Genomic DNA, 72089 nt, shown 5'->3' on the forward strand with positions numbered 1-72089 from the left:
TGGAGCCAGCTTCTACTGGCTTGTGAGAACCAAATGTTGACTTTTCGGGAATTTTGTAAGCTGGTTGCTAAGCTCAGCCATCATTAAAAATTAAACTATATAAACTTAAAATTAAGTAAGTTATATTAAAAACAAAGTTAAAGGGGCACCTGGGTGGCTCAGTCGTTGGCATCTGCCTTCAGCTCAGGTCATGATCCCAGGGTCCTGGGATCAAGCCCCGCATCGGGCTCCCTGCTCGGCAGGAAGCCTACTTCTCCCTCTCCCACTCCCCCTGCTTGTGTTCCCTCTCTCGCTGTCTCTCTCTGTCAAATGAATAAATAAAATCTTTAAAAAAATAAAATGAATAAATAAAAACAAAGTTAAAGGCGCCTGGGTGGCTCAGTCGTTAAGCGTCTGCCTTCGGCTCAGATCATGATCCCAGGGTCCTGGGATCAAGCCCCACATGGGGCTCCCTGTTTGGCAGGAAGCCTGCTTCTCCCTCTCCCACTCCCCCTGCCTGTGTTCTGTCTCTCTCTGTCAAATAAATAAGTAAAATGTTCAAAAAAAAAAAAGTTAAGAAATACTCAAAATTCATCACTTCCAAATTATTTCACTACACTGTATTATTATCTATTCTCTTGAGGTTACTTACACTCATGGTGAGTGTACTATGGTGGAAATACTATACAATGGTGTGCTTAGCTCTTCCCAGCTGCATATTCAGTGATAGCATGTTGGTAGCTTGAAATGGGCCGTGGTGGGAATTACACCATGGAAATTGGCAAATGCTACAAATCAGATTTTTTTTTTCAGATCCAGTTGCTAAACATTTACAACATATTCAATGGATCATTTGGAATATGGTCCAGCAATAATCACCAAATATACAAAAGTAGCTAAAGACATAAGGTAAGTTTTGAAAAGATGTTTTTACCCTCAAGATATCCCAGTCCAACTACTTGCAGTTCCCCAGAATGCATCATGTTCTCTGATTCCTTCATATCTTTTCTACTGACCTAAATACTAGGTTAATAATTTAAGCTTAAGTCAAGGGGTGCCTGGATAGCTCAGTCGTTAAGCGTCTGCCTTCGGCTCGGGTCATGATCCCAGGGTCCTGGGATTGAGCCCCACATCGGGCTCCCTGCTCTGCGGGAAGTCTGCTTCTCCCTCTCCCACTCCCCCTGCTTGTGTTCCCTCTCTCACTGTGTCTCTCTCTGTCAAATAAATAAAATCTTTAAAAATAATAATAATAATAATAATTGTTTAAGTCAATGTTCCTCTTCTTAGCATCCATGACATTCTGTGCATGTTTCACTGGCTTCATCACGTTACTATTGTTTGTCCTCCCCCACAAGATGGTATGCTCTCTGAGGGTGGGGTTGTGCCTGCCCAAACTTGGTCTTCCCAGGGCCTGTTCATAATAGATACTCAACAAATTTTTTGAATCATTAGCCCGCCAGTAGCAACAATTCTCAAACATTTGAGGGTCTCAGGACCCCTTTATACGCTTAAAAATAATTGAAGGTGCTTAAGAGCTTTTGTTTGTGTGGTTTGTATCTACTGATATTTACTGTATTCAAAATTAAAACTGAGGACATTTTAAAACACAAGAATACACAAGCACGCATTCGACTTGCCATCAGAGCAATGCTGTCATTACATGTTATGTAGACTTTGGAAAATTCCAATGAGTACTCATGAGAGACAGAGAACGAAAAAGAAAACAATATTTTAACATTGTTATAAAAATAGGTTTGACTCCACGGACCCTCAGAAAAGATCTCAGAAATCTTCTGGAAGGATCTCAGGGATCCCCTGAAGGGTCTCAGAGTCCCCAACTTACACTTTGAGTACCACTGCCTACTGCCTTATGGTAAATATTCACCTGAACAAACTGATTCAGAAAAAAATACTCTCTGGGGCACCTGGGTGGCTCAGTCGTTAAGCGTCTGCCTTAGGCTCAGGTCATGATCCCAGAGTCCTGCGATCGAGCCCCGCATCAGGCTCCCAGCTCGGCGGGAAGCTGCTTCTCCCCTTCCCACTCCTCCTGTTTGTGTTCCCTCTCTCACTATGTCTTTCTCTGTCAAATAAATAAATAAAATCTTTTAAAAAAATAAAGTAAAAAAATAAAAATAAGAAAAAAATACTCTGCCCAGATTGGGTGCTGTGGATTTGACAAAAGAGATGATGATTTAGGATGGAGCATAGCAGCTATGGCCCAGTGGGATCTTTGAGAAGAGGTGGAATTGGCAACCATTTGATGTGAATTATTGTTTTGTGGATTAAAAGATGGAATTTTATAAAGCCATAACATGGTGTTAAACACATCAATAAAATATACTTTTTGATAGGACTTCTCTAAGCTAAGGTACTTTTTGTCATACAGACAATTTGTATTTTTGAGCAACTGTTATGTTGGGATATATTTTGTGACTCCTTACACTACTTTTCCATAATGCCAGTAGCCGCGCTAACTCTAAAATCCTTGAGCTACAAGGACCCTACCCTTCTGTTAGGCTTTTTGACAACAAAAAGAAGGGGCACATGAATGGAGACTCTTGTGACTTTCCTTTGAATTATAAGACTCTTCTGATTGAAACAATCATGTATAATCTGGTCTAATCCACTAATATCTATACATTACTGCAGTAATTTCCTTTAAGAATTTACTGTGTCGGGGCGCCTGGGTGGCTCAGTCGTTAAGCATCTGCCTTCAGCTCAGGTTGTGATCCCAGGGTCCTGGGATCGAGCCCCACATCGGGCTCCCTGCTCCGCAGGAAGCCTGCTTCTGCCTCTCCCACAGCCCCCGCTTGTGTTCCGTCTCTCACTGTGTCTGTCTGTCAAATAAATAAATAAAATCTTAAAAAAAAAAAAAAGAATTTACTGTGTCATCCAAAATTGGGACAATAAAAATATTTTTGTTTCCTATATCTACATGATATCCAAAATTATAATTATATTGAATTTTTCTCATGCTAAGAGTAATATTTCTGTATTCAACATTATTTCTAATGACCAATGTCAAGTAAAGAATATGAACCCCATGTTACTCAATTATATTTGAACAAATGTAACCTGATAAATTTATTGAGAAGTGAAGAAGGATGAAATAGGGTAAAGTGGATATATTTAGAATGTTTTAGGAAGCCTACTCTCAATCTCACTATTATATAACAGGGGTCATCTTACTGCCTGCCACAAAGCTTCCCCATCAAGTATTACAAGGGGTCCTCATGTTTTCTTGCATGAATACCCCTTTAAGGATGATTAATGCCACACTTCCAGAGGGAGGTGTATTTATCCTGGGGTATGGATTCGTGTGTGTGTGTGTGTGTGTGTGTGTGAGAGAGAGAGAGAGAGAGAGAGAGAAAGAGACAGGACTGAAGAGGGTAAAATCATCATGGAGTGTGTGCCTCATGATAAGTAATTATTTTTTTCTTTTTCTTTACCCATCTTCCCACCTGCCTCCCCTCTGGTAACCATCAGTTTGTTCTCTATAGTTAAGAGTTTGTTTCTTGGTTTGCCACTCTCTCTCTCTTTTTTTCCTTTGCTCATTTGTTTTGTTTCTTAAATTCCACATATGAGTGAGATCATGTGGTGTTTGTCCTTCTCTGACTGACTTCTGTCGCTTAGCATTGTACTCTCTAACTCCATCCATGTCATTGCAAATGGCAAGATCCCATTCTTTTTATGGCTAAATAATGCTCCATTGTGTGTATATATGACATCTTCTTTATCCATTCATCTTTTGATAGACACTTGGGTTGCTTCCATAGTTTAGCTATTGTAAGTAGGCTGCAATAGATATAGGGGTGCATATATGCCTTCGAATTACTGTTTTTGTATTTTTTGCATAAATACCCAGTAGTGCAATTCCTGGATCATAGGTTAGTTCTATTTTTAACTTTTTGAGGTGATAAGTAATTTAAAATATTTTTATTAAAATAAAGCACAAACATTATCACATAAAATGAAGTTATAATAATTTTTCACATCAAATATGGAATTCAAAAATATGTCTCCTTCATCTGTTTCCCCCAAAACACATCCCACTTGACAGAAATTAACAGAGAGCCTCAAGTCAGCAGTCAAATACTGAAGAAGAGGACTTAGAAAATCATAAAACTTTGAAAGTCTCAGAATCAAGAGATAAAGATTGACATGACTTTATTTATCCAAAGAAAAACCCTTCTGGGGGTGCCTGGGTGGCTCAGTTGGTTAAGCGACTGCCTTCGGCTCAGGTCATGATCCTGGAGTCCCTGGATCGAGTCCCGCATCGGGCTCCCTGCTTGGCAGGGAGTCTGCTTCGCCCTCTGACCCTATCCCCTCTCATGTGTTCTTTCTCTCTCATTCTCTCTCTCTCAAATAAATAAAATCTTAAAAAAAAAAAAAAAACCCTTCTGGTAATGGAAGAAACAGAATACCAGTTTAGAGATATTATAAGAAAGTGTGAAACGTGTTGGGAAATTTTTTTTTTAGATAAAGGAATTGTTAGTTAGGATTCATTCATTCATTCATTCATTCAACAAATATTCACTAAACCCCTACTATGTGCCAGGTCTTGTTCTATCCAATGAGGACCCAGCAGTAAACTCCTCCACTCTCACGGAGTTTACATTCTAATGGAGGAGACAGACAATAAACGAACAAATAAATGTGTAACATAATGACAGGTATGAAAAGGGCCGTAGCAGAAGTAAAGCAGGATGGTGTGACGGAGGTTGTTGGGAAGCTGCCAGTTTGACTGGGGTGGTCAAGGAAGGCCTGTGTGAAGAAGTAAAGTGAGAGATAGCCACATGTGAGAGAAGACTGTACCAGAGAGAGGGTGCTGTAAAATGCAAGGTGCGTGGAGTGGAACCTTTCCTGGCCTGCTGGGCGATCGATGTGGTTGATGTGACCAGAACAGAGTGAACAAGGGAAGAGTGAGAAGAGATAAGTTGAAGAGGTAGCAGGCTCCTTGTATGTCATGGAGGGATTTGGGATTTTATTCTAAGTATGGTGGGAAGCCAGTGGAGGATTTTTAATGGGCCACTGACATGATGTGATTCAGGGAATTCTTAAGGACAGACTGAGGACTTTCTAAATGGCTATTGCATTATCCTGGGATTTTCACGATACTACAGGAAGTTGTGGGATCTTTTTAATACAAGATACATCAAAAGACAAGACAGAAATTGGGACAGGAAAGAGAAGTTTTTCTCTCTTCGGCAGCTTAAGAATTGGCCCTATAATAGGAATCGTCAGGTGAACTATGCTATAAACTCAATGACCTTTCAGACCCACCTTCTATAACTCTGAGAGTACCAGGTAATCAAGTGAGAAATAGCATACCGCTCATAGTAGACATTTTAAAATTCCTATTCTGATTTTAATAAAAATATCTGTTCATTGTGAGAAATTTGGAAAGTAGAGAAGAGCAGAAAGAAGAAAGTAAAACCACTCACAATCACATCACCCAGAAAAAAAAGCACCATCAAAATGTGCACGTTTCTTCAACACATTACACAAAATGAGATAGGATAATATTTTTATAAGTGGTGAGTTCTTTCCCTTCCATGTTAAATACAGTAGAACCAATATGATGGTCAGTCTGGATGGCTGTATTAGAGGTGAAACAGTGGTAGGACAATATTTGCCTGGTTATCCCCGTGACCAGAGCCTTGGAATGACTCTCAAGATGGACGACGACACAACTGTCTCTCCTAGCAGAGCCTGAACAATTGAGACGCGCTCCTGAGGGATCATTTCAGACCCCATCCCTGTTCTTCAGAGCTCCTTCTCAGGCATGAGTCACTGTCACATCTTCTCTCAGGTGAGTTAGTTCTGAATGTGAGGAAAGTAGTGTTATCACAGGGATGAAGGAGTAAGCCAGCCGGATGCAGGTAACTACAGTCTGAGGAGTAGCTGAAGGTCAGCTTGGTTCAGCCTAACAGATAAAAGTCCTCTGTTCCTTTTAGTTCTTGATGTCCTTACCCTGCCCAAGCCTTCAATTCCCTGGAGACAGAACGAAAGGAAGTCAGATTATTTCATCTCAAAAGAAAAAAGAAGTTGTTCTCTCCCATGTTCCAATTCGTAGAGTCATGTCTGGGAACTAGGGTGAGGAGAGTGAGGCATTCACCTTGGGCTCATAACATAAGGGGATGCCCAAAACTTCTTAATGATGGTCAATAATATTTTAACACAGTAATTTTTTTAAAGATTTTATTTATTTATTTGACAGAGAGAGAGAGAGAGCACAAGCAGGGGAAGTGGCAGGCAGAGGGAGAAGCAGACTCCCCGCCGAGCAGGGAACCCAAAGCAGGGCTCAATCCCAGGACCCTGAGATCATGATCTGCGCCAAAGGCAGATGCCTAACCGACTGAGCCACCCAGGCACCCATATTTTAACACAGTATTTTGAAAAACAAAAATTAATGTAAAGCAATCTATCATTTAAAAAGATGTCAAAGTTTAGAGGTGCCTGGGTGGCTCAGTTGGTTAAGAGACTGCCTTGGGCTCAGGTCATGATCCTGGAGTCCCAGGATCAAGTTCCTCATTGTGCTCCCTGCTCAGCGGGGGGCCTGCTTCTCCCTCTGACCCTCCCCCCCCTCGTGCTCTCTCTCTCATTCTCTCTCTCAAATAAATAAATAAAATCTTTTTAAAAATAAATAAATAAAAAATAAAAAGATGTCGAAGTTTAAAATAAAGACAGGATCAGCATTACCAATTTTCCTTTTGCCTCAGGCTCCCATCAAGTTTGGCAGGGCATTGTCACTGATCTTACACAAATACACCCCCCCCCATACCACCAATGACACTGATATTGGACATTTACCTAAATATTCAAAATAAAATAGACATACCAAGGGCAAATAGACTTACAGACACTAAACACCTAAAATGATCAGTTGAGGGGAGAAACACTTCTATTCTAAGCCACTCTTAGATTAAATTTGCCTCAGAGCAGGGTGCCTGGGTGGCTCAGTTGGTTAAGCGGCTGCCTTCGGCTCAGGTCATGATCCTGGAGTCCCGGGATCAAGTCCCGCATCGGGCTCCCTGCTCGGCAGGGAGTCTGCTTCTCCCTCTGACCCTCCTCCCTCTCATGCTCTCTGTATCTCATTCTCTGTGTCTCAAATAAATAAATAAAATCTTTAAAAAAAAAAATTTGCCTCAGAGCAGCTAATTTTGTAACCAAGTTCTGACGCAACAATTTGCCCTGATGCTAACTATTGATCAATCATTACTAGTTAGTGCCCAATAATCCATAAGTCACTGAGAGTCAAATAATGCAATTGTGAAGGTCAGGGGGTTTAAACACAGCCTTTCTACTTGGTGAGCAACCAATATATCTACTGATGGATCTTAACTCCAACCCAGACTCTTGCTATCAGAGGCTCACTTAGTGCTTTTACAGCCCTTGATCTACCCAGAGTCGTGAATTCTTTCCCTATGAATAATTGTTCATTGTCAAGGATTCTGTGTAATATCACCCAAATCTCCCTTCATTAGCTGAAGGATTAATTCCCTCCAGCTCTGGGGACTTAGTTGTCTGACATTACTCAGCTGTCAATTCCTTTCAGAATTGCCATGGCAGAAGAAAGCCACCTTACCCGCAGTCACACTCCCAGCTGGGAGCAGCCTACCTCCGAAGACTGGCTGAGGCAGGGGTGAAAAAAAAACCAGTGCCCTCACCCCAGTTCAGGACAACTCCAAAAGGCTATACCAGCTTCCACACTCTTAGCAGTGTCAGCTGAGGCCTTCTCCCTCTGCCCAACCCTGCTTATTTCTCTTCCCCCTTCTGTTGTTGATCCTGAGAACATTCCTAAATAAATTTCCTACATGCAAATCTCCATCTGGGAGTTGGCTTTCCAATGAACCCAACCTGCTCCACTTACGTGACTTCCTAACATTATGCTGTCTTAGTTACATAGAGGTGGAACACTTGCTATACAAGGAAACAAAAGTGATTCAGACACTAAGTTCTGCTAATCATCGACATGAAAATTATTGGCACCCTGTATTGGGATATCAATAAAGACATCCCAATATTTTCTCAAGTCTCACCTTTTTTTTTCCTTTTATTTAAGACTTTATTTACTTATTTTTGCACACACGCTCACACAAGAGAAAGAGAGTGAGCATGAGTGGGGGAGGGAGGGAGGGGAGGGAGAGGGAGAAGCAGACTCCCACTGAGCAGGGAGCCCGCTGGGGGACGGGATCCCAGGACCCTGGATCCCAAGACTCTGGGATCATGACCCAAGCCGAAGGCAGACGCTTAACTGACTGAGCCACCCAGGTGCCCTGAAGTCTCACCTTTAATGCTACCATATCCATATGTTTATTCCAGATGACTCTTTTAAATCTTTGCAAAGGCCTAGGAGTTCAAGGTTCAAGAGACCAAAGAAGATTTTTAAATGAATTTTATCTGAGTTGAGGTTCTTTCAGACTCAACTTCATGGTGTTCAGATCTATATTTATGATCTTCTCCTCCCCTTATAATTTAATAATCAAAGTAGAAATTAACGTGGTGACTAGGGTGGAGAATAGAAGTATAAACCACTTATTCCAACTTGAATCAGTTTAAATGGAGATGTCTTCAACTTAATCAGCCTTTTTCTGGTTCTCTCTCTAAGAGTTGTTGGCCGCTTCTGCTGCTGTTGTTCCTACTGGGAGGGCTAAAAGGAGCCCAGAGGAGGTGATGCAGAGAAAGTAGGATCTGGGTCAGAAGAGGGTTCTATCCAACCTAGCAGAACATGGCATAGGTGGGTTAGAGAACCAGAGCCATTACCCGGAAGCACTAAGTCTATAGCCAGGCATCAATCCAGAGGCAGATAAGAAAGAAAACAAGAGGGGGCGCCTGGGTGGCTCAGTCATTCAGCGTCTGCTTAGGCTCAGATCATGATCCCAGGGTCCTGGGATCAAGCCCCGCATCGGGCTCCCTGCTCAGCGGGAAGCCTGCTTCTCCCTCCCACTCCCCCTGCTTGTGTTCCCTCTCTCGCTGTGTCTGTCAAATAAATAAAACAAAATTAAAAGAAAAAAAAAAAGAAAGAAGACAAGAGAATGAGGAGCCAGGCTGATCCTTGAAAAAACACTGAACACAATCATGTATCTGGCACAATTTAAGGCGTGTGGGTCAAGTGAAAGGTAAACGGGTTCTGGAGCTTCCTTGGTCAGGTTGCCTGGTGCATACGGCAGGGATCATCAATGTGGCAATTTCAAATCTGCCCTGCACGATCTCTCAGTCTTCATCCCCTTTTCCCTGAACCCATCTCCTCAAAATGTCACCCACTGAAAATGACAGTGGGGACTAGCAGGTGAAGCATGTGATAGCAAAGAGAGGGTCCCAAGACCCCTCAAATGTCTAACCCTACCACACATTCATTCATTCTTCACACACTGTTTTCCCACACCAAAAGAAGCAACCAGTCCCCCACACACCACATTCTAGGGCATCCTATGATCCCATGACCACAGAACCCTCCTGCCACAGGTATGTGCAATGTACCAGAGAACAGCTTATGGGACAAACCATTGCTCTCCCTCAGCTGATGGAGTGGAAGCATCATGACAGTTCAACCTACAATGGGGCTGGTGGGTTGAGATAAAAATGGAAAGCTACTCAGTCCGGATTATCCTCTTTTGCAGCGTCCCTGATGAGATCAGGGCTGGAGAAGCAAGGGTGTGGCTCACCCAGAATGCAGAACATAGGGTTCCTGGGCCAAGATGGTGACATAGAGTTATAGGTCAGTTTGTTGTCGTTGTCATTGTTTTTCTTTTTTTTTTTTTTAAGATTTTATTTATTTATTTGAGACAGAGAGAATGAGAGAGAGAGAGCACATGAGAGGGGGGAGGGTCAGAGGAAGGAGCAGACTCCCCGCCGAGCAGGGAGCCCGATGCGGGACTCGATCCAGGGACTCGATCCAGGGACTCGATCCAGGGACTCCAGGATCATGACCTGAGCCAAAGGCAGTCGCTTAACCAACTGAGCCACCCAGGCGCCCTGTCATTGTTTTTCAATTGCGTCAGGTTAGGAAAGGTACTTCTAATCCTAATTTTGAGATGCCACGGATGAACCCCAAATACCTTAAGGTTGTCATTAAAAACTTTCAAAATAAAATTTCTCTTACTTTTCTTCAATTTAAAAACACCTCTCAAAAAAAAAAAAATAAGTAAAAATAAATAAAAACACCTCTCTAGACTACATGAGTTTTACAAAAGGAAGCCAAAATATGCCAGTACCCGCAATTCCTTCCATATTACTGTGCCTATATTCCTGGATTCCCAAAAGATTAGGAATCACTGGCCTAAGGTTTCCAAAGTCAAGGTAGATCCCTTTCCCAAGTGACAGGCACAGACCAAACACTCTATCACACCCTATCTAAAGAGAATGGTAAACTTAAAAAAAAAAAAATTTCCTAACATGCTCCGTGACCTTGAGCAACAGCTTTCCCCTCCCTGGAGCTCAGTGTTCTACCTTAAATCCAGAAGACTGTGCTCTCTCACACCCAGCCCCCAAATTATCTGACCAGACACTTGCCAAACCCCGCCCCAAACTACCTGGTGATCTTACTACTTCTGAGTCTGACTCCTCCCAGTGACTCCTTCCCTTTCTATCCCTTTGTTAAGTAGCTTCCCCTCTAATGGCTTTTGCTCTGGAAACAGCACCTCCGAACTCCTGCCCGAGACAGCACTCCCCGGCATGAGGGCTGCCCTGCTCCCCGTGGCCAGGGTAACAAACCTTTGCCTTAGCTGCTTGCTTCTGCTCTCCTGGGTAGGCCGAGGTGCGGTAGCTAAGGAGCTGAAGTTGGTGACGTTGGTGAGTAGGCTTTTCTCATTGTTTTTCCCTTAAAACTGTTACCAGCAGGGTCTGATACCCAAGTATCAGGTTTCACTTTACCCCTACCGCTGTCTCCCAGAGACCAAACTCAGAAAGTGAATCATCAAGTTTCGCAAGTTCCTCCTAACGAATACTTAACGTGTCCTGACAAAAAGTGTTTGCTTTGGTTATTTGTGCCTTTGCTGCTATTATTTATTTATTCACTTACCTCACAGCTGCCTTGAGTGCATTTCCTTCTGATAGCCACACGATGCTGCGGGGGAAGCCTCAGCTAGCCACGTTAGCACCAGGAGCTAACCAGGCTTCATTCAGTGTAATGATTATTTAAAAACAGTCATCTTCTGCATGAAGTAGCCCCTTCCCCTTTTCTTTATCAGGAAATTGGAAACTATATTTGTAAACAGATTTTGAAGCATAAAAGTGAAACTAAATTCGAGATTTCGAGGAGGACTTCCTGATATGTAGATTTGGTTGATCATTAAAATAACGTTTTCTCCACCCGGGGCACGTGTGACAAGTTATGGGAAAAGAGGGGTGGCTGGTGCGAGAGGTTAAGGAAAGAAAATATACTGTTGACGTTGCCTTCAAAATAGGTAGGAAGGGGGTTTGCCAAGTGAAGGGGATTTATTACTTTATCTGTATGAGTCCTGGGATTAATCCCTCGGTTTCTCTGTCTGTGATTTTCTCTGTTTCTCTACTTCTCTTGAGCTGTTTCACTCAGTCTCCTCCGCCTCTGACCCTCTCTTTGTCTTTCACACCCGCTCTCTCAATCTCTTTCTCTTCCTCACCTTTTTTTATTTGATAGTCTGAAAATATGCTGACAAATAAGTAAATTTTCTTACTGTAAGAATACTCAATTTATTTCTATAATTTGCAGGGAGGTCATCTTTTACCTAAAAATGAAACATGAAGTTCCTATTTCCTCAGCTTAGTGAATTCAGAAGTCCTTTCTTTCCCTTCTACAGAAACAAATTTCTGACCATATGATTATGCAAATTATCTTTACTAGGTCCTAAGTCAACACATGAGAGAGAATCAGAGAAACATATCATCAATTTATTTACAAATGATTTACCAGCTGTCACACCGGTGCTGAAAAAAAAAAAAATGTGTCATATCATGTACCTTCTGTAGAGAAATCCGTGCAAGTTGGACTTTTACTTATATTCATGGGTTCCTGGCCAACACGTGCATTAAGCAAGTGTGGGGACGCCGCGGAAATGGCACTGTCAACACTGTCAGCCTGTGGCAAGTTGGTTGAGAGGTAATCCTCTCTGAGATACTACCATGAACTTGCAGTTAACCGCATGTGGTCAATTCACTCCCTGTTTTACTCCAGCGCAGGTTCACTTCCCTCGACTACCAAACTGTTGTGGGCTTCCTTTCTCCCCCTTCATGCTCAGTTACCATGTGTTCAGGGACTACAAGTTAATTCTTCCCTAAGAAAAACCTGACAGGGGTGCCTGGGTGGCTCAGCCGGTTAAACATCTGCCTTCGGCTCAGGTCATGATCCTGGAGTCTCGGGATCGAGCCCCGCATGGGGCTCCCTGCTTATCGGGGAGCCTGCTTCTCCCTCTGCCTGCCACTCCCCCTGCTTGCTTTCTCTCTCTGACAAATAAATAAATAATATCTTTTAAAAAAAAGAAAAGAAAACCTTACAAAGATAGCTCTCCTGGAGCTAAAAGGAATAAATCACACAAGGCTAATGTTAATTTTTCCTACGAAGGCTTTCTTCCATTAATGGTAGATGAAGGGCGACTTAATACAAATTTCTTGGCCCTTACAAAACAATATCTAAGGACTTAAGCAATGAGATACTACTTTCTTCTTTTTATTGATTATGGAGAATATATGACTATAAATGGTTAAATTATATGCCCAGGCAAATCCTTAGAAAATCATTAGAACCGGAATAAAAGAAAGGTGCCTCTGCTCAAAGTGGTAACCTTTGTAACAATAACCAATCATTACTCAATGCTTATTATATGCCAGGCATTGTTCTGAGAGTTCGATATGGAAGATGTCACATTATCCTCCCAACAACCCTGTAAAGTAGGGTTTCTAGGAAAACACAGGATACCCAGTTACATTTGAATTTCGGGTAAACAAATAATTTTATAGTATAAAGTATGTTTCGTGCAATATTTGGGCATCCTGTAGTTTGGTTTGCTACATCTGGCAACTGTTCTATAAAGTTTTATAAAAAACCTTACTATCTTGGGCGCCTGGGTGGCTCAGATGGTTAAGCATCTGCCTTCGGCTCGGGTCATGATCCCAGGGTCCTGGGATCAAGCCCCGCATCGGGCTCCCTGCTCAGCGGGGAGCCTGCTTCTCCCTCTGCCTCTCTCTGTCTCTTATGAATAAATAAATAAAATCTTAAAAAAAAAAAAGCTTACTATCTCTATTTTATAGATAAAGAAATTGAGACACAAAGAGGTTAAACAACTTGGCCATAGTTACACGGTAACTATGGTGTAGTCAGGATTTGAATCCAGGCTGTACGATCGAGGAGGCTATGCCCCTAATCACTACACATATTCCATTCCTGCTGTGTGCATTTAAGCCAGCATATGGAGCTGAGATCTCCCCCTGGAGGTTAGGTGTACAGACTTAACACATCATCAGTAGGTAGTTTCCTCACTGTTTCTCTGTGATCCAAGAATAATAAATCTTTCCCACTTCTGTAAAGCTGTTCTTGGCAGAAAGAGGAGGAAACTGTCCTTGGTTCTTGTTCTGTCTCATGAACAGAGTTATCACACAATCTTTTAAAACAGGTTTATCAACATGTGTCCCACGGGATACTAGTTTGACAAGTTGTTAACAGGAGTTGCTTGGCTAAAAAAGTGGGTTTCAATAGTCAAATCCATTTTGGGAACAGAACAAGGGTTACACTGTATTTCAGGTCTCTAAAGGGCAAGACTCTTCAGTCTTTAATATTCTAATATGTGTGGGCACCTGGGTGGCTCAGTTGGTTAAGTGTCTGCCTTTGGCTCAGGTCATGATCCCGGGGTCCTGGGATCGAGCCCCGCATCGGGCTCCCTGCTCAGTGGGGAGTCTGCTTCTCCCTCTCCCTCTGCCCCTCTGTTCATGCTCTCTCTCTCTCTCACTCTCTCGCTCTCACTCAAATAAATAAATAAAATCTTTAAAAAAATAATAATATTTTAATATGTGCTGTAGCTTTAAAGGAAAGGATCTAGTAGTAAACTATATTTCCTAAACTTTGACCACAGAATCCACCTTCTTCTTTTTCCAGAGTGTCCCATTAGAAAACCCTTAGAGAATCATTATTTCTAACTTTTTAGAGAGAGACTAATAAGTATGGTGAGTATGGGAGGTCAAGGGAGACGTCTCTTGGTTGCCTTTTTCAGGAGGGACCTGAATTTAGTGACCGCCAGGATTAGAAGTAGAAGTAGGACATTCCAGGCAGATAGAACATCATCGCCCTGAGGCTAGAACAATGTATTGATGGAAGAGCAGGGTCTCTGTGGCTAAGTGTTTTTAGCAAGAGCATAAGGTAGTAACATCGAGGTGGGCAGGGCCAGATCAGGTAGGATGATGTAACACACAGAATCTGCTCAGCCGACTTGATGGAGAAGGATCATTCATGGGGGTACCAAGCCATGGCTCTTTTTTTAAAAAAGTTACCTGTGATCTAAAAGGATGAAGTGAGGGGTGCCTGGGTGGCTCAGTTGTTAAGCGTCTGCCTTTGGCTCAGGTCGCGATCCCAGGGTCCTGGGATCGAGCCCCGCATCGGGCTCCCTGCTCCGTGGGAAGCCTGCTTCTCCCTCTCCCACTCCCCCTGCTTGTGTCCCCTCTCTCGCTGTGTCTCTCTCTGTCAAATAAATAAATAAAATCTTTTAAATAAATAAATAAATAAATAAATAAAAATAAAAGGATGAAGTGAATGTGATGTGGTGAGGAAAACAGTGGGTAGCAATCATGAAAACTAGGAGATCTGGACGGCTCATTCAATCTCTTTGAACCTCAGTTTCCTTCTTTGTTAGGACAGCAGTAGGGCCAGCCTGGCCTCACCGGAGTTGTGAAAATTGAAAGAGAGAGCAGGGAAAAGACTACAAAATGTGGAGGGTTGCAACCACGTAAGGGGTTGTTCTCCTGGATGTCTTCCTATTGCAATTACCACTAGGACTGCAAAATAGTCCTAGGGCTGACCCTATATGTTTAGGTTTCTAAAGGATTTCATAGAGTATGATTGTTGGACTGAGAACAGAAGTTATAAATTCGGCAGAGCTGCATTTAAGAAGTTTGCCTTACCACAGGCTTAAAAGAGCACCGAGGCGGGGCGCCTGGGTGGCTCAGTCGTTAAGCGTCTGCCTTTGGCTCAGGTCATGATCCCGGGGTCCTGGGATCGAGCCCCACATCGGGCTCCCTGCTCGGCGGGAAGCCTGCTTCTCCCTCTCCCACTCCCCCTGCTTGTGTTCCTGCTCTCGCTGTCTCTCTCTCTCTGTCAAATAAATAAATAAAATCTTTAGAAAGAAAAAAAAAAAAGAGCACCGAGGCACAGTCCAGAGGCTCCAGCTGAAACTCCAGGAGCTCAAGAATGCACGTGTGCACTTGAGCGTACTAACATATGCATGCAGGCGCATGCACCCGCACACATAGTGATTTCCAGCATCTGGGGGCAGGGAAGGGATGGTTTATTAATTGTCTCTGAGAGACACCCCTTCTGAAGAGCTCACAGCATGTGTGAGTCACTACCTCAAAAACCCTTAAAACCTACTACAGTATAAGGGAGTACAATTATTCCTGACCTGTAAGGACAGAGTAAGAAAACTTGTTCAAACCTGTGATTATGTTCCAGGGCTCTGCTGTTTAACCCTCCTCTAAGGGAACCATGCTTATTTTTCTCCCCAGCCTATACTGTCATTTAGATGCATAATCTCAGTTTTATTTTTTAAATAGGATTTGGGATTGTTTCTTACATCAAGGTTTTCCTCTAGTGCAACACCTCCCCCTCCCCCCGCAACACACAGAGCTTCCAATCTCAGAGGAAAAGACCAGAGTTTATAAAGAAGCCCCAGATCCCAGATCACCCACTGGTGTTGGGATGCTGAGGGGTGCATTTTAGCAGAGAAATGAGCCCCTTACACGGGTTAAGAATGCTGGCTTTGAAGGCACACGGTTTGTGTTTGGCTCTCTGCTGTGCCACTAACACGCTGTGTGACCTTGGGGAGGTCACTTACCTAGGGCTGATTTCCTTGTTTGTGAAATGAAGATAATAATCATAAATGCTTTGGAGAACTGATGAATGGATTAAATCATGAGAAGCAGTTAGCACAGTTTCTGGGACACAGTAAGCATTCAAAAAACCTTGAGGAGTTATTGTGGTCATAGGCTGGTAGGAAGTGTTGTAAATTATTTTGCTGCAATGTCTCTCATCTGACTTCCCTTTGGCTAACTCAGGAGTTCTCAACCAGAGATGATTTTGCCCCCGATGGCACATTTGTCAGTGTCTGGAGAACTTTTTGGTTGTCACAATTAGGGACTGCTCCTGGCATCTAGTGTGCAAAGGCCAGGCACGCTGCTAAACATTCTTCACTGGACAGGATGGCCCCTCACAAGGAATTATCCAGCCCAAAATGTCAACAGTGCTGAGGTTGAGAAGCCCTGGAAACTAAACATTGTAGGATTTATAATCTACTGAAACCACGTAACAGTTTTAGTTACTCAGATCTAGGAAAGTATTTTGCACAATTACCTGGGATCTAAAAAGTCAAAAATATGTTTGGATTATACAAAGAGCACTAATGAGGGGCGCCTGGGTGGCTCAGTTGGTGTCTGCCTTCGGCTCAGGTCATAATCCCAGGGTCCTGGGATCGAGCCCCCACATCAGGCTCCCTGCTCAGTGGGGAGCCTGCTTCTCCCTCTCCATCTGCCCCCCCACACACACACTCATGCTCTCTCTAATAAATAAATAAAAATCTTAAAAAAAAAAAGAGCACTAATGATTAGCCTTGATAATTTCTGAGATTATGCAGCCTTTCTTCCAGCCATGAAGGGACCATTCATAACAGCAGTTTCTTACCTGACCAAAATTATTTCTTAAGATCCACTACACCGGGGCACCTGCGTGGCTCAGTTGGTTAAGCGGCTGCCTTCGGCTCAGGTCATGATCCTGGAGTCCCGGGATCGAGTCCCGCATCGGGCTCCCTGCTCGGCAGGGAGTCTGCCTCTCTCTCTGACCCTCCCCCCTCTCATGCTCTCTGTCTCATTCTCTCTCTCAAATAAATAAATAAAATCTTTAAAAAAAAAAAAAAGATCCACTACACCAGGGTCTCTGTTTGCTGTAGCCTGTTCTACTGCGATTTTTATTTCTCACCAGTTGAGGGGACCAAAAGATAAGTTTTCTTTAGACACCAGAGACACAGCCCAGGTCCTATAAGCCTCTCTCACTTCCTTGGAATCCCATCTGGAAGATGGCCAACATTTAGGACTGTTCCTTATTCCGTGTCTACCGGAGCATCTTAGCCAGGTGGTGTCAATGACAAGTGCAGGAAATCCCAAATAATGCAACGTGTTACGTGGCCCTCCTTTGTATTAAAAATGTTTGCTGGCATCATGGCATCAGGATAGACGTCATCTTGGATTTCTTGAGTGCTTTTCATGTCTTATCTTTCGCTTACAAAATAGCTTTGTATTTAGTTTGGTATTTTATTGAGAAAGCACATGGGAGTCATAAAATACCAAGGTTTTGGAAGTCCAGACTACTCTCCCCACAGAGGAAAATGTGCAATCAAAATAGCATGACATACATACAAATTCAGAAGTATGCTCTTAAAATATTAAGAATTAGCTTTTCTAATCTCCCTCTCCATAAATCCTTTATCTCTAATCTAAAAACTAATCATTGGCTCAAGATGGTCACAAATTATATGTGCCATTTAAATCTACTATTTTAGCATATGTAAAAATTTTAACACCATAATTGAGGAAGAATACTTCTCATCAGTCTGTCTGCAATAAAGTGATCTTGCTAAGCTTTGTGTTCCTTCTTGCCCCAATATACAAACCAGTCTCCATGAGTGACTCACCTGCTTTCTAAAGACTGACTGTCTTGTTACTTACATTACCTGAAACACGAGAAAGTGTTAGTGAGCTTAAAACAGCACTTCTTAACCTGAGATTTACCTGGGGAGGACTTTTTTTGTTTTTTTTTAAGATTCTTTTATTTATTTATTTGAGAGAGTGAGAGCGAGAGAGCATGAGCAGGGGGGATGGCGGATGGAGAGGGAGAAGCACACTCCCCGCTGAGCAGGGAACCCAATGCAGGACTCGATCCCAGGATCCTGAGATCATGACCTGAGCTGAAGGCAGACCCTTAACCGAATGAGCCACCCAGGCGCCCCTTACCTGGGGATGTCTTTAAAATCCTGATGCCCTGGCCACATGCCAAGGTTAAGAACCAGTGGTTTAGAAGAAAATCTATTAGGATGAGCTGAGGCAAAACACCTAAGTGAAATTTGTAATGTTACTGTCTTGATCTATTTTCAGGTATTTAGGCATGGAGACCGAAGTCCCATTGAAACCTTTCCTAACGACGCCATTAAGGAATCCTCATGGCCACAAGGATTTGGCCAACTCACTCAGGTTGGTTGGATTTTCAACTAAAGTTTGCTGATGAGTCTTAAGGGAAACTATGTGGAGTTTGTAATACATTGAAACCATATAACCACTTCAGTTACTCAGATCTGGGAGATTATTTTGCACAATTACCTAGGAACTAAAAGTCGAAAATGTGTTTTGATTGTGAAAGGCGAGGCACTAATGTTTAACTTCGACAATTTCTGATCATGACCAAGTCACCCCTAGTGACTAGTAACTGTAGGAAAATTGTATAAAATTGCTCGTTTTGATCTTTTTTTGCCCTGTTTGGGTTTATTAAAGCCTAAGAGCTGTGCATGGCAACAGATGAATACATTAGCTTAAAGATGCTGAGGAGAGCCAAGAGATACTTGGAAGCCTGCCCCCTGAGTTTCTCAGCCTCTTCCTGAGGAAGTAGAAAATAATATTATAATCGATAAACTGAATCAGCAGGGTTGGGAAGACAGGATCCCTCTGGAAGTGCTGATATCAAATTTTATTTTTAATCAGCTAGATATACTGGGATTGAGGCCTTCTTATAAATGGTCTTAAAGCCCTACTTCCTAAAGAGCACCAAAGGAGAAGGTGAAGACGGGGTTGGTGGGGGACAGAGGCATCTGTAGTCACTGCCCCCGTGACCCACTCCCTTCTCTTGCAAGAGTGGATGGCTCTTCTGTTTGGAGCCAGAGACCACGTGTGTTGCTTCTGTCCCGACCAAAGCAATGTTTAAATACATTAAGAAAATGTCATAGAATGTTTAGAGTTGAATGTCTCTAAACATTTAACCAAATATGTAACTAAGCATTTAAACTAATGGGTCTCAGTCTTGGCTAAACATTGAAATTATTTGGAGAGCTTTAAAAAATATCGATGTCTGTCTGCCTCCCAGACAGAGATTCTTATTTAATTCATCTAGGGTATGACCTGGACATTGGGATTTTTAGAAACTCCTTAGTTGATCAGTTGACTCTAATGTGCAGCCAAGTCTGAGAATCACTTCCCTAATTCAACCACAATGTTTCATAGAGGAGAAATCCCACAGAGGCTGTTTGAGGTCAGCATCTTTTGGCTCCGTGGTCAGAGCTCCTCCCACCATACCTCACTCCTACCCAGCTTTCGGCTCCTTAAACGAGAGAACATATATTATGAAATGATCACTGTTATAAATTTAGTCAACATCTGTCATTTCATAGAGATACAATAAAATGAGAAAGCAAAAAAAAAAAATATTTTTCCTTGTGATGAGAACTCTTGGGATTTACCTTCTTAACAACTTTCATATGTATTATAGAGCTATTTTATCCATAGTCGTTATGCTGTACATTAAATCCCTACTACTTATTACCTTGTAACTGGAAGTTTGTACCTTTTGACCACCTTTTCCCCAATCCTCTCCCCCCCATCCACTGCCTCTGGTAACCACAAATCTGATCCCTTTTTCTAGGAGTTTGGTTTTAAAAATTTTTTTTAGATTTCACATATAAATGAGATCATATAGTATTTGTCTTTCTCTGTCTGGCTTATATTATTTATATTATTTAGCATAAAGTCCTCAATGTTTATCGATGTTGTCATAAACAGCAGGATTTTATCATTTTTATGGCTAAATAATATTCCATTATGAGGGTGTGTGTGTGTGTGTGTGTGTGTGTCTACCAAACTGTATTCTGTATATCTTGAACTTATACAGTGATGTATGTCAATTATATCTCAATAAGACTTGGGGAAAAAAGAAAAAATGCAGATTCTAATTCAGCAGGTCTGACATAGGCCTAAGAGTCTTTATTTCTAATATACTCCAAGGTGAAGCCAGTGACGCTGGTACATGGCCACTCTTGAAGTCGCAAGGTTCTAGAGCTCAAATTCCTGCCCTTGGCCAGGTACTTGCAATCTACATAATGACAAGGTGATGGCTTTCTAAGTCAGTGGTTCTCAAAGTGTGGTCCCTGGACAGGCAACATCACCATTACTTGGAAACTTGTCAGAAATGTAAATTGTCTGGCCCTCCCCACTGAACCAGAAACTCTGGGCTTCATTTCTGGGAACCTTATTTTAATGAATCCTCCAGGTGATTCTGTGCATGCTGACATTTGAAAACCACTGCGCTATAGAAGATGACTCTTCAAAATTCAGCTGTAAGTTAGTACAACAAATTAGGCCCAAAGTACCTGCTTCTTTAGCTACCCATATCATCCAGGAAACTAGCAAAACTCAAAGCACACATTACTCTTTCCTCACCTCCTTCCCCATCCTAGGGGGGTGGTGATGATCATGGTAGCCAGGAATACAAGCAAAGGAAGGAGTCGGACCAAGCAGAGGTTATAGGGACCACATCCTCTCTGACTCCTGAAGTTCTAATAAAACTCGGTATTAAAGACAGACTTGAAGGTAGTGTTTCTCAAAGCATGGCACTCTGCTGCACGGATCTGAATCACTCGAGGCACTTGTTAAAATGCAGCTTCCGGGGCCACCCTGGGATCTAACAAGCAGGAAATCTCTGGGGGAAATGCTGAGGCATCTGCATTTCAACAAGCATCCCTAGGTAATTTTGCTTCTGATGCACAGTAATGCTTGAGGATCACTGAACTAAAGCAATATTTCTCAGTGATTACTGGCCATCAGAATTTTAATAAGCTTGTTAAAAAGGGGTTCCTGAGCTCCACTCCCTGCCAAAAATTCTGGCTCAGAAGGTCAAGGTGGGGCCTAAGACTTTGGTTTCTAACATACTCCCAAGTGATGCTAATACTGCTGATTCCCAGACCACACTTTGGGTAACAGATTCTAGTTTTTCAGGAACCAGGCGTAAATAAACTGTGCAGATAATAAATCATTATACCCAGGGGTTGAAAGTGATCTTCAGATTCATCAAGTCCAACCCATTATCAGATGGTTGAGTTTCTTCCACAAAACCTCCACCAAGTGGTCAACCAGCTCTCTTGAATGTTTCACCAACAAAGATGAGCCAGTGGTGTTCTACCACACCAGAGATGAACGATTTACTTAAATCAGATCAATCACCAGCTATTAACTGTGCAAAGCTCTATGTTAAGTGCTAATGAAGGTGCATGAGTTTTCTCAAGGAGTCATGGCTAAAGATTTATTACAACTGTTTTTTCTTGTTTTCATTTAAAAATGTCGTTGTCGAACTATTAAATTATACCATGGTTTGCTCTACACATTCAATAAGGAGAAATGAGACTCATACATGAAATACACAGAATTTACTTTCACTGATTTTTGCTTTTATTTGTTCCCATAGCTGGGCATGGAACAGCATTATGAACTTGGACAGTATATAAGGAAAAGATATAGAAAATTTTTGAATGAGTCCTACAAACGTGAACAGGCAAGTTGGGGAGCCAAGAGTGGGAACCTATTTCCTTGAAAGAATTTAACATAATGTTGCATTTATAAAAGTGCTTTTCCAGTTTCCCAAAGAACTTACACAAGTCAGAGATCTTATTTACAAATGTACTCCTCTTTTTTTAAAGATTTTGTTTATTTATTCGAGAGAGAGAGAGAGAATGAGAGCATGAGTCAGGGGGGAGGGGCAGAGGGAGAGGGAGAAGTAGACTCCCCGCCAAGCAGGAAGCCTGATGCAGGGCTCTATCCAAGGACCCTGGGATCATGACCTGAGCTGAAGGCAGTAATTTAACCAACTGAGCCACCCAGGCACCCTAAATGTACTCCTCTCTATACAAATACTTTGTTCCTAAGAAATTTATGAACATGACTAAGTGCAAAATTTTATGGACACCTATTGGCTTGGCAATTAGCCACCACTTAATCGGTCTCTTTGTCAGTTCAACTATTGACATACCAGGTGGCATTCTCATAATACTGTCTCTTCTACAGTAGATATTATGATCATGATGCTACCACAATGTTTGCTAATGTTTTCATGTGAGGGTCCTGGCCTTTCTCAAATGTACTCTTTGCTCCATGGGGAAAAATGCACAGTTCCAATCAGTTGGAATCTCCTTTGATTTTCCCACTCTAGGTTTATATTCAAAGTACGGACATTGATCGGACTTTGATGAGTGCCATGACAAACCTTGCAGGCCTATTTCCCCCAGAGGGTATCAGCGTCTGGAATCCCAGCCTACCCTGGCAGCCCATCCCAGTGCACACACTCTCTCTTTCTGAAGATCGGGTGAGTATTCTGGAAAAACCTCCTATTTGGCCTAGGAGGAGGAAGGCAGGTTGCCCAGCACTTGTGGGTTTGGAGGTCTAGACACTGCTTGGTCTGTGCAATCTTAATCCTTTTCTAAATAAAGCTGCTAAGGACAAAGTAGGACATAGGAAGCCCCAGGAAGAGAGAGTAGGAACAGAATTTCAGTTTGGACCTTTATCATCCACTTTGTTTTGCCACCCTTTCAACAAATGGCAACATGGGGGCACCTGGGTGGTACAGTCAATTAAGCGGCCAACTCTTGGTTTTGGCTCAGGCTGTGATCTCCCAGTCATGGGATCGAGCCCCACATTGGGCTCTTTTGCTCCATGCTCAACGCCAAGTCTGCTTGAGTTTCTCTCTCCTTGTCCCTCTGCCCTTCCCCACCACGTGCTCACTCTCTCTCTCTAAAATAAATAAATAAACCTTTTTTAAAAAATGACAATTTGCCCCTGTCCATCTTCACACACACACACACACACACACACACAGAGTTCCCCTTGTTCTACTTTCAATTCCCAAGATTTGGTGCCCCACATAGGGTTCTCCTCCCTCCAGAATATTCTAAGACCTCTCTATCTACAAAATACCCCTCCCCACATGAAAACCCCCATTCTGAGGTAGGGGAAAAAAGAAAAGAGTTGAGGGCCTAGTCAGTGACCAGCACTTTGATATGTGCCACCATATTTACCTTTCATAACAACCTTCAATGGGCAATATTACTGTTCTCCTTTTATAGCCAGGGAAATATGTGCTCAGAGAAAGAAACAAAATAGGCCCAGTGCCGCAAAGCTGGTAAGCATCGCTACTGGGACTAGAACCAGGCCTATCTCATTCCAGAGCAATTTCCTTCCCTATAAACTAGTGGTTCTCAAAGTTATTATATTAGAATTACCTGAAAAAAATTTTTTCAAATCCTGGCACCTAGGGCACTCTCTATAACAAATCGGGATCTCTGAGGGTGGGATGCAGGCATAGTACTTTTAAAATAATCCCCCTGGATGATTCTAGCGGACAGCCATGTGTGAGAACCAGTACCGTAAACCAAGCTGCCTGAATGAGGCTATTTGAGAGAAACTCTCAAATTTATTTTGCACTGGGTAGGATGCACCAAAAGCTCTTCAATATTTTCAGAGGAATTGCTTTTGGTTTTAAATAGTATAAAATAAATCTAACTAATCTCCCAGGTGTGGAATTTAAGACTATATGAAGGAGGGGCACCTGGGTGACTCAGTCGGTTGGGTGTCCGACTCTTGATTTCGGCTTGGCTCATGATCTCAGGGTGGTGAGATCGAGCCCCGCTTCAGGCTCTAATGCTGGGCGTGAAGACTGCTTAAGTTTCTCTCTCTCCCTCTCCCTCTGCTCCTCCCCCTTCTAAAAAATAAAAATTAAGAGAAAAAAAAAGACTATTTGAAGGGAAAGTTTTGGGACAAGGAATCCGTGCTGATTCCCCTGCAGTCCCACTGTAAGCATGACCATGTCATCTCTTGGTAGCTGAGGTTTAGCATGACTTCTGCACTTGGACTGTTGCCCAGGGGCCCCTGGGGTAGGCTTCCAACCTCTTTGCCCTGCCAGTACTCCTAGACATTTGACTTAACTGTTGCATCTGATGACGTAAGAATCTTTCCCAAATACTTTGTAGAAACAGCCTGACCCTGTCAACCTCACTCAAGGTAAGTCTACTCCAACCACTTTTTCTGGTTTCCTGATAAGACAGGATGATTTGTTTGTACGTCTTTCCTTCACAGAATCAAGAGAGAAGTATTATGATGATCAGTATTCTTAGGAGTTTGTGAATATTTTCTTCCAAAAGAAAAAAAAATCACTTTGCTACAGCCTTTTCTGCATAGATAGACATGGACAGCAGCACCAAATTTAGCCAGTGTAGACCAAGGTAGATGTTTAATCCTTAATCCCGAAAGATAGTAATAAAATTATGTAGGAAAGAGACTATAGGAGCTATCAGAAGAGGAAAAGAGAGGGGCGCCTGCGTGGCTCAGTCAGTTAAGCGTCTGCCTTCGGGTCAGGTCATGATCTCGGGGTCCTGGGGTCGAGCCTGCTCCCTCTCTGCTTCTGCTCCTCCCCCCTGTTCGTGCACACTCTCTGTCAAATCAATAAAATCTTAAAAAAAAAAAAAAAGGAAAAGAGAAACAAAGGGGAATGAGGAAGAGAAGCAAGATTATCTACCCATGGCTTCCAGCTATGTCCTCACTAAGATAAAAACAGTTCTAACATCAACTAAGAAACCTAACAAACATCCATCAGTCAACACACAGTTATTCCCAGAGCTGTGCTAAGTGCTGTAGAGAAACATGAGGCCAGGTTTCTTCCCTAATTTATCACCCATTTGATGAAAACAGATTTGCATGTGTGACACGTGTAGACCAAGATACCAAGTGGTGGGCGATGAAGCAAGGACAAGCTGCACCTGCTCGAGGAGCTCACAAAAGGACGCCCGTGGCTCTACCACAGGGCAGCCATTCCAGTCTTCACGGAGAGAGTGAGAGCTTGAACCAGACCTCGGAGGAGGGAAGGAAAGGAGAAGAAGGCAGCCCAAAAGCATGGCAGTGGGTGAATATACAGAGGGCTTGCCCTTCTGTGTCCAGAGTTCTTATTTAGAAGGAATGAAAATGCCTGACCATGTTGGGCACAGACAGGAGAAACTAAATATTTCAGGACGACTTGTGAAAACCTGGTTAAGAAATGGAAGACCTTTTGTGAATTGCAAAATGCCGGTCAAATATTGAGATGATTATCCCACTTATTTTCAGCCTCTTTCAAGATGTGGGATGGGAAAACAAAAGTCTAGGAAGGCTGAGTAATTCACTAAAACCTAGACCTTTAAATGGAGAGTCCTGTGCCCATTCCTCCGCAGTGCCGTTCCTTCGGTGGGAAAGTTGGAAAGCCATGCAGGGAAATTGAGCTGTAAAGCCGCGGACATGAAAAGAACCTGTGCACGTTCGTTCTTCAGTCCTGTGCACACATGATGAGCCGTGCTCCGAGGCACCTGTCTGACCACGGTTTGGAAGGAAAGGATACTGGAGCCTCGGAGAACACCTGTTGAAGCCGTTCAGGAATGAGGAAACGAAGGTTCGAAATTAGATGGTAAAGACATGAGAGGAAGGAAAGAAAAGTAAGGCAAATGATAGAATCAGGAAGCAACTTATTTTTATTTTTTTAAGATTTTATTTATTTGAGAGAGAGAGTATGAGTGGGGGGGAAGGGGCAGAGGGAGAAGCAGACTCCCCACTGAGCAGGGAGCCGGATGCAGGGCTTGATCCCAGGACCTCAGGATCATGATCCGAGCCAAAGGCAGACGCTTAACCCACTGAGCCACCCAGGTGCCTCAGGAAGCAACTTATTTTGAAAAAGTTTTCAGAGCAGCTACAAATATGCCAGGCTCTGTTCTAGGCACTGACAACACAGCAATGGACAAGACAGACAAGATTCTGGCTGTCCTTGAGATGACATTTTATAGGAAATAGATGATAAAGTAAAAAATAGTAATAATCTCAAATGGCAGTGAGTTCCCCGAAGGAAATAAAGCAAGGTAATGTGATCATGGCTGGGCCTGAGTTAGAAGAGCCTGGTGGGAGTCACCAGGGGCAAGGTCTCAGGCAGGGAACAGTCTGCAGAGCCCCCAAGCCTGTGAGTTCAGGGGACAACAAGGAGGCCCCAGTGTTGCTGGAGAAGAATAAGGGGGCAGTAGCAGGAAAGCAGGACAGAGATCTCTAGGGTTAACTGAGTTTGGATTTTATTCCAAGTAAGATGAAAGCCTGTGAAGGTTATAAACTACAAAATGGCATGATCTGATTAATGCTTTAAAAAGATTTGTATTTATAAAAATAAAACAAAAAGGATTAGGGTAGCTATGGTATGGAGAATGAATTGTAAAGATGGAAAGAATGGATGGATGCCTACTGACCAGATAGAAGGCTCTTACATTAGTCGAAACACAGGTTATGATGGTTTGAACTGGGAGGGAACAATGAATATGATGAAGAGGAGTCTATTCTGGATATATCTTGAAAGTAAACAAGCAAAACTGATTAATCTATGAAACAGGATGATAAATTTTACCATTGGCCAAAGTAGATAGATTACAAAATGGTTAAAAATGAAGTTGACTTCAGTTTTGTACATGTTAAACTTGATGAAGCAAAGAAACATCCAAGAAGTGATGTCCACTAAGGGCTGGAAAGAGAAGACCAGCCACAAATGGAAAGTCAGAGCAACAAAATAAGCTGAGGAGTCACTAGCCTAGAGATAAGGTTACAGAGGATGAAGATTGTCCAATTTAAACTCACCCCTTTGTCCTCATAATGGGTTTTAATAATAATATTATTAATATTAATATTAATAATAATGCCCTTATTTGGACTGGAATTTAAGTCAATGAATGGTTAATCAATCTCTATCCAGAACCTCTTTTTCATTTCTTTTTTTTTTTTTTTTAAGATTTTATTTATTTGACAGAGAGAGAGACACAGTGAGAGAGGGAACACAAGCAGGGGGAGTGGGAGAGGGAGAAGCAGGCCTCCTGCAGAGCAGGGAGCCCAGTGCAGGATTTGATCCCAGGACCCTGGAATCATGACCTGAGCCGGAGGCAAACGCTTAATGACTGAGCCACCCAGGCACCCCCTCTTATTCATTTCTCTATAGTCGTGTGCATGGGGTGGAGGGGCAGGATGCCTTTGCACACACATGTGTATCTCATGCTAGAAATATAAGAGGTCCAGTAGGAATCGAGATAATAGTTATATCAACATGGAAAACCAGGAAGTGTGAATATTTACCAACAAAGTCCTATTTAGGCAAGTTCATGAAAAGGGGGGAGAAAAAAGCTTTTCAGTTCTGGGTGCATATCCTACTATGTAAGACTTACAGACCATTTATCTCTTTTTCCTCAATTTTAGAATTTCCATTCAGCTCAAACACATTTGAATCTTTTATTCAGATCACTTTGCACCTAATGAGGCTTAAAATATGGCTGCAGCTTCTTTAGCAAAGTTCTTCTGACTAATAAAGAATTTGTGGTTTTTCTTTTGTCCTCAGTTGCTATACCTGCCTTTCCAGGACTGCCCTCATTTTACAGAACTTAAGGAGGAGACTCTCAAATCGACGGAATTCCAGAAGAGGTTGCATCCTTACAAGGTTAAAAATCATGTCATTTAGTGTTGCACAGGAGGGTGAGGGTCAAGAAAAAGGATGAAGCTCCAGCTTCTTAAAAAGTGTGGGAGGAATGTGTCTGCCAGTGGCCGGTTAGAGCAGTGGGTTAAAACATTTAATGACAGTCATCACTGTCTGGTCCCCGTCCCTGCGTGGGGCCACAAGCCAGTAAAGAAGCCAGTCCCTTTCTAATCCTATACCCACGTGCCAGAAGGAACCAGACGAAAGTGCATGGCTGGGTCAGAATAAATGCAAGGCTAAAATGATCTGCCCTAATGACGCTGAGGGGCTGGGACCATTGATTTCATATATAAAGGATAGTCTTTTTTATTTTGTTTCCACTTTGCAAAATACCCCTTTTTAAAAGACGATGCTTAAAAGGTAGATATAATGCTTTGTGTTTTTAAAAAACAAAATTTTGAATCTCTAACACGTTTCCATGGTTCAAAAATTTAAAAAATATAAAAAGGAATACAGTGGAAAGTCTCTTAATGACCCCACAGGTAACTGATGGCAGCATTTTCTTATATAGTCTTGCAGTTTCTTTATGCATATGCAAATAAATATGAATATATTCTGGTAGTATCCCCTTTGCTACACAAAAGTAGTATACTGTATTCACAGAGTTGGACACCTTGGGTTTTTTTCATTTAACAATATATCTTAGAAATATTACTCAATCTGTACGTAAAGAGTTTCCTCATTTTTTATAACTGCATTGGAATTCATGGACGTACCATACTTTCTTTAACCAGTCTATATTGATGGACAAGTGAGTCATTTCCAATCATTTACAGTCTGTATGAGTATCTTGTGCATCTAAATAATTTCACAAGAATATCTGTGGAATAATATATTATAATAATAATTAACTTGGAGAATGCACAACTCTATGATGTTGAGTATTCCTTTCTTGGTACATTATCCTATTTGTTCTTCAAGAATTTTTTAAGATGGGCGCCTGGGTGGCTCAGTTGGTTAAGCGACTGCCTTCGGCTCAGGTCATGATCCTGGAGTCCCTGGATCGAGTCCCGCATCGGGCTCCCTGCTCGGCGGGGAGTCTGCTTCTCTCTCTCTCTCTCCCCCTCTGCCCCTTCCCCCAATGTGTGAGTGCTCTCTTTCTCTCTCTCTCTCAAATAAATAAGTCTTTAAAAACATATATATAATCAAGTTATTTTTCTCCTTGGATCAATTACTAAGGTTAATTATATTCGTAGATTTGCTACTAATGAGCCATCTTTACATGTCTAGACTCGGGCCCCTTTTTTGGATATTGAATTATTTGTTAATATTTTACTCAGACCTTTTGCATTCATATTCAAAGTATCATTGGACTATAGTTTTTTCTGGCCAGTATTTTGTCAGTGTCTGTGTTGCCCTTAGTTCATAAAAATATTTTGGAAATTTTCTTTTTTTTTTTTTCCCTATACTCTATAACAGTTAAAATAGCATTAGAATAATTTACTCTTGAAAATCTTGGTCGAATTTCTCCATAAAGTCATCTGGCCCTGGGGCTTTGGTTTGGTTAGGCTTGGTTTGGGGGAAGATCTTCAACAATTATATTTATTTTGTGGATATCTGTTCAGGTTAAATTGGCAAATTATATTTTCCTAGAAAATTTATCCATTAAATAATATCTTCCACAAGGATTCCCAGAAATTGCTGCCAAATTCATCAGGCAGATAGCTGAATAGTGGGTCTCATTACCATGACAATCCAAGAATAACACAGAACCTAGAGAAATGTTTGCATCCCACCCAAATTTCAAATGTATAGCTAGATAGCAGGTCCAATTTCTGTGGTATATTCCTGAGGTGCTTTGGCCTAAGACATGGTTTCCCTTCTCATCTTGATCAGTCATTTATGTGTGAGTTCTACCCCACCTACTTCCCCCAAAATTTTGAGGTAGTACACTTGGCCTGATTCCAGGACAAACCAGGAACACGTGGCAGTAAGCCAGCGTGCACCCACATTTTTACTGTAATCATGAAAAATGATCAATTAGTGTTTGTGAAATTCTCTGGGTTCATATTACCACAGCCAATATTCCCGCTGCACTTTTATGTGAAGAACAGTGTTCTCAGTGGGGGCAGATTTGCCCCACAGAGAACACGGGCAATGTTTGGAGACACTTTGGGTTGTCACAACTGAGGGATTAGGGATGATGCTCATGATCTGGTGGGTAGAGACCGCGGATACAGCCAAACACGCTACAAAGCACGGGGCACCCTCCACAACAAAATTATCCAGCCCCAAATATCAGTAATGCTGAAATGGAGTGACTCTAATGTGGAAATGTTTTCTCTGTCCGTGTGTGTTTCAGGATTTTATAGAAACCTTGCCAACATTTACAGGATACCATACCCAGGACCTTTTTGGAATGTGGACTAAAGTCTATGACCCTTTATTTTGTGAGGTAAAAGAAAAAAATATCAAAAATTAACTTGCAATCTGATTTTTTGACTTATGCCTATTTTGAAACAGATGAATACACTTTCTTACACTTTTTGGCAGATATATTAATTATGCTTCCTTTGACATTGAAACATAATTCAAGACTTCTTTACATTAAATTGAAAACTGACTTTTTCTCTCCATTATTTATGTTTTCACACTTTCAAAAATTGCAGGCAAAATTGCTTTTCTTCTATGTCTTGCCGTTTACTTATTTTTCAGTCACTCAGGAATGCTGGGCTCCTGTTACGGATTTTAATGAAAAAAAGCAATGTTATTATATAGACAGAGCCAAAAAAAAAAGGGGGGGGGTACCTGATTTCTGGATATAGAAATAAGCAAGACAACTTTAAGCCAGGCTATTGAAATTGGTTTATTGGGAATCTCTTCCTTGCCATACATGCATATGAAATAACCTCTGAAACTCACTTACCATTGGGGTTTTCAAGGCTAACTTGGTATTTTTCACTCACTATGCACCACCTACTGGCCAAAAGGAGTACTCTGTAATCCTGTTTTCCTGACTGGGTTCACTGAATCCTGGGGCAAAATTCTGACCACCCACAGGACTTATATCCACCTCTGATCTTGAGGTCATCATAAGGGCCTGGGGGCCAGCAATTATTTTCACGGTTCCGTGTCAGTAACAAACGACACAATTTGCCCCCCTCCATAACAGTTTATTGACCTTCACATGACCTTCCTGATATTTTCACTTTATCATTAACATCTGTTTCAAGGAAGACTTATTAGCCTTATAAAAGACTCTTGAGGGGCACCTGGGTGGCTAGTCGGTTAAGCATCCAACGCTTGGTTTAGGCTCAGGTCATGATCTCAGGATTATGAGATTGAGCCCCATGTCAGGCTCTGCCCTGGGTGTGGAGCCTGCTTGGGATTCTCTTCCTCTTCCTCTGCCCCTACCCACCCCACCACACCCCCCACCAAATAAACAAATCTTAAAAAAAAAAAAAAAAAAACTCTTCAATAGAGACAAGAGCCCATATTTTGGTTCAAGTCTTAATTTTTTTTTTTCCTTCCTTACTACGGGTTGATCTGAGCTGTTGCATGATGTGGCCGTGGTGCATGGTTTCCTTTTCACTTCTTTCCCACTTATTTCCTCCCTGGGTACTCCACTTTGATCTCCTCTCTCAAGTACTCTCTCTCTCTCTCAATCCTACCTTTGAATCTGGATTCTTAATCAACTTTTCATAGCAAGTAAGAAATATCGGCAGGAAGTCTACACCAGTCCGGCTGTCTAGCTTATTCATCCATTTAATACATATTCACCAAGATCCTACTGTGTGTACAGGGCACATTCCCCAGAAGGCAGTAAACTGGAAGCTGATGGGAGTGGAGGGTCTGGTACTGAAGGCTCCAGAAATACATTGCCTCTCCCAGTTGTCCTCTAAGGGCACTCACTCAGCTTTGACAGAAACATCATCTAAGCCTGTCAGTGTCACCTTCCCCCTAGGTTCATAGATCTCTAAACCTTTCATAAAGGAATGAGGTACATTCTTGCCCTACCTCACCCTTACTCTGCAAAATAGGAATCTCCCTTTGCATACACAGTTCAGCCAAAAGCTGTGGACTTGGTAGGAAGGAGCAAATCAGTCTCTGTGAATTTCCCTTCTGAAAATCAATACCACTACTTATCACAAAATAGTTTTCCTAGGGATGCCTGGGTGGCTCAGTTGGTTAAGCGTCTGCCTTCGGCTCAGGTCATGATCCCAGGGTCCTGGGATCGAGTCCCACATCGGGGCTCCCTGCTCAGCAGGGAGCCTGTTTCTCCCTCTCCTGCTCCCGCTGCTTGTGCTCTCTCTCTCTAATAAATAAATCTTTTAAAAAATAAATAAAAAATAAAGTTTTCCTAGAGAGAAACAACAGGATAAGGCTAGACCCAGTAGTTCTTGTGGGACAAAGAGGACAAAAAATCATTTAAAAATACACATTTTCTTCCCTTTTTCTTTGCTACAGAGTGTTCACAATTTCACTTTACCCTCCTGGGCCACAGAGGACACCATGACTAAGCTGAAAGAATTATCAGAGTTGTCCATCCTGTCCCTCTATGGAATTCACAAGCAGAAAGAGAAATCTAGACTGCAGGGGGGTAAGTATATAAAAAAGTAAAAGGACTGTGCTAGATTTGTGGTGGAGTGATGGGGGCCTGAGTGTCATCCCACCACTAATCAGCTGTGTGACCTTGGACTGGTCCCTTCATCGCTCCTACACTGGTTTCCATTCTTCAAAATGGGGATAATAATGATACCCTCCTCACGGGTTGTAAGGATTAAAATAAATGTGTGTATTCAAAAGGTTTGGGACAAACAGTACCTGGTACATAATACACTGTCAATAAACATTATGTGTTTTCATAGTCATTAACGTTACCCACTCTGGGCCTTAGTTTTCCAATCTGGGAAATGGACGCTTTGGGATAAAGCTAAAGGATCCTTTTCATCCTTTCCAGATCAAACGATTAAGGATTTTGTATCTAAGCCCCACGGAAAGCAATTGTGTCTGGCAGCCTATAGGATGAATTTTTCAAGTGGGAAGTATGACAAAAGGGGCCCATTTTCCTGAGGTAGCAATTGTTAAAGTTAGTAAAACATATTTTGCAGACTAATTATGTTATGTAGATTAATACATATTACAATAGGTAAATTTATGACACAGCTTAAATTTTTCCATTGGTGTTGAAAGGCATTTATTTCTCAGTGATGCCTCCTTTCAGCTGGATTTGGCCCTTCATAGCATAGGACATCCTATCATAATAAAAGTAGACCTGGGCAAGAGGCTGCCAAGCCCTTCTAATCAGGATAGGTAGGTGGAAGAGAGAAGGTAGAACCAGGCAGAACAGCAAGAGACGCTGATGCCTCTGAGGTCAATTGCGCTGTAGGCCAAGACACCAAAGGGGGCGTCACCTCTAGGGGCTGTTCATGTAGACATTAAAAGTGAGGATGGAGAGCAAGAGGAGGTCCATTATGTCAGGTTGACATTACAGTGAGGAAATTCTCAGCCACAGGAGATGTTCCAAGTCATAGACTCTGGACAGTTGGAGAAAAACAGAGCAATCACATCAAGACTCCGACCATTACCAGACCCTCTTCACTGTGGGGTCAGGACCAGTTCAGCAGAGCCCCAGGAGGAGACTTAGAGGCAAAGCATCCTGGCTATGACCAGACTGGGCAGATGTTCACTGGACATGGCCCAGGCAGCAGCCCAACCTGATGTGTAAACAAAAAAGGAGGCAGAGGGTGGACGTTGGTCCCCATTGGCTACACATACACCAGGTCTTAATCCTGAACCACCAGGTACCAGAGGTAGGACCCAATCCCAAGTCACATCAGAGGGTGGAGACAGGGCTCTTGATTGAGTTCCCCCACCCCAGTCAAGATGGTCTGAGCAATTCAGCCCTCACTACTCAACATGCCGTCCATGAAGCAGCAAGAGCATCCCCAAGCCTCTGGTTGGAAATGCAAAATCTCAGGCCCCACCCCAGATGAGCTGAATCAGAATCTGCATTCTCCTGAAATCCCTAGGCACCTCACGAAACATGAAAGTTCAGAAGCACTTCTCTAGATGCAAGAAATGCTGAAGAAATAGTCAGGGAGAGCCAGGCAGAAACTGAGAATAGTCTAATAACAGATGCAGGAGTCTGCATAGGAAGAAAAACTGGGGGATTTCCTCGCAGTTTGTTCATGTTTCCTCTTCTTGTTTTCCTTTGACTACTAGACATTGCATTTCAGGGAAGTAACTTCTCGCTCAATCCGGTTTCCCTCTCTTATGAGTGTGTTAAACTAGATTCTGTCTATTAAGAGTCCTTCCCTAAGCTGTTCTTTCAGTCTCAGACTCCAAAGGCAGGTATTTGTGTGAATGCACCTGTCCTATTTTCTGGAGAAGTCCAGGCTATTGACTGGCCAGGAAATTGTTTCCTGAGTGATCCCTGCCAAAACCCGAGTTCAGCCTATTGTTTGGATCTGGCTAGGCCAGGGAGGTTTGGCAACTGCATGCTTGTTGGATGATGAAGCCACTAAACACAATCCTACAGAGAAAACCTGTATAGTCTGGGTGACACAGAGTCACACAGGAACATCAGGATTTTGGCACATTCCGATCTGTGCCAAAACTTTTGTTCAATCAGTTGGTTTTAGGGATGACACAGTTTGGTACTCTGTACTCCTCCACCCACCTCCTTCTACACAGACACACACACATCACAAAAATTCCTAAGGTTCATTTAGGAATTTTTGATATATGGCTGGTCATATCTGTATTAATGCAAACCTCTCCTTGCTGTGCTCACCAGGTTGGTGTAAGCTACTGCCTGCAAGCCAAATCCAGCCTGCTGCCTATTTTTTATAAATAAAATATGATTGAAACTCAGCCACATTCATTTAGGTAGTGCTATGGCTGTTTTGGGGCTTCGCCCCGAGAGGGAACTGTTATGGCTGACCATAGGGTCCACAGAGCCTAAAACACTGACTGTCTAGCCCTTTACAGAAAAAGTATACCAGCCCCTGCTGTAGCTCAAGAGTGTGGGAAGGGAAGTTTTTGTCTTCCAGTCAGTGATATTTTGTCTAGTGTATGCAGTCAGTAAATGATGCAACAGGGAACTCAGAAACTAGCCTGTGTTACGGGGTAGTCAAATGATTAAGACATGCTGGGTTCAGAGATGTTCAGCCCCTCTGTGCACAGGGTGTTGAATCTTGGGCATGTTGCTGAATATCTCTGAACCTCCGTGCCCCTCCCATAAAACATAATTATTGGCACGCCAGAGCCTGGGGGTAACTGTGGTGGTTACGCCTCGGTTCTTCTGGGGCAAGGTGGACAACCACCCCCAGAACCAAGAGCTGATCTCATATCCCATTATCAACACTGAAGGCTGCTGCAGAGGCACCTGTCGAAGGACAGGTTGCTGATGGGTGATGGTGTTGTCCCTAAAGGACGCTGAGAAAGCCACCTTCGCTGAAGCAGAGTGATGTAGACCTGTTGGAGATGTGGCTTCCAGGTTCTTCTATTCTTAGTCAAGGGAGTCCCAGCATCTGCAGAGAGAGCAGACCGCCTCCCTTCTTAATTAACCCTTTATGGTGCCTCTTGGTAGACAGATGAAAAAACAGTCTCTTTGTACTATTTTCGGAGCTTTTTGAGGGCAGGAGTCTGATTCACCTAGCATAGCATCTGACCCATGGTAGCTGCTCAGTGTGTTTGCTGAGTGGACCACAGAGTCGGGAATGACAGTCTGTTAACATCAATGCGCTGCTCTTTACAAAAACAAACTGGTCATTCTGAAGCCAGGAGAGTACACATGTAGTAAAGAAACCACCGGGGTGCCTGGGTGGCGCAGTTGGTTGAGCTTCTGACTCTTGGTTTCGGCTCAGGTGGTGATCTCCAGGTCGTGGGATCGAGCCCCACATCCCGCTCCACATTCAGCATGGAGTCTGTTTCAGACTCTCCCTCTGCCCCTCCCCCTGTGCTCTCTCTCTCTCAAATAAATTAATAAACCTTAAAAAAAAAAAACCCACCAGAAATATAAGGAGTCTTCAGGTGATGGTTGTGGAAATCCCTGGGGCACCATGTCCTCAAGCCAGCACCTGCCACCCCAAGATACCACTCAGCCTTCAGTGTCTGCCAAGAGGATGGAGACTCTGAGTTGTGTGCCTGCCCTTCACCACCTCAGGAACAACAACATGAAGGGCAAGAGCTCTCCTCTATGGAGCCCTCAGATGGAAGATGCTGGCTTCCCCTTAATAGTGATCCCCAGGGTAACCTGGAGAAATAGTCCACAGAAAATATTCCATGACCTCTACAGACATCCAGAGAGCTGCTTTCTCCCATGGCCTCCCAATGGTTTGACTCCCAGAGAGTAGAAGCAAGAGGGATGAAGACAGAATAGATGCCAGGCTGTCATTTCAGGGCGGCCCTGGAGAAGAGCACTAGCTAGCAACTGTCTGAAAAATGCCATTTGTAATTCCTTCCAAGTTCCTCAACCTCCTATCTCAAGCTTTGACAAAACCTGGGGATAGTAGGGTCCTCGTGTGTCAATCCAACTCTCCTTGCCCAGTCTGTATATGAGTCACTGTATGTCGCCGGGCCTCAGCTTTCCCACTGTAAATGGGGGATAGAAGTCGGGATTCAGTAAAATAACATAAAGCAAGACCAAAGTAATTTCTTTCCCTTTCTTAAGTTTTAAGAATCATGGCAGGGAGAATCACGAAGTAGGAATTAACAAAAAGTTTAAGCCCATGTTTGGTTCAGCTCCTTTGTTGATCTGTCTTTTCTAAGGTGTCCTGGTCAGTGAGATCCTCAATCACATGAAGAGTGCAACTCAGCCATCAAACCGCAGAAAACTTGTCATGTATTCTGCAGTAAGTGTTTTCACCTCCGCTCAACATCCATTCGGTCAGACAGTAATCTCTTTAAGGCAGGAGCCTCATTTTCTTCATCATCATTTCCCTATTGCCCAGTAGATGGTAGACATTTTAGATATTGATTCTTCAGCTCTCCTAAATATGTGTATAGATGACCACCTATGTGGTTGGCATTTTTAAATTATATTTTGTTTTGTTTTTATTTTAAATTTTAATTTTAAAATTAGATACATAATTCTGGCCCTTGAGGAGCTTACAATCTAAGGACTGACGAGAAGTCATAAGCACCATGCAGAGCAGTATAGAAATGCAGCGCAAGCAAGTGCTTTGGTGACACAGAGAAGGGAAGCATCACTTCTGTTCCAAACTAAAAGCAGAGCATGAACGGGATGCGGTGATGAATGGGATGCAGGCAGGGAGAAACGATGTGGAGGTAAAACCACAGACGAAGGCCATGTTTCAAGCCTCCAGGACTGGGAAGAGAGTGGAGCCATTAACTGAGGTGCTCTTGGGCCAGGGGAATGTAACGATTTAGACAACTGGGTTTGAAATGCTAGGGAACTTCCAAATAGAAATCTCCAGGAGGCAAAGGGACTAGAAGAGAGAAGGGGAAAAAGAGCCGCAATGTGAAGTTAGAGCCAAACTGGGTGCAGAAAGAAAAAGGGAGGTCTCGGAGAAGACTTCAGCCTTGGGAGCAGAAGCCAGGGAAAGAGGCACAGTTCAGGGGGGCCAGGGAGATTGGGGGGCACGGAGATTCAAGGGGTGCATTGAGCACTGAAATGGCTGTCCGTGGAGTCTGCAATGAGCAGGGAACCCGGACACACAGTATGGGAACTCGGTTTCCCACCCACTTCTCTAGGACAGAGGATTTCTCGGATGTGGTTTGGCTGGAGAAAGCCATGTTTTCATTCTGCAGGAAGATGGATGGGGTGACTCCAGATACAGGGAAGTTTGTTTATCAGCAGAGGTTCTGAATGGTATAAGACAAAGAGCTCATGGACGGAACAGAGTGTGGTCCTTCCTGGAGAGGGGCTTCTGGAAACCAGTCCGTTCTGCCAGTTTCTTTAGTTTCTCATCTGGTTTCCCGTTCTAACTTGTATGATTTCTGGCAAGTTATAAATCTGTAAGTCTAGTTCTTTCTCCAATAAATCAGTTCTGAGCCCTTTTTAATATGTGTATACTGCCATATAGTTTAGGCAACCAGATGTTATGCCCATTTTGTAGATATAGAAGCTGAGGACTTTCAAAGATTATGTAATTAATTAGTGGCCAAACTGGGACTGAAAACCAGCCCTATGCCTTCCAGCCACTCTGGAATAAACAATTAACAATTATTTTTCAGCTATGCGCTCTATCTCCTCACATTTTAACCTCTCTATCATTTATAATCTTATATGTTCTTCCCCAACTTTACTTTTTTAAGATTTTTTAATTCATTTCTTTGAGAAAGAGAGACAACACAATCAGGGAGAGGTAGAGGAAGAGGGAGAAGCAGACTCGACACGGGGCTCGATCCCAGGACCCTGGGATCATGACCTGAGCCAAAGGCAGATGCTTAACCGGCTGAGCCACCCAGGCACCCCTTTTCCCCAACTTTAAAATCACACATTATTCTAATCTGCAGAAGAAATATAATCTAGCATTAATATGTTCCAAAATATTTTAAAATATAATGAAAATCAATGAAACAAGCTAAAACAGAGATGTTCCACTGGGAAAAAGCATGGTTCAAAACCCGAACACTAGACTCAAATTTACTTTCCTCCATTTTAGGGTTATATGACATTAAGCAAGTTACTTAATTTATCTGGGTTTGTTCATCTTTTTAATGGGAATAATGATAGGTAAAAAAAAAAGCGTACTGCCTCGCACACAACAGATGCTCCACCAAAATTAGTTCTTCCCTTCTAACATGGGGGTATGGCAAATTTAAGTGAATCAGAAACCATAGTTCTCTACAAGTGCTTAATACTACCCTTGGAATGTACATCTGAACCAGAGGTAAAGATCAAAAATGATTTATTTCAAATCCCCACAGCATGACACTACCGTGAGTGGCCTACAGATGGCACTAGATGTTTACAATGGACTCCTTCCTCCCTATGCTTCCTGCCACATAATGGAATTGTATCTTGAGAATGGGTAAGTATCTAAGAGGTGCTTTTCTTTCTTTTCTTTTCTTTTTTTTTTTTTTAAGGTTTCATTTATTTGACAGAGAGAAAGACAGCGAGAGAGGGAACACAAGCAGGGGGAGTGGGAGAGGGAGAAGCAGACTCCCTGCTGAGCAAAGAGCCCAATGCGGGGCTCGATCCTAGGACCTTGGGATCATGACCTGAGCCGAAGGCAGACGCTTAACGACTGAGCCACCCAGGTGCCCCTCTAAGAAGTGCTTTTCACAATTAATACCACTGGCCCCCAGGTTTTATTATTATTATTAGCTTAAATTTTTAAAAAATATTTAATTTTCAGTTAGGTACATAAATTTAAAATCATAAACTGAACATAATAAAAAATAAATAAATAAAATCATATACTATGTAAAGTAATTCCCTAAGTTAAAAATATTGCTACTTTTCCACTTTCAAATTTCATGAAACAATTTATCCAAACTCTTTGTATGCATCTTAATTTGTGTCTTCACCATTAGGGCCAATTTGAGTCCCCTAAAACTGTTTTCCAGATATATTAACTAATAAGGGTAATTTTGGCTGCTGTACAAATGAACCTCAGGTTCTCAGAGGCTTATCCCAATGGACATTTCTTTCTCATTCATCTAATACTCCAATAGGGATGTCCCTCACTTGTGGCGCCTGATGGCTCAGTTGGTTAAGCGTCCAACTCTTGATTTTGGTTTAAGTCATGATCTCAGGGTTGTGAGATAAAACCCGACATCAGGCTCAGCACTGGCCATGGAGCCTGCTTTAGATTCTCTCTTTTCCTTTTCCTCTGCCCCTCCCCCCCTAAAAAAAAAAAAAGAGAGAGAGAGAGATGTCCCTGGCCATTAGGAGGTGACTCACCCATGGTGTAATTTGGGGACCAAGGTTCCATCTCTTTAAGGTCTATAGTAAGGCTTTAACTGCCATAGATACACTAGTGATTCCTCTTTTTTTAAAGATTTAATTGATTTTTTTGAGAGAGAGAGAGAACATGAGCCAGAGGAGGGGCAGAGGGAGAGGGAGAAGCAGGCTCCCCACTGAGCAGGGAGCCCGATGCAGGACTCAATCCTAGGACCCTGGGATCATGACCGGAGCCGAAGGCAGACGCTTAACTGACTGAACCACCCAGGTGCCCCTAGTGATTCCTCTCTGATGGATTTGGGCAAAGTATATTGAAAGGATTCACAATTTTAAACCCATAAGAACATTCATGATTCAGGGGAAGAAGTCAAAATATCAACATTAACAGAAGTTTGGAAGAAGTTGATTCCAAAGCCCTTGTGGATGACTTAGAGGGATTTAAGACTTCAGTGCAGATGTGGTAGAAATAGTGAGAGAACTAGAAATAGAAGTGGAACCTGAAGATGGGACTGACTTGCTGCAATCTCATGATAAAACTAATGGATGAGGAGTTGCTTCTTATGGATGAGCAAAGAAAATGGTCTCTTGAGATGAAAACTACTCCTGGTGAAGACGCTGGGAACATTGTTGAAATGACAACAAAGGACTGATAATATCACATAAACTTAATTGTTAAAGCAGCAGCAGGGTTTGAGGGGAATGACTCTAATTTTGAAAGAAGTTCTACTATAGGTAAAATGCTATCAAACAGCATCACATACTACAGAGAAATCATTTGTGGAAGTAAGAGTCAGTCAATATGGCAAACTTCACTGTTGCCTTATTTTAAGAAATTGCCCCAGCCGCCCCAGCCTTCAGCAACCACCACCCTGGTCAGTGAGCAGCCATCAACACTGAGGCAAGACCCTCCCAGCAAAAAGATTACCACTTGCTGAAAGCTCAGATGATGGTTAGCATTTTTTTTAGCAACAAAGTATTCTTAATTACAGAAATAACACTATTGTACACTTAATAGACTACTATATAGGATAAACATAACTTTTATATGCACTGGAAAACCAAATAATTCATTTGATTCACTTTATTCTGATATTTGCTTTATTGTGGTGGTCTGAAACAAAACCCACAATATCTCCAAGAAATGTGTGTAGTCACTTGGTCCCACCTACATGCAAGGGAATCTGGGAAATGTCACTTTTCAGCCATAACTCTATTATATGTAAAGAGAATCATGAATTTTGATAGACTATTAGTCATCTTTGCCGTATCATCTTGAGATAAAAGATGCTATTACTGGGAAAGTCATCCCAGGGTATAAGTAGTCATTCACATAATATTTGGAAGTTTTTAAAAACACATCTCTAAATGAATATTTGTGGTTACTACTGTGTATGTGGCTTTTAAAAGCAAAGTTTTTTTATTTTTATTTTTTTTAAGATTTTATTTATTTGAGAGAGAGGGAGACAGCGAGAGAGGGAACACAAGCAGGAGGAGAGGGAGAGGGAGAAGCAGGCTTCCCACTGAGCAGGGAGTCCGAAGCGGGGCTCAATCCCAGGACCCTGGGATCATGACCCAAGCCGAAGGCACATGCTTAATCACTGAGCCACCAGGCACCCCAAAAGTGAAGTTTTTTTTAAAGATTTATTTATTCATTTTAGAGACAGAGACAGAGCACAAGCAAGAGGGGCAGAGAGAGAGGGAGAGAATCTCAAGCAGACTTCACATCTAGTGCCGAGCCCGAATGGGGGCTCCAGTCCCATGACCACGAGATCATGACCTGAGCCGAAACCAAGAGTTGGATGCCTAAACAACTGCACCACCCAGGCGCCCCTGAAAGTGACATTTTAGAAGACTTGTTTGCAGTTGTGAGGTTACTACCCCAAGAATGATCACTAAATCCTACTACCGTTTCTCTCCTGCCTCTTTGGCAAATAAGTCCATAAGGCCCTCATACTAGTTTTATAAGGTTGGCATACACCTTGTTTTTTCAAATGAAGTATCAAATAATGAGGGAGTATAAGGACTTAGGTATACACCCACACTCTCTTTCTGAGGTGTAATTTTGACAAATCTGGATGTATATTTAAGCACATGTGTTAAATATTGCTCAGTTCCAGGTTTATTGCCTGGATAAGGAAAGCAGAGATACTTTCATTCAGAGGAAAACCTAAAAGAAATCCTGAGAGGAAAAGAGAAAATGAAGCAAATGAGAATCATGAAGGGGAGAGAATAAGAGAAGGAAAACCCAATACCCTACCTGCCCCCCACTTCTTACTCAGAGGCTCATCAGATCACCCCAATTCCCCCAACCATCGCCTCTCAGCTCCCTCTCCAATTAAGAATCCTGGTCCCCACCTCTTTTGCCCCTGGTTATCTAACAAACCAGCCCTCCCATTTCCACCCTCTGGATCTGGCCAACCTGCCCCAATCTCCCCACTCCCACACTTAAGTTAGCTAATATCTACTCCTGTAAATTCTTCTCCTCTTAACTTGTGTCTTCTTAACTTCTTTTTTTTAAGATTTTATTTATTTGAGAGAGAGAGTGCGTGCATGGGGAGGGGGGAGGAGCAGAGGGAGAGGCAGGCTCCCTGCTGAGCAGGGAGCCCAATGTGGGGCTTGATCCCAGAAACCTGGGATCATGACCTGAGTTGAAGGCAAATGCTTAACCGACTGAGCCACCCAGATGCCCCTAACTTCTTAACTTCTAACTACAGCTGACATAGGCCAGGTGGAAAATAATTCAATGGCAGTTCAACAACACAGAACTAACAGCTCCGTCTTCTACCTTCCTCCACCAGGGAGTACTTTGTAGAGATGTACTACCGGAATGAGACCCAGCATGAACCATACCCCCTCACATTGCCAGGCTGCACTCCCAGCTGTTCTCTGACGGAGTTTGCTGAGCTGATTGCCCCTGTGATCCCCCAAGACTGGTCCACGGAGTGTATGCCCACCAGCAATGACGAAGGTACTGGGGATGTTATGGATTAGAAAGGCAGAGTACCCTTTCTCCAGGCAGATGGTGGCTTTGAGAATATAACTCGGCCATCACCCCCAGCTTTGAAGGAAATGGGCTTGGGGTGATAATTGTCTGTTTCAGGGACCCCCAATTTCAGTCAACTCCTACCTCTCCACCAGGTCCTGCCCCCACTTGGTCTAAACTTTGACTTGTTTTTTTCAGTGTTAATAGAAAAGGACGTGTCAAAAGAGAATCAGAGATAAAGTTTAGATCAAATTTCATGGGGCTGCCATGAGCTATATGATTGGCCACATAGAATGTTTTGGGTTTGTTTGTTTTTTTTTTAAGAACTCCCAGCTATCACTTGAGCAGGATTAAATGAGGTTGTTCTTTAAGTGTCGGAAGTGAAACAGATTTCAAACAAAATCCACAATCTAGAGTGAGAGCAAGGAAGGGACGAAGTTAATCCTAGGCAGATGGGCAAAGGACCAGCTTATCTATTAGTTCCAGCCTTCTCACAAGGAGAGGCAGAGAAATGGATACAGTGGAGCAATCCAGAGAAATCATCTACACTGGGAAACTGGTACTATCTTTTTCTACTTATGTTAAAACGTATTGGGTAGGAAATCTGAAAAGTAAATACCTCTTTGTGTCCTTTAGCCCTGGAAAATCCATGTTACTTTTGAAGAAACCAAAAGCAAACTTGCCAGAAAACTTTGCTGTCTATAATATATACGGCAGCTCTTGGGGCACAAACATCCTAGCGAATAAGTAATTTTATTTAGGTGCACAACACATCAGAGATGAGAGCCCTACGTCAGTGGTTTCTCTTGAAGATGGTAAGAGATGTTGACTCTGGAGTTGATTTAAGAGAGAAAGTACGACGACACATATCAGACTGGAACAGAATTAGAAATGTAAGAATGTTCTAAATGCCTCCAAGATCAAAACTCACTGGAATGTCGAAGGTATGGCTGTGTGATAGCTTTTCTGGGGACAAAAGGGATGTGTAAGGCTTTGATCCTGAGACCTTCAGAAAACCTAAGCAAGCTCACAGGTCCTGCGGAAACTACTCACCGTACGAGAAGAAATCGTGTGCAAAGGACACTCTTTAGAGTCCTGTAGATTTGCCAGGTGGCAGATGCAACACGTCTAGAGAACACCGTGCCACGTTACTGTTACAGATAAAGATGAAATGGTTTCTAGAGATGGTTTCTACTGGATGCCAGAGTCCAGAGCAAAGCCATTCCCTTGCCTAGTGGGTTATGGGATGACTGACATTAGACAGTGATTCATATATTTATTTGTATTATTTTTTTCCCAAGTAAATATTTGCCCCAGCGCTACCATCTAATTACCCGTCCTCCCCCGTGCATGTACCTTTCCTCCAGCAGTAAGCCAAATGTAAAAGAGTGAATAAAGTCACTAGTAGGGAGTTCGAAAACATTATTTTTATAATGAACTGTGAAAAATGTGTGTGTGTTTAATTAGAATAAAATCCCGGAAGGACAGATTTGAGGGGTTCTAGTTTTGTTTGGGGATTTTATTTTAATGTAACCAGAGGGAAAATATTAATGTAAAGTAAAAATGATTTTGACTGGCTTAGATGAATATTTTACATTGAAAATGTATTTAGTTTGGACTTTACTGCTTCAGAAAAAGGCTAAGCTGATGGATGGCTCTACTTCATCTACTAATGGGGAACTTGCAAGAAAACACCCTTGGAAAATGTGCAATGTAGCGGGGAAGCAAAAAGATACAGATTACACAGAATAATAAGGCTTATATCTTATGACTACAAGGGTTGCTAGGAGACAAGAGTTAACTGGATTCAGAGGGAGGGAGTCAGTAAGGAATAGCACAAAAGGCTACCTGTAAGAGGTAAGAGCTGCACCATCTGAAATCAGTTTGGATGGCGGTTTCTAGTGGTGTGGTACAAGGTATTAGAAAGCCATTTATCAAATGTCTTAGTGGCTTGAACCTGGAAAGGATAGGGGAGTTACTCAGCAGAAGATTCTGGGTCGGGGCGCCTGGGTGGCTCAGATGGTTAAGCATCTGCCTTCAGCTCAGGTCATGATTCCTGGGATCGAGCCCCACATCGGGCTCCTGGCTCAGCAGGGAGCCTGCTTCTCCTTCTCCCTCTGCCTCTCTCCCTGCTCATGCTCTGTCTCTCTGTATCTCTGTGTCTCAAATGAATAAATAAAATCTTTAAAAAAAAAAAGAAGAAGAAGATTCTGGGTCCAAGGAGATTCCCACAGGTTTCCCTCAAGGGGCCAATTCTAATAAGATAAAATATCATCTCCACAAAAGCAAGGATGTTTATCTGTTGTGTTCTCTCTTATATCTGTCCTCAGAAATACCTGTGCCTGACATGGATTAGTGCTCAATAAATATTTGCTCGAAGAATGTATAAATTACTTACCCTTCCTCCCTGAACCTACTGTCTTGTCTCTATCTTGATTAGTAGTAATCCCCAGTAACCCGGGAGTTACTTTGAATCTCATCCTCTCCTTTATTCTCCATAGCCAATCCATCACCTCCTCTTATCAAACCTATGTGTAGAGTGTTTATAAAATTCTTTTCAAGACACCAGTATCAGGGCACCTGGGTGGTTCAGTGGGTTAAGCATCTGCCTTCAGCTCAGGTCATGAGCCCAGGGTCCTGGGATCGAGCCCCACATTGGGCTCCTTGCTCAGCGGGGAGCCTGCTTCTCCCTCTACCCCTCACCCCACTCGTGCTTTCTCTCGTGCACACTCTCTCTCAAATAAATAAATAAAACCTTCAAAAAAAAAAAGGATACCAGTATCAACAACTCAGTATTCAAAAAGAGTGAAACTAATTACAAAATATGTCAATAAAAAGAAAACTTAGGGATTGTGCTGGAGCCAGAGCTTACCAACCTCAGGAGTGGAATGTGCACATCCCTTCCCAACTCTGAATCCAAAGACTTGACTTCAACAGTGTGAAATTGGTCATGGTGTCAGAGCAGGAGCATTTTCACCACAGAAATCAGCATATGCCACAAATCAAAGTTTTATTTTTTGTTTTTGATCCAGTTTACTAGCACACCACTGGTTTTAGCTCATAGGGAGCTTATTAAGAGTCTATAACATGAGGGGCACCTGGGTGGCTCAGTCCGTTAAGCGGCTGCCTTCGGCTCAGGTCATGATCCTGGGGTCTTAGGATCGAGCCCCACATCCGGCTCCCTGCTCAGCGGAGAGCCTGTTTCTCCCTCTCCATCTGCCTGCCACTCTGCCTACTTGTGCTCTCTCTCTCTCTCTCAAATAAATAAATAAAATCTTTAAAAAAAAAAAAAAGAGTCTATAACATGAGGTGGTCTCCAACAAAGTGAATTCAATAACTGAACTCCTTTAAGGAAAAAGGATTAGATTTGTTCCGTGGTCTCAAAGAGTGATGCTTGGGGCAGCAGGTAAAAATTTCAGAAAGACTGTGATCAGTGTTGGGTAAAAATTTCAGAAAGACAGACTGTGATCAGTGTTGGGAAATTCCTGGAACAAGAAGTCCTATTTGCCTTGACAGAGACACCATTAAGCAGGCCAAAGTACACAAGGTTATAGGCATTGAATGATTCCTTAGTAGGGCCACAAAATTTAGCAAATAAAAGTATAGGGTGCTCAGATACATTTGAATAATAGCTTTAACTGCTGGATTTTTATATGTTGTGGGGGGGAAAGATGGTTACAGAACATTTCGGGTGTCCTGAGAAAGCCAATACAGAAAGCAGGACAGACCATTAAATACAGGACAAATCTTGGACATGCAGAATGCCTGGCAACCCCGCCACCCATGAAATCCTACCCATACCTGTAAGCAGTGTTATTCACCAGTTCTAGTAGACCCAATCAATTTCATTCTTCTATCAACTAAATTAAGCAGAATCTTTCCTGGGAAATTCGTAAGTCTAAGTTCCATACTATGTTACTTGAAAATGATAAAATTCTTTCTTTAGAAAATACGTCCTTCGGACTTTCTTGGGTGGCTCTATTGTTAAGCATTTGCCTTCAGGTCAGGTCATGATTCCAGGGTGCTGGGATCAAGCCCCGCATTGGGCTCCCTGCTCAGTGTGGAGTCTGCTTCTCCCTCTCCCTCTGCCACTTCTCCTGCTTCTCTCTCTCTCTCAAACAACTAAATAAAATCTTTTAAAAATTTTAGAAAATACTCCCTTAATTCCAAAATTTTACTGATACTGTCAGACTTTCTTTGCTAGCCATCTCCCAAACCCTCTCTCAATCTCCAACATCACATATTTAGTGGGAAGGAGAATTAGTGGTGGGAAGCTCTAGTTTCGCCTTATAATCTTTGTAAAGCTGAGACTCTGCAGTAAATATGCACATGCCCAAGGCAAGATCCAGACCTTTTTCCTCCTTGACTCTTCAGACAATGCCTAGAATCTGGTACCTTCAGTCAAAATTTACTAATTGAATAAATGTTCAGCCCTGGGTTGTCTGGGTGGCTCAGTTGGTTAAGCGTCCCACCCTTGATTTCGGCTCCGGTCATGATCTCAGGATTGTGAGATCCAACCCCAAGCTGGGCTCCCTGCTCAGCAGGGCATCTGTTTAAGATTCTCTCTCTCCCTCTCCATCTGCTTCACCCACCACTCTGTCTCTCTCTCTCTAAAAATAAATAAATTAACCTTTAAAAATAAATAAATGTTCAGCCCTTCATACTTAGCCTGACCTCTTCATGGCTGGACCCAGATATCAGAAGCCTAGAACCTAATTGTTCAATAAATCGGGGAGAAAAGCTATTAATGAGCCTCAAATGTGACTGTACTATAAAGACCCAGTCACTGACTACATATACATATGTATATGCCAATTTGTCTGTGTTATATGGTTGTTTTCCACATAGTTACCTTGGCATTCTCTTGTTCCCCCATTGCTATTTAGAGCCCCTGTTCCATGATACCCCTTCCAGCACTTCCCCTCCCTCAGAGAGAAGGCCAATCACAGCACCTGTTTCTCATTCTTGTTGCCACCATCATCAGTTTCCCAGGACATGTGTCATCATTCATTAATGACATTGGGAACTTGCTTTGGTATACACCAACTCACTCCTCACTCCCTGTCCTCATCTAGGCAATTCTGATATCACAATAGTGGTCCATCCCGTACCCTGCCCACCACAGCAATATCCAACCTAGATTAAACCAACCACACAGTTTCTGCATTCTGACCGGCTGAGTGAAGCAGAAGCCTATTGTTACCACTGCAAATTAGGAATATTGAAATTTCTATTCCAACCCCAGCTGGATCTTTCAACACTGCTTGGCAAACGTATTCACCCTTACGGGACTCTTTTCCTATATTCTACAGGAAAGCCTTGTTATTTTCCCCAAACTTTTAATTCCATCTTGGCTTCTTTAATTCTTATGAGATATCCTGAGAAGAGCAAGATAGTCCACTGAAAAGTCTTTTAGGTTCTCCTGTCACTACCTCAAAATATCTTAGTAGCCCAAACCTGCCTTTTCTGCTGCCCCTCAGGAAAACATGTTCCTCCTTGAGTTACCTAACTCCTTTCCTCATGCATATGATCCCACCCCTCATCTCCTGGGACCTCGATGAATCTTAGCTTCATTTTACTTCCTCTGCACTGGCTTCCTTCTACTAGGAACATGCCCAAATCTCTCATCAAAGAACAGCTCCAAGCACCTGCTCTCACTCTCTTCAATCCCAATTTTCTTGAACTAATCATTTACATTCTGTATTTCCTCATCTCTCTCTCACTCCTGAACTTTTCGAAAAAATGACGTTCTTCCCTCCATCTCTCTTTGGAAACATCCCTTTTGAAAGTCACTGGTGCCTAATTCAGCAACTTGTCTTCATTTTCCTACCAATATCACATATCCCCATTTTACAGAGAAGAAAACTGAGCCTCAGAAAATAACAGAGCCTCAGGATTCAAGCCTCACACTCGTTAACACCATAGTTCTACTGTATCATCTTCCTTCTCCATCCTACACTGGCTTGTTGACTATCCATCCCCCTGGGACAAAATTCCCAAAAATTAAATTAGTGGATCAAAGAATATGTAGCTATTTTTTGAGTACCTATTATGTACCTAATAGGTGCCTATGGAGGAAGCACTAAGTCTGCTGAGGAAACAGCAACAAGACAAGAAAATTGTCCCCATGTGACCTAGACCCCTTGGCGAGGTGGGGGAGGGAGGCAGGCAAGGAGGACAGGGGGATAAAGAATTAAACAAGCCCTAATGGTTTTAAGTATGGTGAATACTATAATAAAGGACATATGGGAAAGGCAATTCACTTAAGTCTAAAAGGTCAGAGAAGACATTTCAAAGGGGGTGATGTTTAAACCAAAGCCTGAAGGAGAGAAAGAATTAACTGGATGAGTGGAGGTGAGGAAAGATGAAAATGTTACAAACAAAAGAAAATGTGTAGAAGCCCAAAGGCTAGAGACAGCATGGGGCATTTTAGGAATTAGAAGGAGTATGTCTGGTTAGAGCGCAAAGATGCTGAGGAGGTGGGCATTAAGTGTCTCAGGTCAAGTTGAGTAGCTCTGGCCATTAAAAGGTTTTAGGCGGATAGGAGCACCTGGGTGACTCAGTCGATTAAGGTCATGATCCCAGCGTCCTGGAATGGAGCCCCCAAGTCAGGCTTCCTGCTCAGCGGGGAGTCTGCTTCTCCCTCTCCTGCCCCTCTCCCTGCTTCCTCTCCCTCACTCTATCTCAAGTAAATAAAATCTTTAAAAAAAAAAGAAAGAAAGGTTTTAGGCAGAGGACCTATGACGGGACAGGCTTCTTGTTTTAGAAAGACCTCTGCCTTCAGTGGGGAGCGTGGACTGGAGAGCAGTGGGACTGCAGGCAGGGAGCATGGCTGGGAGGCTATTGCAGTCATCCAAGGATGAGAGTGAGGGCAGACTTATTCAAAGGGGAAAGAGGAAGTGTAGACAGGACTTGGGGAGTAACAGCAAGAGGAAAAGGCTTTTAATACTTATTGCCAAAATAGTTTTCAGAAAAGTAGTGCTGATTCACACTGCCTTCAGCAGCCTTCTCGTGCTCCCATGTGGTGAGAGGGCTTTCAGTCATTTCCAGCACTGTCTCTTTGCAGTAAGATACGACGGATCACTCCCTCTTTTTCTCAGATTCTAGAACATTACTCTGTCAAACTCACAAAATCCTTCACAGTACAAGGTAGTGTATAATTTAAAAAATTAAGGAGAGAGAGAGAATCTCTCCTGAGTGTTTTCTATGTCCTCAGACTCATACCTTCCTCCAGCCCCCTAAATGATCAGGTCCTTGGTGCCCTCACTCCACCCTCCCCATGGGCCACTATTACCCAGGCCTTCATCTTCTACACCTACAATCCTTATTTCCATGTCTCCATACAGAAGACCTGTTTTTTCCAGCGGCCTATTGACCCTTTCTATGAGGATAATAAGCCTACATTTGAAATGAAATTTTATGTTACCTCCTCCACTCCAAACTGACCCTTTTTAATGTGTTTCCAATCTCAGTTCATAGCCTAATCATCTTCTTCACCCAAACTAGAACCCATGAGTGGTAGTGATTCCACTTCTCTTTGACCAGTACATTTATCCATGACAGAGCCCGTCGGTTCTACTTCAGGAGTATGCTAGAATTCCCTCATCCACATCGTCAGGACCACACGTCCAGCACTGAGCCCTCAGTATCTTGTCAAAGACATTTCTATAGGCAGCAGGCCTAGAGTGTCTCCACCATCCTATCTTTCTCTGCAGTTGTTTTCTTGTTGTTGTTTTTTTTTTAAGATTTTATTTATTTATTTGAGACAGAGAGAGAGCACATGAGAGGGAGGAGGGTCAGAGGCAGAAGCAGACTCCCTGCCGAGCAGGGAGCCCGATGCGGGACTCGATCCAGGGACTCCAGGATCATGACCTGAGCCGAAGGCAGTCGCTTAACCAACTGAGCCACCCAGGTGCCCTGTTTTCTTGTTTTAAACACAAATTGGGCCATGTCACTTCCATGTGTCATACTTGTTGATGATTTCCACGTGCCCCATGACAAACCAGACCTTCAAAGACCTAGGCCCCAACCTACCTCTCTGGTCTCAACTCACCAGGAACTATACTCCAGCCACGTGCAGCTGCTCATTGGCACTCTTGTGCAACTCATTCTGTCTCATGGCAAAGTCTTATTTACTTCAGAGTCGAGCTCAAATCTTAGCATTTTCTGAGAAGCCTTTCCAACCTCTTTCTCTTCTAAATAGAAAGCTTTGTATTAATCTCAGCTTTTTCTCTACTCCAATGGCAAGTCTTTTACACTTTTATTTTACTATTTATCACATGATCTCATAATTGTCTATCTGGTTCTCCCACTAGATATTGATGATCCCAAAAGCAGGGATCATGGAACCCCAGAACCCAATACTGGGTTAGGCCAATAGGTGGCCTAGCATATGGTGTGTGCCCACTGCATGTCTGGGAAAGAATGAAGGAGGAAAAAAGATTGAGAAAGCATATTCCATGGGACTACTATGACAACATAGCCAAAAAAATTGAAAATAAATTTCCAAATACAGAAAGTCACCCATGAACATTAATTTTAAAGATTCATTAGTCTCTGCCTTCTTCCCTCATTTCCATTTATTCCTTTCCTTCCTTCCTCAAGTCTATTCAGTTCCCTCCACCTTTATATTAACTCCATTCACAGTGGTAATGGCACCAGGATCTAATTTTATTAATATTCACCTTCTCATGATGCTAAGAGGCATCCTGACATCATGAGAAAAGCACTGAACTATGAATTGAGAACCTGTGAGTTCTAGATCATTAATTCTTTCCACAAATATTTATTGAGCACCTGCTATGTGCCAGGTACTATTCTAAGTGCCTGGGATATATTCATGAACAAAAAAGACAAAGATTTCTGCCTTCATGAAGCTTATGTTCTATTAGAGGGAGAGAGGGATGGGTAATAAATAATAAACATAATAAACAAATACTTTGGAAGGTGAGAATCCCAAGTGCCAAGCTGGGGGTGGGTGTGGGGAAGGGGCATATTGGTTGCACCTTTAAATAGAAAGCCCTCACTGAGAAGATGAAATTTGAGGAGTGCCTGGGTGGCTCAGTTGGTTAGGCATCTGACTTTTGATTTCAGCTCAGGTCCTGATCTCAGGGTTGTAGGATCGAGCCCCACATCGAGCTCCAGTTTCAGCAGGGAGTCTGCTTCAGATTCTTTCCTTCTGCCCTTCCCCCTGCTCACTCGCTCTCTCTCCCTCCCTCTCTCTCTCAAATAAATAAATCTAAAAAATAGAAGAAGATGAGATTTGAGCAAAGAAGGTGATGGAGTTACCTAAGCAGAGATTCATGAGCAGAGCATCTAGGCGATGGTAGCAACTACTGCAAAGGCAGTAAATGGGGGTTTTCTGGCATGTCTAAGGAACAACAAGAAGGCCCATGTGGACAAAAGAGTAAGTGAAAGGAGAGTGGTAGGAGAGGAACTCCAAGAGGTTAATCAGGCCAGATGATATAGAGTCTCATAAACTGTTATCATTAGGACTTTGGCTTTCATTCTGAGTGAGATGAGCATTCATTGCAGACTTTGTTTTAAGTAGAGGAGTGTCGTGATTTGACTTGAAGTCATTTGGCTGCTGTGTTGAAAATAGATTGTAGGGGAGAAAGGATAGAAACTAGGGAACAAGTCAGGAGGATGTTGTAATAATTCTGGCAAAAGTTGATTATGGTTCAAAACAGGGCGGTGGCAGAGAAGAGGAGAAATCCCTGGTTTCTAGATATAGTTTTTGGTAGAACCAACAGGATTTCCTGACAGATTGATTACAGAATGTGAGAGAAAGAGAGGAGTCAAGGAAGTTTCCAAGACTTTGGGGCTGAGACGCTAGAAGAAGGAAGTTTCCATCAACTGAAATGGGGAAGGCTGCAGGAAGAACAGAGTTTGGGGTAGGGGAGGACACAAGGGAATCAGGAGTTTAGTTTTTGGACTTGTTGAGATTGAAATGCCTATTAGATGTCCAAGGGAATATGTCAAGTACACAGTTGGATATATGAGTCTTGAGTTTGGGGAAGATTTAAATTTGGAAGTCATTAGTGAACAGATGGCTTTTTAAATCATGAGACTGATAAGCCCACATATTCCAATCCAAATACAATTATTTGCTTATCCTTAGCCAAATTATCTAATCCCTCTATTTTTTTTTTCTCATCTCTGCAATGATAAGGTTAGGTTAAATAAGTGATTTTCAACTGTGTTCCATGGAGCACTAGGGCTTCTGTAGACAGAGCTGCCAGGATCAGAGAGATGTTTGCTCTCCTACTGTCTAAGCCAACAAGCAATCCTTTATTTTTAGTGAAGATCAGACATACATTTAGAGATGGTACAAATTTATATTTGTGATGTATACAGTATCATGGACTAAGGTGTATGTGTGTGTAAGGTAATTTTCCAGATAAGAAAATGAATAGCATCTCATAAAAAATGACCCCATATATCTTTCCATGACTGGTCAGCTATGAAAGGGATATGTATAAATAAAGGTACAGATTAGCAATAGTACACAGTTATCCCAAAAATGCTTGCTATTGTTAACAGGTACTCAAGGTTTCCTCTCTAAAAGATATTTACTGAAAATCATATTCAGAAGCTAGAAGATGCTATTCCATTTCTTTTAGACCCAATTAATGATAGTATTTCCTTTGACCCTGAGACCATGAGCAATTGATCATTTTAACTGTATAAAAATGCATGAAGTTAATGCTGGGAAAGGACCTTAGAAATACTTTAATCAAAAAAAAAAAAAAAAAAAAGGCCAGAGAGGGGAGTGCCTGGGTGGCTCATCAGTTAAGCATCTGACTTTGGCCAGGTCATGGTCTCAGGGTCCTGGGATCCAGCCCTGCATCAGGCTGTCTGCTCAGTGCGAAATCTGCTTGTCCCTCTCCCTCTGCTCCTCCCTCTGCTTGTGGCCTTTCTCTCTCTCTCTCTCTCTCACATAAATAAATAAATCTTTTATTTATTTAATCTATTTTTGTGAAGATTTCATTCATTTATCTAAGAGAGAGAGAAAGCATGAGCGGAAGGGCAGGACCCTGAGATCATGACCCAAGCCAAAGGCAGATGCCCAACCAACTGAACTACTCAAGCACCCCTAAATAAATCTTAAAAAAAAAAAGAAATCGGGGCACCTGGGTGACTCAGTCATTAAACGTCTGCCTTCAGCTCAGGTCATGGTTCCCAGGGTCCTGGGATCGAGCCCCACATCGGGCTCCCTGCTCGGTAGGAAGCCTGCTTCTCTCTCTCCCAATCCCCCTGCTTGTGTTCCCTCTCCTGCTGTGTCTCTCTCTGTCAAATAAATAAAATCTTAAAAAAAAACAACAACACTATGCTGATTTCAAGGTTGCTTCAGAAATGCCATTGAAGTTTACAATCAAGGCACTGATGTGTGCTCTTCCTATTTTGCTCACCTATTAATTTTACAATCTTTATATTTTCCTAATCCATTAATTTTACATTATTGCTCTTCCAATTTTTCCACAGTTGTAAGGGTCACCCTTGCCGTTGCCTTTTGCCTGGTGTCTGGTGTCCTGGTGGTGCTGCTGTTTACCCTCCTCCGCCACGGGCCCTGCTGGCACAGGGACCCCTATCGGAACATCTGAACAGATGGCTGGCTAAGGGCAGACACACCGGACCATCCTCCTGGGACACAGCATCTCTCAGTGATGCCTCATTCGAAGGACAGCCTTTCGCCATGTGGACATCACCCTCCCCACACCCTTCCTTTCGAGCCTCTCTAGAGCAGGGTCTGAGCTCATAGGGACTGAAGAATGAACCCCAGGTTACCTGGTTAGGTCTCCTGATGGTTACACTCTTCATTGTAGTGCAGGCTTCTCATTCTCGGCTAGAAGGAGGCTCTTCTGCAAAGGATAGTTACACTCTCTGGCATGGATGTCTAGAAAGAAAGAAGAAATCGAACTCCAATCAGCTTTTTTCCTGCAAAGAGCAAAAGCTTACAATGTGTGACAAAGACATAGATTAAAGAAGACTGGAAAATGAGGACAATTAAACTAGAAGTAGTATCATGTAGGATGATTCTTAAGAAGTAAGACCCAATTAGAAGGTATAAATAAATCATTTCTTTAGCTGTTAAGTAGATTTAATACAAACATGTACACACTCCTGAAAAGAAACTCCTACCCAGTGTTTGGTAGCTAACAGATTTCTGTATGTGCGTATATGTGCTAAGACACATACATGCACATAGCTGTATTGAAACTGCCTTAGAGAGAGGTATTTCATTCTCAGAACCTGTAATATCAACTACTGTAATGGTAGCTCGGGTCATTTTCCCCACAACTTCTATAATGGGAAATAACTAGAAATTCCAGGCAGCTACGTTTCTTCTTTTTTACCTCTACCATCATCAGACCTAGATACTTTTATAGTTCCGATTTCTTTATTTTATCTTAAAAGTAAGAGATTTACTTTGATGAGAATTCTTCATGGCCATGATGAAATAATAATGTATTTGATCACCACAAATAGATCTGAATTTCTCAAGTGACAAACTAGAAAGAAAAGTGAGCTGAAGGTTGATGACACCCTGCCTCAGCTCTGCCCTGGCTTCAGACCAACAACTTGGAACAAGCTATTTTAAGTCTTAAACCTTGGTTTCGTAATCTAAAAATGAAGAGTCTGGACTAGATGAACATAGAAGTCACATCTAGTTCTCATGTTTGGTGAACACCTGTTCATTTCATGCTATGGACTGGTCATTGTCCAAGCAAGCACTTTCATAAATGATACCATTGCATTTAGCCTGAAATGTATTCTAAACAATCTTATCCCACGCTGAGCCTTTAACCATCCAGTTGGTGGAAAATTCAGTCTCATTCATTGGTAGGGTTCTTCACCTTCTCAGGTATTACTAAAGGTCCCAGAACATAATTGGTGGGAAGAGTTGGATAAGGGTCCTAGTCTAGGCTGCTGTCCACACTGGTCTCCAGTAAACACACTGTCCATTCCCACATGGTCTCCTGAAGGTAGGCAGAGGACATCTGTGCATGGCTTCCAAGGCCACACACTTGGACTTCACCATACTGACATTGTCCAGTCCCCTTCCTGGGGTGATGCCTATAAACCAGAAACCTTCCTAGAACCCTGCCCCATCTCTTAGTCTCAGGAATCTTCCTCTCCCCTTGGATTCCACAGCTTTCTCCTGTAAACTTAAAGCACTTACCTCTATCACTTTCTATATAATTCTCCCTGAGCCAAGGCTATTGCAAAAAAAAAAAAAAAGCCTGCGAAGGAGGAAGTTGTGTTCTCTTGCCTGGCAACTGCTGCTTCCTTCTGCAACACAAAAGGCACCTAGGCAAAGAAATGCAAGATCTGGCTTCATTCTCAACCTGAGAAGGGGAAAAACATCTATAGCAGCAAGAACAAAGGACAAATTACTCTCTCTGTAAAGTAGCCAGCCATTTTAGTAACGAGACCATAACATCTTACGCTAATAAGTCATGAGATTTGAAAATAGAAGTAGAAAATAGAACCATAAGTCATGGATTTTCTTACTTACTTAACAAACATTGATAGAGGACCTATTTGCTAATCACTGACCTAAATGCTAAATTGTCCATCCCTAATGTGATTATTAAGGTGTTTGACCCCAACAACAGCCTTATACAGGGTTGATAGAATGTAAAAGTGTTCACAACCTTTTCCTGATATCATCTTTTAATACTGGCAATGGCTAAAAGGACCCCTACTTTCTATTATTTCTGGAATTTTTTTTAAGATTTTATTTATTTATTTGACACAGAGACACAGCGAGAGAGGGAACACAAGCAGGGGGAGTGGGAGAGGGAGAAGCAGGCTTCCCGCCGAGCAGGGAGCCCGACGCAATGCAGGGCTCCATCCCAGGACCCTGGGACCACGACGCCAGCAAAAGGCAGACGCCTAACGACTGAGCCACCCAGGCGCCCCTGGATTTTTTTTTTAATATCCCCTATTTCTCTTCCTTTACCATCTCTTGATTATTGTAAAGAAAGCTCTCACTTCCAACTTAATTGTTTCTTTTACCTTCCACAGAGCTGCTCTGTTGGTAAACACTGTAATTGTTTTTCATAGTCCATGACAATAAAAATCACAAGTGAGAAATGATCTACAGTGACAAAGAAGAGAACACAAATGCACTGTAACATTCCTCAGGAAATAAGCTAATCATCCATCTTTTGCCAGAAAAATATGCAAATTCCCTCTACTGATAAAAGTGATCTTTTCAGATGGGTCGGAGAAGCTCTGTTGACACGAGGATAAATATTGTTTGAAAGATAACTACTAGGATTGAGATAACTTCTGCTCTGCAATGTATTGCCCACTTTGGGCAATTTGAATCAGTATAGAGGCCTTTGTACAGGATTAGAATAATGTAGTAATTACCACATCAATGTAGGAAAATGACCTAACATAAAAAATATCAATATACATGTAGAAAAGTTCTAAGGAAATTGTAGGTAGAGAATTCCTAGCTAGAATGGCATTGCATAAAGAAATTATTAAGAGAAAATGATTATAAAAAGAATAATTTATGGTATTAAAAGAGTACAAGCCTTAGAAGCAAACATTTTATTGGAAGTCATTCAACCAACAAACTTTTTTATATTAGAAATGGCATTTCTTCTCCCTGAATTCAGTCATGTTCCCTATTCTCCCAACTTCCTGTTCTCACTCTGTCTTGTCCTAATATTGCTAGCATTGATCCTTTCTTCATTGCCAGGGGAGTTTCTTGGCAAGTGAAAGCCAAAATGTGAGTTTTCTCCTTCAAAACTCTCTTTATAGAAACCCCCTTTGAGTAGTAATGGATGTGTGCACATATTGATGCTTTAGACCAGGGCTGAATAATAGAAACACAATGCAAGCCACAAATAAGGACCACATATGGGTTTTAAAATAAACATAAAATTAATTCTAATAAAATTTATTTAACCCAGTGCTCTGAAAAAAAAAAAAACCACTTCAACATGTAATTAGTCTTTTAAAAATTATTAATGAGATATTTTTCAGTTTTTTTTTAAAGTATTTGAAATCTGATGTGTATTTTACCCTTGCAGCATATCTCAGTTTGAACTAGATACATGTCAAGTTTCAACAGCCGTATGTGACCGGTGGCTACCATATTAGACAATTACACTTTAGACCACAAGATGACAAACTTTTTGAAGCAGAAAGTTTTGGATTGTTTTTTTATTTTTAGTTTTTTTTTAACTTGCAAGATTCACTTTCAGGTTATTGTGAAGAAAAGAAAGTCATCTTTCTTATATGTATACATCTGACTGTTTTTGTATGTGTGCTGAATTGATCAAGGATTTTTCTGAAATGTTTTATTTGCAGACCTGTCTTAACAGCAGCACCCCAGACTTGTTCCAAAACCATCCAATACTAAATGAACTAGTTCATCTTCTTATAAAATTTCTAAAGAAGGAATCTGACAACACACTTAGAATATAAGTACTGTTAGATTGGGGGAGGAGTGCCTTTTAAATTTTTTATTAAATTTTTTGTTACAAGTGATTGTACTTAAAACAAAAATAAAATCATTAATACAGAAAGGTATAAAATACAAGGTAAAAGTTCTTTCTACCCACTTGCATTCATCAGAGGCAATCCTGTCAACAATATCTGGTTTTAGTTCTTCTAGTGACTAGCATGAATTTTATGAGCTATACTTATACCTAGATTTTCTGAAATTTCACATTTTTCACTGCTCTTATAATGCATGGTGTCCTCTTTCTTGTACTATTTTTTTTTTCATTTTCTTGAAGTAATTTTTTTTCATTTTTTTTTTTAAAGATTTTATTTATTTATTCGACAGAGAGAGAGAGACAGCAAGAGCAGGAACATAAGCAGGGGGAGTGGGAGAGGGAGAAGCAGGCTTCCCGCGGAGCAGGGAGCCCGAAGCGGGGCTCGATCCCAGGACCCTGGGATCATGACCTGAGCCTAAGGCAAACGCTTAACGACTGAGCCACCCAGGTGCCCCTCTTGAAGTAATTTTTTAAAGGATACTTGAGCACTAAGCTTTCTGATTCTGACATGTCCAAATATGTGTGTATTTTGCCCTTCCACTTACCTATCAGTCAGCAAGGTATACATTCTCAGGTTGAAAACCATTTTGCCCCAGAATGTGAATGTAGTATTCTGTTGTCTTCTAACATACAGGACTGCTGATGAGAAGTCTGATTGGTATCATTCTCATCCAAAGTAAGTAATCTGGTGTTGTTTCTTTCTCTTCTTTTTTTTTTTCTAAATCTTTTTAAGATATTCTTTTTATCCATGGAATTCTGAAATTTCACTAGAATGTATATAGGCATGTGTATCTGTTTCCTAATTAAATCTGGCTTATACTTGTCTTTGACTCAAGAAAATTGTATTCTTGAACTTGAAATTCCTGGATTTATCCTCCATGCTCAACTTCTCTCACCTGTTTTCCAGCTTTTTAATATTTCTCTACATCCTAGGAAATTTTATTTTCCAGAACACTAATTTAGTCTTCAGCAACTCCGTTCTTTTTTTATTTCTAAGAATACGTTCCTATTTATTGATTGCTCCTTTTTCATAATGGCCACTTATTTTATGAATGTAATCTATTCTTGAATCCTTAAGAATCCTACTTGGGGGGCGCCTGGGTGGCTCGGTTGGGCATCTGCCTTCGGCTCAGGTCATGATCTCAGGATCCTGGGATCAATCCCCGTGTTGGGCTCCCTGCTTAGCAGGAAGCCTGCTTCTCCCTCTCCCTCTGCCCCTCCACCCGCCCCCCACCCCCGCTTGTGCACGGTTTCTCTCAAATAAATAAATAGAATCTTTTTTTTTTTTTAAGATTTTATTTATTTATTTGACAGAGACAGCGAGAGCAGGAACACAAGCAGGGGGAGTGGGAGAGGGAGAAGCAGGCTTCCCGCTGAGCAGGGAGCCTGATGTGGGACTTGATCCCAGGACGCTGGGATCATGACCTGAGCCGAAGGCAGATGCTTAACCGACTGAGCCACCCAGGCATCCCTCTCTCATATTTTTCAAAGAGAATCTTAGCTCAAGGAAAGGTTAAGTACCATTGTGCCGTTATTTGATATAAGGAATACAGTACTAAATTATTTGTAGACCCTGCCTTCATAAAGCTCACAGATACATAATTTCTTTAAGTGGGTTTTCTGTTTTTACTAGCTTATATTATTTTTCCTTCACAGTGCCTCAAGTACTTGGCCCTTCCTTTGTAGTGCTGTCACCAAATTTTACCCTTCCGTATATGTCTGGTTTTAAACCACATGGCCTCCTCGTCCTTCCAGTTAATTTTGCACAAAACGTACATATTCCCCCTGAAGGTCGCTGTAGAAGTCTGGACTGTCTTACCAAGAAGGGGCCTGGTGGGCTGCCAGGGTATCCCCCAATATGAGAAACCTGGGAGCCTTGATGACTGGTGAACGAACACAGGACCCCACAGGCAACTGTTCCAAATGGGGACTGATGTCACCAGCTTAAAGTTACTGTCTCAGAAAGAGTTTTGGGAGGTGGGTTCCCTCCACCCCGGGGGTTCTGCAGCTGGTTCAGGACTGATTGAAACTCTGCAGGCCTGGAGACAGCTGACAAGATGTGTTCCAGTGGAGCCAGGGACCTAGAACAGAGCACCTATAGGGAGAGGCAGGACCACAGGAGTACGTGCATCTGCCTAACCCAAGCCGTAACCAACACAAATGTGCATTTTCTCCCTGAAGGCCAAGCTGGAGAAATCTGGACTGCCTTGCCAGAGTTGGGGTGCACAGGATATCCTCCAGTAAGAGACACTTGCTGGATCGAGAAGCCGATACCCCATCGAACAGCTAGTCCAAACTGGGGCTGTTGCCAGTTTAAAGCTGCAGACTCAGAAAGCTCTGGGGGAGTTGGCCTCCCTCCTCCCTGTAGGCTCATTCTGGAGCTCCACAGGCCTGGAGTGCCCCACAGGCTAAGGCCAGCTGACAAGGTGTGGTTTGGGCCTGCACACACCACACAGTTCTGGGGAGCCAGCGAACTGGAAGAGGGCAGGTGTAGGGGTAGGCTGGGTCAAAAGAGAAGGCTGTTCTAGGTATCCGGCATCTTCCGAATTCCAATCTTAACCTACACAAGTGCACATATTCTCCCTGAAGTTAAAGCTGGAGGAATCTGGACTGCCTTTCCAGAATGGGGTCTGGCGAGCAGCCGGGGTATCCTTCACTAAGACATACCCGGGAGCCTCGATTATTGGTATAGACCTTATCCGGCAGCCAGTCCAAATGGGGGCTGCCTGTGGGCAGTCTAAATTGCCTCCCTCAGAAAGAATTTTGCACAGTGTGCTCCCTCCACCCTAGAGGCCATGCAGGTGATTCTGGACTGGCTGGGGTCCACAGGCCCGGAGGGCTCAGGGTTCCCAAGGCAGGCTGACGAGGTATGTACAGTAACAAGGGCCAGAACTGGAAGAGGGCAAGTGTCTGGAGAGGCCAAGTCTCATGGGAGCAGGCTGTTGGGGGTACAAGACATCTGCCTAATTCCAAGTCTTAACCAACACATATTCATATGCAGGCATACCTCGGAGATATTGGGGTTCAGTTCCGGTTACTGTAATAAAGCAAATACTGCATTAAATGAGTCAATTGAAATTTTTGGTTTCCCAGTGTATATAAAAGTTATATTTGGGGCACCTGGGTGGCTCATTTTATTGAGAATCCAACTATTGATTTCAGCTCAGGTCATGATCTCAGGGTTGTGAGATAGAGCGCCGCATTGGGCTCAGACTGCTGAGTGTGGAGCCTACTTAAGATTCTCTCTCTCCCTTTGCGCCTCCCTGCTCACGCTCTCTCTCTAAAAAAAAAAAAAAAAGGGGGGGGTATATTTATACTGTACTGTAGTCTATTAAATGTGCAGGAGCATTATGTCTTAAAAAAATGTACATACCTTAAAGAACACTTGATTGCTGAAAAATGTTAACCATCATCTGAGCTTTCAGCAAGTCATAACCACTGATCACAGATCACCATAACAAATATAATAATGAAAAAGTTCAAGATATTGCAAGAATTACCAAAATGTGTGGGGCGGCTGAGTGGCTCAGTCATTGGGCGTCTGCCTTCGGCTCAGGTCATGATCCCCGGGTCCTGGGATGGAGCCCCGCATCGGGCTCCCTGCTCGGCGGGGAACCTGCTTCTCCCTCTCCCACTCTCCCTGCTTGTGTTCCCTCTTTCGCTGTGTCTGTGTCAAATAAATAAATAAAATCTTTAAAAAAAAAAAAAAGGAATTACCAAAATGTGACACAGAGACACAAAGTAAGCAACCGATGTTGGAAAGATGGTACCAATAGATTTGTTCAATGCAGGGTTGCCACAGACTTTCAATTTTTTTTTTTTAAAGATTTTATTTATTTGACAGAGAGAGAGACACAGTGAGAAAGGGAACACAAGCAGGGAGAATGGGAGAGGGAGAAGCAGGCTTCCCGCAGAGCAGGGAGCCCGATGTAGGGCTCGATCCCAGGACCCTGGGATCATGACCTGAGCTGAAGGCAGACACTTAACGACTGAGCCACCCAGGCGCCCCTAGACTTTCAATTTTTAAAAAATACAGTATCGGGGCGCCTGGGTGGCTCAGTCGTTGGGCGTCTGCCTTCGGCTCAGGTCATGATCCCGGGGTCCTGGGATCGAGCCCCGCATCGGGCTCCCTGCTTGGCGGGAAGCCTGTTTCTCTCTCTCCCATTCCCCCTGCTTGTGTTCCCTCTCTTACTGTGTCTCTCTGTCAAATAAATAAATAAAATCTTTAAAAAAAATAAAAAATACAGTATCTATGAAGCACAATAAAATGAAGTACGCCTGTATTCTTAAGATTCCTTTCGGACCCTTGTTCAAGAATATACATTGGTTTGATTCAAACTGCATTCTCTATAAATACTTGTTGATTTACCGAACCGATATTACTTTGGGTGCTAACTGTATCACCTTTTGACCAGTTTCAAGCCGGAGGGGTTTCATGAAGCCCCACCTCAAATTCATTGATTACAGAGACATTGCCAAACTATAACTAAACCAGTAGTTCTCAAAACTTCAGTGTGCATAAGAATCTACAAGGATGCGGGGCGCCTGGGTGACTCAGTTGGTTAAGTGGCTGCCTTCGGCTCAAGTCATGATTTCAGGGTCCTGGAATCCAGCCCCGCATTGGGCTCCCTGCTCAGCGAGGAGTCTGCTACTTCCTCTCCCTCTGCCCTTCTGCCCTGCTCATGCTTTCTCTCTCTCTCTTAGGAGCGTGCACTCTCGCACTCAAATGAATAAATAAAAAATCTTTTTAAAAATATTTTTTAAAAAAGAATCTACAAGTATGCTTGTTAAAAATTCAGATTCCCAGTCCTCAATCCCAGAAATTCTGACTTAGTAAACCTAGAAATTTGCCTTTTTAGCAGTTATCACATCTGATTCTGCTATAGGCTGTTCCCGACCTTGCTTTGAGAAACCCTGCTCTAAACTATGCAGTAAAGCCCTCAGGCTGAGCAGAACACTTACCTGCTACTTAGGTTTATCTACTCCATCAAGAGTCTGTGAAGTAGGGCATCTGGGTGGCTCATTCAACTCAGGTCATGATCTCAGGGTCCTGGGATGGAGTCCAAAAAAAAAAAAAAAAAAAGAGTCTGTGAAGTAACTCAGAGGTCTAAACTGCCTTAATTAAGTAGACATCAAAAATGTATTTTCAAAAAAAGAATCATAGAAGAAGTTGGAAACAAGCTCACATTTTGAAATGCAGTTTTAGTAAGTCTCACCTGAAGAATAGAGAAAATTAAAGAATTAAGGCCTATTAAAATTGTGGTTTTAAGAACAAAGAGTGATGGCTCTTCAAAAAGGTCAGCCATTCACAATTTGTGGTTCCCAAAATAACTGATTGTATTATTAAATGAATAGAAATATGTTTACAGTGATCATATTCCCAGGCCCAAGCACAGGAAAAATAAACTTACAATGCAATAAAATATTTGAAACAGTAACTTCCCTGAAAAAATCTGGGGCAAATAGTAACCTTACCAAAGCTAAGTAAGTAACATACCAAAGAAAATTTAAAGCCAAACTTTATTTTTTTTATTTTTTTGAAGATTTTATTTTATTATTTGAGACAGCGAGCGCAAGCAGGAGGGAGGAGGAGGGGAGAGGGAAGAGGGAAGTTGGGGAGGAGACAGAGGGAGGGGAGAGGAAGAGGGGAAAGTGGGAGGGGAGTGGGGTAGAAGCAGACTCCCGGCTAAGTAGGGAGGGAGACCGACAGGAGGCTGGATCCCAGGCCCCTGAGCTCATGGCCTGAGCCAAAGGCAAATGCTTAACTGACTGAGCCACCCAGGTGCCCCTAAAGCCAAACTTTAATATGTAACTCTTTGTTGTTGTATCTTCTAAAAGAACTTGGTGGTACTTGTTAGTACCACCGTTTCCTGTCTATCTTCCATTCGCCTTACATACGTTGTACAAAGTAAATCATACTTGAATAAGATAGATGGGGGAAAATAAAACACATATGTCCCTTCTTCAGTCTTTATAAGTGTATTTTTTCCTTTTTTTTTGGCAATGTCTATTCACATATATGTCTGATCTACCTATAATCAAATTATTTTAAAATTTTATAGAAGAGGAGCCAAGTCTTTTAAACCAAATTTTTGTCAAGTACTTATGTGTTAAATGTTACTATTCTTGGGGCGTGTGGTGGCTCAGTTGGTTGGGTGGCCAACTCTTGATTTTGGTTGGGGTCGTGATCTCAGGGTCCTGAGATCAAGCCTGGTGTCAGGTTCCGAGCTGGGTGTGGAGCCTGCTTAAGATTCTCTCTCTCCCTCTCTGCTCCTACCCTCCTCTAAAAAAATAATAACAATAAAATTTAAAAATGAAAAAAAGGTACTATTTTTCGTGAAGTGACTCAAGGAGAATATTATTCAATACCATTATCAAACATGGGGAACAAAAGAGAATAAGGTAGTGGAGCCAAATTGCGTGGGTTCAAATCCATGCTCTGCCACTTACTAGCCATATGATCCTGGGCAAGTTATTTAACATTTCCATGCCTCAGTTTCCTCATCTGTAAATGGGAATAATTATAGTACCTACCTCAGAGAATTGTTATAGGAATAAACAGGTTAATATTTGTAAAGCACCAGAAACAGTGCCTGGCACATAGTAAACACCATATAAGGGTTTGTTAAATAAAATATTGAATGAAAAGACAGGAATTTATCATTCCCAGCTAAAAATTTATGATTTTGAGTTTTATAAAGTTAAAAGAAATAACCATGAGATGTCATTTTTCATTAACTCTCTGTATAATCTTGAAAGCAGGGGGTTTTTTTTCCCCAATCTTCTTATACCACATCTTGAAATGACAACTATTATTAAAATGATGAAAAGTTTCATTTGGTGGAAGAATAAGAAAACTCGAGATCTTATTAAAAATATTACTTTGGTTGGGGATTTATTTCTGAGAGAATATAATATTCTTAATGTTCTCCGGAAAAATCAAAGCAACTAGGTTTTAGCACAAGGTGAACTGTAATAGAATGCATAGAAAATAAAAGTCATGAAAACATGAAGATTCCACAGTGAGGCCAGCTTAAGTTATTACCAATTCAGTGGGAAGGTAGATACTGAAACAAACCAAAAACAAGCAAATGAGTGGTTTTCTAAAGATCTGTTATATTGTTAATGATAGAATAATTTCAAGTAGACTAATATTGAATATAGGTGGTAGATAGCTTTCTTTCTTTAATCTCTTGCTATAGGTTAACTTCTTTCTTATAATTATAAATGTGAATTACCTCCTCTGTGCCCAGGCTTCATTGACCTCAATGAAGCAGACATGACAATGTCTCCAAAATTGAACAGACTGCTGGTGAATGGGGGCCCTTCAGTAACTTGGTGATTTCAGGCAGGATCTAGTCATCCCCATGATCAGACGGTGAAGCAGCTTTTCCAGGCAGCGTTTGTGTTCTCTCTCCAGTGAGTCCGCAGAAAATCATGAATGGTCCTTTCTCACAGCATGGAAATCCTGGGTAGAGTAGGCTACCAAGTTACTCAAACAGTCACTTTGTTCATCTTCTTTTTCCTTTCTACACAGATCATATTCCTGGCCTCTTGAGGGTGACATTCAGTTCATATCATTCATCATGTACAAAATTACCTCCCTTGGTTTTCCAAAAGACTGACGGGGACAAATGGAGATGAGAAAAACATTTATAATGCTTTTAATGCAATGAAGTTTCCAAACATAAGACATTAAGAAACTGTTATTTTCATAATTTAAACATTTTACCTTTATATATATGCAATTCCTAAGAAGTTATTCTTTGTTAAAATGTGGGAAAGTACCCGTATGAATGGGAATTTGTGAACTGGGAACACCCTAGTTTCACTAAAGTAATTGATGAAACATTCCTGAAACATTCCTGTGGTCAAAAAAGAAATTCTGTACATTCGTTTAACGAACACTTATATGGCACTTACTATGTGCTAGTCCTGTGAGGTAGGTACAAATAGTAATATCATGCCCATTACAGATGGGGAGACTGAAGCTAAGTGATCTGCCTACAGTCACAGAGCTGGAATGTGGCAAGGATGGGATCTGAGCCCAAGATGTCCTCTTCTAGACAGCACGTTTTTAAACTGCTAAACCATACTACCTTCCTTTGAGGAAAAGTACTCAGGTAAGATTCTCAGAAAATCACATCACATTCTTATTTTATTTTTGTTGTGTTTCTTCTATCCAAAATGTCTCACTTGTGCGACGTTAATGCCTAAAGGAAATGACCGCTAAGATGATATGTGAGTCCCATTCAAGTAGAATGTCGTTTTATTTTGGTAATTTCAAACTTGATGTCTCTTAATGAAATTGAGTTGGGTGTTTTTTAATTTTTTTAACTTTATTTAGGATAATAACATTCCTATCTGGCCATTTCAAAATCCCTGAAAGATTTAGGAAGGAGCTCTATCTATACTCACAAAATATGTTATTCTCCTGATTCAATCTGACCTGCCACAATCACATAGACATGACCTTAAAGTGCAATAGGATATGAAGATAAGATCAGATACTCTCACGATTTTATGAATGACATTTTGGGGCTAAGATATTCAAGTTAACGATCTAATATGTTGATGAAATAATCAGATACGTGTTAATAACTCAGCTCTCCCTTAGCTCCACTTAACAAAAAATTAGTGCTGAGAACTCCGAGTTGTTAGATCTCCCCCTCATTTCCAGGCTGCAAAAACACTGCCAAATCGTATCTTCACAACTGAACAGCTGATTAGTATTGCAAGTCCATTATAAGCCCCTCAAAGAGTGCTAAACCTTGACACCAAATAAATAAATAAATAAATAAATAAATAAATAAATAAGGACAAGTTTCCAGAAACCAGAGCACATGAACCAGAGCACATGACAATAGTTAGTCAACCTGATGAGAATTTACTTTTACCAAATTAACACAATAACTTTGGAGACCAGTGTTTTGTAGACCATAATTAATGATCCTTTTTGGGGAAACACGCTGAAATGAAAATATTACTGCTGCCCCATTAAAGATACATTGTCCTTTTGGAAGGCAGATATAGACTCTAAATAGTGTTGCCTATTTTAGAGCGGTCAAACATAAAATAAATTAATGCAAAGAACTGCTAGCCCTGGACGCTGGTCAAGTGACTATGAATAAGTGATTCCATTTCTTTTTTCTTTTTTCTTTTTTTTTTTTAGAAAGAGAGGGTGGGGAGGGGCAGAGGGAGAGGGAGAGAGGTCTTAAGGTGGCTCCACACATCCAGCTCGGAGCCTGACTCGGGCCTCAATCTCACAACCCTGAGATCATGACTTGAGCTGAAATCAAGAGTCAGAAGCTTAACCCACTGAGCCATCCAGGTGCACTTAAATGACTCCATTTCTGTATTCCTCTCTCCTTTGTATTTGCAACCTCTACATGCCAATTTCAAGCATTTTAGCTTCATCTTCACCATTTGGGCCATAGGTATAGCATTCACGGCCTAATGTAGCTTTTAATTGACCCCTTTTAAAATATTATACGATACTATGTGTGAACCCAGAAATGTTTGCCATAAATATTCTAATATACAAGCCAAATATAAACTACTATAACCATAAAGAGTTGATTTGCGCACTAAAATCACATGTGGCACATATGTATTTTAGGAACCATTTAAATAATTCAGCAGTCACTGAAAATATTTCAAGAGAGATCCATTTGGGGGCATCTGGGGGCTCAGTTGGTTAAGTCACCAACTCTTGATTTCAGCTCACGTCATGATCTCAGGGTCCTGGGCTAATCTGAGATCTTGGGAAGCAGGCTGGGTACCTTAAGAATCATAGGCCAGGGGAGACTGGGTGGCTCAGTGGGTTAAGCATCTGACTCTTGGTTTCCGTGGAGGTCATAATCTCATGGGTCCTGTGGTGGGCTCCTCTCTCAGAGGGGAGACTGCTTGAAAATGCTCTCCCTCTGCCCCTCCCCCCACTCATGCACTCACATGCTCTATCCCTCTCTCTCTTTCTGAAGTAAATAAATAAATATTTTTTAAAAGATTTTATTTATTTATTGAGAGCAAGAGAGAGCATGAGCATGGGCTGAGGGAAGGGACAGAGGCAGAGGGAGAAGCAGACTCCCCCGCTGAGCAGGGAGCCCGACACGGGGCTCGGTCCCAGGACCCTGGGATCATGACCTGAGCTGAAGGTAGATAATCAACTGACTGTACCAACCAGGCACCCCAATAAATAAATCTTTAAAAAAAAAGAATCATAGGGCATTTATTGGACAATATACTTTGATTCTATGATGTTACTCCCCATAGTTCTTTAATGACAACAAAATGCCATGCAAACCTCATTATGTCAAGAATTCCAGAGTTCCCCTTCTCTGCCTGTTAATTTGCGAATTAATGTGAAGGATACAAAAGACATGTGGAACATGGTCATGGTCCTCAGTTCTGTTACTCTCTAATGACCTTCCCCAAATTTCAGTGGCTTGAGACAGCCATTTTATTTTGCCCACAATTTTATAGGTCAGGGATTCTGGAACAGTTCAGGGGAGAAACTCACCTCTGATCCACATGGCATCAAGTAAGATGGCTAAGACTGAAGGATCCACTTCCAATATGGCTTCTTCACCCAAGTGTCCAGTACTTCAGTGTTCCTTGGTGACCTTTTCTCTCCATATGGCATTTCATCCTCCAGATCCTCTTCATAGAGCTTAGTTAGGTTTTTTACAGCATGGTGGTCTAGGTTAATTGCACTTCTTACATGGTGTCTTGCTTCTATGAGGAATAAAGTAGAAGCTGACAGATCATTTAAGGTCCATGCTCAGACTGGTATAGCATCACTTCTAACATATTCGGTTGGTCAAAGCTGTCACAGGCAGATTCAAGGGAATGGAGAAAGAGTCTACCTCTTGATGGGGGAATGCCAAGGTCATATACTGAAAGAGCATTGTAGGGGTGGGAACACCCCTGCCACCTTCTCAGGAACAGGCAGTCTGCCACACCTCAAAGAGCTTTTACTCTAAGGGAGGGATTCATAAATAAGAGGCCCTGCATAAAATTCAGGAGGTCTTTGAACTTAGAAGGGGAAAATTATATTTTTAGTTTCCCTAGTCTCTAACTAAACTTTAGCACTTTTGTCCATTTTGAATACAAGCACAGATTACAGTACTTAGAGCAACACCTGTGATTTTGTTACCAATAGAAAGCACATATATTTTTACAGCACATTTGGTTGTTACAAATATCTCAAAATATCATTTACACTCATCACTATTTTGAAATAATAGTGGCTATAAAATCCTCCACTAGATCTTACTTAAAGTGTTAATAAAGAAGCAATATAGGGCCGCCTGGGTGTCTCAGTCAGTTAAGCATCCAACTCTTGATTTCGGCTCAGATCATGATCTTAGGTTGTGAGATCGAGCCGAGCCCCGTGTTGAGCTCAGCACTGGATGTGAAGCCTGCTTAAGATTCTAAGATTCTTTTTTTTTTTTTAAAGATTTTATTTATTTATTTGACAGAGAGAGACATAGCGAGAGCAGGAACACAAGCAGGGCGAGTGGGAGAGGGTAAAGCAGGCTTCCCGCGGAGCAGGGAGCCCGATGCGGGGCTCGATCCCAGGACCCCGGGATCATGACCTGAGCCGAAGGCAGATGCTTAACGACTGAGCCACCCACGCGCCCCAAGATTCTAAGATTCTCCCTCTCCCTCTGCCCCTTCCCTCCTCTCTCCCTCTCTCAAAAAAAAAAAAAAAAAAAAAGTAGCAATATATTATTCTATTACGATTTTGGTTTTTAGCATTTTGGTAGCTATATTTCAATGTAAAAGGTCTCTTTTATAATCTTATGTATTTTATTTTAAACATTTAAAAACATTACTCTGGAAAGGGGTCTACAGACTGCACCAGAAAGCCAGAGGGTTTCATGGCGCAAAAGAAAGGTTAAGAATTCCTACCTTGGATGAAGATCAAAGCATTAAACACACAAATGCAAAATAATTAGAGAAGCCCTACATTAATGGTATAATTTAATGTTGAATGTTGTAGCACAGGCTTTAAGTACAAGATTTCTTCCTCCTGGTGCTACAATTTGATTCAAGATACCATGTTTTTTGATGATATTTGACAGTTGTATACACTCATGTAATCATGATCACAGGAAGAATCAAAACAAAAACAACCTAAACAGTGGCAGATCTTCAAGAAATTTCTTAACTGGGATACCTGGGTGGCTCAGTCGGTTAAGTGTCTGCCTTCAGCTCAGGTCATGATCTCAGGGTCCTGGGATCGAGTCCTGCATCAGGCTCGCTGCTCAGCGGGGAGTCTGCTTCTCCCTCTCCCTCATCCCTTCCTTCTGCTTGTGCTGTCTCTCTCCCAAATAAATAAATAAAATCTTAAAAAAGAGAAATCTCTTAACTCTTAGCATCTAGAGAGTATCCTAAGATTCCAGAGAGGGGAAAAATATGGCCTACAAGGGAACAAGAATATGATTTCATCTTAGAATCCCTTAGAACCCTCTGAGAAAAATAATTATGTTTTTTTTAATTTTTATTTTTTTATTTATTTGAAGAGAGAGACACAGCGAGAGAGGGAACACAAGCAGGGGGAGTGGCAGAGGGAGAAGCAGGCTTCCCGCCGAGCAGGGAGCCCAATGCGGGGCTCGATCCCAGGACCCTGGGATCACAACCTGAGCCAAAGGCAGACGCTTAACGACTGACCCACCCAGGCGCCCCGAGAAAAATAATTATGAACTTAAGATTCTATACCTAGTAAACATGTCAATCAAGTGAGAAGGAAAAATAAAGTCATTTTCAGACATGTAAAAATTCAGAAGTTTTATTTCTTATGCACCCTTTCAAGAAAATTACTTGAAGATATTCTCAGCTATAACAAGAATAAAATCCAAAAAAGGTAAAAATTTGAGATCTAAGAACACTGGCTTCAACCCAAGACAAGGGAAAAAGGAAGTCAGGATGACAGGCTGGCATCCAGCCCAGAGTGCTCTCTGGTCCAGATTGGAATAAGAAGGCAGAAGTTTCTGGGAAATATATCTTTAATAATTATATTGCATCTCTTACCATGGTTGGAGTATGAAGATAGATGATCTTAGTGACTTGATGAAGACATATGACAAAAAAAGTAAAATAAAATAAAGACACTTTAGAATCATAGAATAATGAACAATATTAACACAATCACAATAATGGAAATACTATGTATTGGTATTATCAATTTTAGCTTCAACCAACAGACAAAGCATGCAAGGATTAATTATGATTACAGAAGAGATGATGAAAGTTCTCAAATTTGGAGGAGGTTACAGATAGAAAAGTAGAAAAAGAGGCAGAGGGAAGAATGGAGTCCTAACTTACTCATGCTATTAATAATAGCTAACACTGAGGAGTTACCATATGCTCATCCTGAGAGATAACATGAATTAATTCATTTAATTTCCCACAATGAGGACACTGAGGCACAAGGAAGTACCTAACTTTCTAACATTCATTGCTTCTTACTTCATGGAAAGTCAAAAAGTACAAGAGACACTTTGTGATGGATCAAGAAAATAGGAGATTTATATATCTTATTTCTAGAAACCATAATGTATGTACCAAAGGCATAATGGCAATGGCACAAAAATGGGTATGTAGATGGCAATGGTGATTTTTATAAGTCCATAGGAATTAAATCAGTTTTGTACAGGTTCATGAATAGATAGTCCAATGAGAGGGAAAAGAATATAAATTCCAGAAATATGCACAAATGATATAAATTAATATACAACACAGGTGGTATTTCAGTGAAGAAAAGAGAGGGCTAAGCAACTGGCTATCTATTTAGAAAGAATATAAGAAATAAATTTCAGTTGAACTACACATTTACATTTTTAACTGAAATCATATATAGTATACCAAGAAAACATCTAAGATTATACAGATATATGCATATAATTTGGGGAATAGGAGTTTTTCCAAAGGCTTTCACTTAGAAGTGATAATCTATGAGATTAATAAATAAAACTACATATGTATTAAAAATTAGAGCATGGGGGG

At 42.0% G+C, this 72089-nt stretch overlaps 1 protein-coding gene across 1 annotated transcript; it reads left to right on the forward strand.

The window, feature by feature from the left end:
- The first annotated feature begins 10459 nt into the window (after window positions 1-10459).
- ACP3 (acid phosphatase 3) lies at window positions 10460-56332 on the forward strand. Its single transcript, XM_034994696.1, has 11 exons — window positions 10460-10773; window positions 18304-18399; window positions 21653-21739; window positions 22394-22546; window positions 27620-27718; window positions 30057-30149; window positions 32162-32294; window positions 36470-36552; window positions 38594-38697; window positions 42371-42540; window positions 54040-56332. Exons 1-11 carry the CDS (start codon window positions 10657-10659, stop codon window positions 54156-54158), a joined length of 1254 nt encoding a protein of 417 aa, XP_034850587.1. The 5' UTR covers window positions 10460-10656; the 3' UTR covers window positions 54159-56332.
- The last annotated feature ends 15757 nt before the right edge of the window (window positions 56333-72089 follow it).

The sequence above is a fragment of the Mirounga leonina genome, unplaced genomic scaffold (genome assembly GCF_011800145.1).
Source record: "Mirounga leonina isolate KUSES-001 unplaced genomic scaffold, KU_Mleo_1.0 Mir_115, whole genome shotgun sequence".
NCBI lineage: Eukaryota > Metazoa > Chordata > Mammalia > Carnivora > Phocidae > Mirounga > Mirounga leonina.

Bases quoted from the DNA above. Each gene is read 5' to 3' on its own strand.
- ACP3 (XM_034994696.1), top strand. From the start codon at position 10,657: ATGAGGGCTGCCCTGCTCCCCGTGGCCAGGGTAACAAACCTTTGCCTT. The intron at 10,774-18,303 runs GTGAGTAGGCTT...ATCTATTTTCAG, and splicing joins AGCTGAAGTTGGTGACGTTG to GTATTTAGGCATGGAGACCG. The intron at 32,295-36,469 runs GTAAGTATATAA...GTCTTTTCTAAG, and splicing joins GAAATCTAGACTGCAGGGGG to GTGTCCTGGTCAGTGAGATC.